The 72089-nt window shown below is 40.2% G+C and overlaps 2 protein-coding genes across 2 annotated transcripts in view; both read right to left on the reverse strand.

The window, feature by feature from the left end:
• Positions 1-12317: 12317 nt before the first annotated feature.
• On the reverse strand, positions 12318-29664 carry LOC150089613 (monocarboxylate transporter 12-like). The gene is made up of 5 exons (XM_090390047.1): positions 29349-29664; positions 28399-28539; positions 27310-27333; positions 19299-20318; positions 12318-12469 (listed from the first exon to the last, which is right to left on the reverse strand). The coding sequence occupies exons 1-5, from the start codon at positions 29662-29664 to the stop codon at positions 12318-12320; spliced, it is 1653 nt and encodes a 550-aa protein (XP_090246173.1).
• Positions 29665-71754: 42090 nt separating this feature from the next.
• The window catches only part of LOC150089614 (uncharacterized), a 1008-nt gene continuing 673 nt past the window's right edge, over positions 71755-72089 (reverse strand). The window contains exon 1 of the mRNA XM_090390048.1: positions 71755-72089. This exon is cut by the window's right edge and continues 673 nt beyond it. Within this exon, the coding sequence (XP_090246174.1) occupies positions 71755-72089 (335 nt within the window).

Genomic DNA, 72089 nt, shown 5'->3' on the forward strand with positions numbered 1-72089 from the left:
ACCCAGGAGTTCCTGTAGTTTCCTTGGTGGAAGATCCATCCGTCTGATGTGTCGATCGAGGTGATCCCATAGGTTATAGATCCGGGGAATTGATCTGTAATCTAAGATCCGAGTTAAGATCTGAGGAATTCGGTGGCCAAGGGAGTAGCTTGAAGTCTTCGTCGTGTTCCTCAAACCATTCACGGACAATTCTGACGACATGGCATGGCACATTGTCTTGCTGATAGACACCATCACCCCCAGGGAACACGGTCAACATGTACGGGTGTACCTGATCAGCGACGATCGATATGTAACCGTTTGCGTTCAGGGTGCTCTCCAGGGGTATCAGAGGACCTGACACCCCTGCAAAGCCATGCCATGAAAACATTCCCCAGACCATAACTCCGCCCCCACCAGCCTGCCTTCTGCCAAAAACAGTGTCCGGTTGTCTGTTCTCGGGGTTCTGGGCGGGTAGCACAGTGATATCATCACCGTCCTCCCCACACTGGGTGGAAAAGGCCCGGGTTCGAATCCCGTCGAGGATGCGAGGAATATTAATGGGTTTTTTTCACTCTGGCTCAGTTAGTCACACAATTAACAGACATAAGACACAGCACGGCAGATGAATTTAATTATTGGGGTGCCTTAAATATAATAGGGTGTTTTTTGTTTTTTTTTTGTCTCTTCTCGGGGTAGAGTTGACCAGGTGGCGCTTAGTAATATACCTTGTGTATCTTGTGATCTCCTAATCTTAAGTAATTTAGGGGAATTATATTAATTGCCTGACCTTTCAAGTGATCAAGTAACAATCAGTGAATGCCTGTCTACTTGTGCATGAAGTTTCAGCAGCGTTGCTCCAGCAAAAGATAAGTATTTTACTAATTTCTCTTTTTGTCTTTGCGACAATGCTCTTCTCCAAGATGGACGCTATATTGTACAGTAGTTATTTTTTATACAGCATAATGGCAGTTAGTGGACACTAGCTAAGTGCTTCGCTGATCTGTAACGTTTCCCTCCCTCTTGCTCCGTTTCGTGTCACCTCCCAATCTCTCTACAGCAGGAGGTCCCGTAAGTATTTGGAGAAAGCTTTGTTTTCAGCAGTGACTAACGGGGTTAAATGGTGTGTGAGCGCCGAATAAGTAGTTTTCATTTTAATTTATTAGCTTAATTATGGAAGCGGAGACTCGTACTAAAAATGCAGATATCTGCAAATTATGCAAAAAAGAAATCATTAAATTAAACCAAGGATTAGAAATTTAATCTAGATATTAAATTTCGAAATGCAAATTCCAAGTTTGCCAGAGCTGGTCAGGCCTCTCCCATTTAAGCCTGAAAAAGCTATCAGGCGCAGCCCGCACGAAATTTCTCGCATACTGCTGTCGAAAAAAGCCGGCGAATGGTCAAGGGAGCCCTTCCCACTCAGCCTTGGGTTTTCCCCTAAATTGCTGCTCGACTCCCACTTAACGCCGCTTTGCTCGCTGCAGCATAGTTTACTTTTTTTTTTTTTACTTTTTTTTTTTTTTTTTTTTTTTTTACTTTACTTTTTATTTACTTTTTTACTTTTTTTTTTTTTACTTTTTTTTTTTTTTTTTGCTGGTTTCCAGGATTGGGCAACCTGGGGACGGGATTGCTGGCACCCACCGGTATTGCACTATCTCCGGTGGGTGTGGGATTTGTGCCCATGGCACTTAAGGTAATAGTAGACCCAGGCTTGGCTGCTTGTGCCTGGGGGCAGGCAGCGGCTGCCTGGGTGTTGGCTGCTCCCTGATGGCAGGGTGGACATACACAAGCGATAAAAAGCTTGCTGAGTTTCTGCACCACCACAGACGTGCAAGGTGGAGATGGGCTAAGGCCTAGGAGCCACCCTTGATACAGGTAAAACACACACACACACACACACACACACACACACACACACACACACACACGTGTTCATATATAATATAGTATATATATAGGTATAATGAGAATGATAATGCTAATGTATATAAAATTGTATATATATCTTCTCTGTAAGTTCTTGTATATAAAATGTAAAGAATTGTGTGTACAAATAAATGGAAATGGAAAATGGAATGCAGCATAGTAGAAGGCGCAACGTAAGTGACAGCCAGGTGCATACCACCCAGTTTGATAAACAAGTATATTTCAGCCAGCTTGGTAAAGAAAGGCATGCTGACATACAGGCGGCGACGGGCACACCAACTAATAACACAGAAGAAGGAAACAAACAGCAAGAGTCAACCCCCAATCTAGATCCCACTCTAGATGTAGCTGGAGAGCCTGATGGCCAAATCAAATAACAAGATCACAACAGGCCTCCGTAGTGAGATTGTCAATATATGGACGAAGATGGAGACTATATTAATGAACACCCACGTGGAACAAGAAAAGGCCAACGCTAAACTGGAGGCTTTTCTCATGGACATGGGAAACCAAATGCCACAGCGTGCCCCATCCTAGGCAGACACGCTGAGGAAACCTGAGATAAATCGGCAACCACTAGTAAACAAATGATAACGAAGCAAGAAACCATACTCCAGCAACCAAATCTTGTCATACTTAAGCCTGCTACAAATGACGCCCCCAAGACAAGTGAGAGAATTAAAACAACTGTGATCACCAAGTTAAACGATGATCCGAAAACCACAAAGATTAAATCAAGAGTAATTATAGAAACGGAGACACAGGCAGGGGTAGCCAAAATCCTCAGCAACACAAGAATTCAGTCATTCGGGCTAGTGGCTGAAACTCCTAGAATTAAAAGCTAGGCGATAATTATTTTTGATGTTCAACCCGGGATGAACTTAAAGAGGAGTTATACTATAGAAACTTACAGGAGAACCTTCCGGACGCGGAAATGGATCAACTAATAACCTAGAAATATAAAACAAGATCTAGGAATGGAAATGCCACTACTGGGTGGTCGAGCTTGCCCATCAGTGTGTAAAAAAATCGGTAACCAAAACAGAGTTTACATTCAATGGGAAAGCCACCGTTTTAAGGAGCACGTGACTGTCCCCAAGTGATTTAAGTGCTGCTGCTTCGGCCACACCACACACACATGCACACAAACTGAGCCAACGTGCGGGAACTGTGCCGAAAAAGGGCACAAATACCACACATGTCCCAATAAATCAGCCGAGCCCGTCTGTGAGAACTGCAACAGAAAATGCAACATGACCACTCAGTCACTGATAATAAATGCCCTGTCTACCTAAAATACAAGAGCATACACCAGGCCCCAACCGATTATGGGTAAACCGCATAAATGCTATAATACCAAGAAGATTAAATTTTTACAAATTAACGCGCAGCGGGCTCGAGCAGTAGTAGACCAATAAAGGAAAAAAGCTGACGAAGAGAACATCGACGTTATCCTAATACAAGAGCACCACACGCGTAATAAGGAAGTCAGGGGACACCCCCTAACTTACAAGATCGCCCAAGTGGATTGGAGACATCCCAATGGCCGCTGTAGCGATTCGAAATCCTAATATTACGGTCACGAAAATCGTACACTTTTGCTCGGCCTGGGCTGCATGGGTACACCTTATTACACCTCTAGAAGAATTATATGTCGTCTCGCTGTATTGTAGGCCAGTGGATGATATCCTACCTGCAACCAGATATATGGATATATGCAGACAGTCCTTGCAGAACTTCCCTACGCAAAAATCGTCATCGGCGCTGATGTTCGTTGCCGCTCCCAGCTGTGGCACAGTGATACTGAAGACCGACGTGGGAATGGCCAGCGACTGGAGGAATACATTGCAAATTCCACTCTCACCATCATAAATCAACCAAACAGCCCAGAAACCTTTTCCAGTACTCTTTGACAGGCCACAATCGATGTGACACTTGCAACCAGATCACTGGCCCAATATCTCTCGAACTGGACGGTACATGACTCATGGACAACATCCGACCATCGGGCCATTACGTTCCAGCTGAAACAGTCCATTGCTCGCTCACCAATAATCAGACAGATAATGCATAGATACGCCCTCGCCAAAGCGGACTGGAACCTATTCAAGCAGGTGCTGGCCGACTCCTCTCACAGGCTTCAAGTAAGTGATTTTCAAGCACTAAATCCAGACCAACAGCAACGTGCTGTCACAGATATGATCACATTGGCCTGCAACATCTCCATCAAAAGGAAGAAGCCCAAACCAGGTGCAGTCCCTTGGTGGGGCCCTGAGCTAGAAGCACTAAGACGGGAAGTAAATAACAGTCCGCTGTTTCGGAAAGTCTGGCACCTCTGGCCCGATAGCCATGACCATGCCTTTTTCAAGGTCTGATAGGTCGCGTGCTTTGCCCAGGACAGAGGCTGTTACTGTGTTCCCGAATGCCGAACTTCAAGCCTTATATGCTTGCGATGTGTGACCCTGACACGTGCGCTGTATGATTCGCTAGGCATGTGTGATGTCTCCATTGGGGAGTGGCCATAATATTTGACTGGACTCTGTATAGTACAGTACCACTGCAATACACCAGGGTGGTGGCTTCCTTGTATTACGTAACCATATTGCGGTGGAGCGACATTTAAGATTACGGTTATTTACACTTATATTGTGTTTTTAAGGGGTTTTATTGTTTACTGACTGAGACACCCATAAATTCATTTCACATTAATGGCCGCAGTGTTTGAGAACAATTTATGAACAAGACTTGGGTAGGAAAGCGATCAGATTCACTTTCTTGAAAAATGTTCTCCAAACACTCAATAATAATTAAATTTTCTGATGAATTCTAAACCCCATTTACGAGCTAAAAATTATTCTTTAAAACTCAGAATGTTCCTTAATCTCAATATTAGATATACAAGCACAACAACTGTTTTCACTGAAAGTGGAACTTTATAAATAAACTTGGTTGAATTGATCCAAGAAGTTCAAGTCCAGCAAAATATGTGTTTCAGAAAATGACAAGTTATTCACACACTCTTCGTGTGTGAATGTAGATGCAAAATACTCATTTAGGTTGTTAGGTACCTGAGCAGGATAATCAACAGTTTAACCATCGATATCCAGTAGACCAATCTGATTCATCCCCTTCATTCTAGAGTTTACATAAGTAAAAAACTCTTTGCTGTTTTTCTTTGCATCATTTGCCATAGATTTCTCGTAATCTGCCTTTGCCTGCCTAATCTCCTTTGTGACTTGGTTACAGACCAGCTTATATCTATCATAGGCTTCCATGTCCCCCATTAATTTATATGTATCCCATGCATTTTTCTTCTCTGCTACATGTCTCATTAGTTCATCTGACATCCACTTAGGCCAAAACCTTGAACAATATTTCTTAGTTGGCATGAAAAGCCTAGTAGTTTCCAAGATAAGTTCTTTGAATGCTTCCCATTTTGAATTTGCTGTTGGTAACATCATCAGTTGGTCCCACTGTATAGAATTTAAATACTGTCTCAGTCCATCGTAGTTGCCTTTACGAAAGCAAAAACCCTTCCCTTTACCCCTGATGGTAGTTACCTCTTTGAGTAAATCCCACTTCAGCACACTGTGATCACTGCCACCTAGTGGTTCCTCTAACTGCAGATTCTTAATGCATGAAGAATCACTACTGATAATCAAATCAAGAGTATTACTCCCTCTAGTTGCCTCCCGAACATGCTGATGTAGAAAACAATCATCCAATAAATCCACAAAAGCCTTGTTAGTGTGGGAGTGACCAACCGGCAAGTTCCAGTCAATATCTGGAAAGTTAAAATCCCCATTATAAGACATTCTGATTTACTGGCACACTCAATCATTAGGCCTATAACACACTCCTTACTCTCAATTTTGCTTTCCCAGTGCTTATGTCACACCGAATTGACCCTACACCGCACTGTCCAGCCATGTCGACTGGCTGTACTTCCTTGGATTTTATGTGTTTCTTAACTAATAACATAACCCCACCTCCCTTCCTATCCTGTCTGTCCTTCCTGTGCACATTGTACTCCCCAAATTCTAGTTCTGCGTTCCATATATCTGTGTCACACCACGTCTCTGACATCCAAACAATATCTGTCTTTGATGTTTTGACCAACATCTCAAATTCATCAAATTTATTTACCAAACTCCTAGCAGTGGTGTACACTCAAGTATACATGCGCCTGTTTCTATTCCTAGCTACCCTAACACAACCCATGTGTTTACTTGTACCGCAATGACTCCCAGCAGTCTCTGAAATATCCTGCATCTTATTTTCCAGGCTGCGGCTCATTCCAATAGAAGCAGTGCAAGAATCACTTTCACCTCTGCCAGCGGCTACTGTTAATCGATTAGTCCTTGTATCCCCCCCAAGCTAGCAGTTTTCCAATCCACCTAACACTGCCTCGATAGCATCAGCAAATATTCTTGCACCCTTTCTATTTAAGTGTATCCCATCCCTGTAGAAGCAGTTCCTTCTGTTAACAAGAACAGACCAGGCTGAGAAAAATTCTACCCCTTGAGCCTTTCACAATCTTTCCAGGGCCGAATCGATCGACAAGGCTCTCATCATATACCCCCTCCTATCGTGTCTGGGCAGAATTGCAGACACTTTCAAATTGAACCTTAATTCACGGCATTTTTCAGCAGTAACCTTTATTGGGCTTCTCTGTTTGTGTGGTTAAAATTAAAATAAATACAAAGATATCAATCAGGGAAAAAGTAGTTCAAACTACACAGGAGCCCTTACAGTTTCTTATAGAGGTTCAGGATAATGAGAAATTCAGAATTTGTAAAATGTGTGCAGTTTAGTACACTAGTGAAATGCATAAACACGTTGAAATGCACCTCTAGTGATGAAATGCACCTCTGTATAAAGCAAAACAGTTCTTCAATTTCGCCGTTTTTATTTATTTCTTAATTCATTTCATCGTACAAAAACAAGAAATTCCAATAATATTTTACAAAAAAAAGATGATACAAAAGTACAGATAATAAAAGCCTTTATAATAATACAAATATTTATAAAATTTACATTAAATAAACAAGCAACATTACAAATCTTCATTAATAAATATTTATATATATCTTTGGTACAGGTAGTACCAGTACGAAAAAATCATCAGAACAAACTGCTTTTCATGAATATTTTATTATGAACAGTGTCGCCGAAGGCAAATATTTGACATTATAGGCAACTGGTATCCAAATCCCTAATCTCCAATAGAAATCGATCTACCACCATACAGAGCCGTACATTGTTCAAATGAGTCATGTCTATAAAAACACCGGTTGCAACCACATCACTTCATTTCCGTTTTTTGGACTGCTTAATGGGATATCCACATCTCCAGAACTCAGGATGGCAAGCCATCGTCATTTAGATGATTCTTTGAGATAGCGGGCTGTTGGACGATTTTAACTCGGGTAGTCGCAGGCGGAGGTGGCACATTGGCTTAATATGTCACGCAGCGAGTCTCGGCACCATGTCATCAGTTTGAGGAAAGAGGAACCATTACAAGGAGAGTTGGCTAAGGTCGCCCGAAGACTAGGTCAACTAGAACAGACGAATACATCTGAATCTAACAGATAGACGGAAACCTACGATGTCCTGTCATCAACTTTCCCTTGAGGTTGCTGCTGCTGCCACAGGTGAAATCATTTCCACCGGACTGTATTAAGAAGGCTCAATTCAAGTGGACTGTATGCAAGGAAGCCAATGGTTTCCATTGTAAGATATTCATCTTACAAATATGGAGAGTTAGAGTTTATGGGAAATTTTTGTGATTTGGGAATAAATTATTCTTTGATATGGTAAATCCTTGATATGGAAAGGGAAATGTTGACATTTAAGCGATGCATATATCGGAAGAATACTGGATTTAGAAATAAGAGATTATAGATGTATTAATAATTGAACTGTAGTCAAATGGAAGAGAAAGTAACAAGTACTGTAAATGTAAATGCGTGGAAAAGGGGTGAACTGAGAGTACAAAAAGACAGCGGCCCGTATTGGGGAAGGAGTGCTCATTTGCGTACAGGCGAGAAAGGGTTACTAGAAACAGAACAATGGGACAGTGAAACGCGGGTGATTAAGGAGCGTTTGATGTATGCAGCATCTGGACATAAGTCCCGATGGGCTGGCGGTTGTGTTGAAAAATAGAGTCACTGTGGCGGACTTTTTACTAAGTTGATACCATTTCGCAAAGGTGAAAACACTAAAATGGCTATCCTTGGAGACGATCGGCAGACATGAAAGGTTTGTGCTGCCCTGAGAACTAGACAAGAAATTTTCAGGAAAAAGACTTGGTTTGCACACGGAGCAAAAAAGGTTATGGAATTTTTTAACGAATGGATAAGAGGGGGCGATTAGGTGAATTCTTGAGATTGGTGGAGAGTCCTATGGGAGAAGGTTCAAACGACAGAGAAAGAGTTGGGGTTCGACAGTGTGGAAGGTGGCTGAAATAAAGATCGTGGAGACAGAGTGGAAAATAAGTCGGGCAATGCAGAAATGTAGGGAGTGCAAAAAGGGCCCTAGACAGTAAGGGGGAAAATAGTTAAGAGTAGCACATAAAGGGAAGTTCAAGTATGATAAGCAAAAAAAGTTATGAAATACCGTTAAGTGAACCAGGAAAGGTAACGACCTCTTGGAGAAAGATACATCTGATAAATCCATAGTAAAGGAAGAGTTGTGTATTCAGAGCAGGAGGTCCAGGAGATCAAGGATGCCAGACCTAAGCAGCCAAGAGTTCAGGAAAATTATCTGAAGCAAAGTCAGGAGGAAGCAAATGAAGAAAACCAGAAAGGAAAGCCCAAGATGGCAGCCTGAAGAGCCTAAGATGAAAGCCTGAAACCTCCCTGGAGAAGAAGAGAAGAATATAGAAGTAGGTGAGCGATATATCAAATATATTTTCAGTTAACACGAAGTACTGTTAGTAAAATAGATAAGTAATTAATGAAAGTAAAGTGAAAGATAAATTATCTCTGAGGTAGATATACCAACAGAGTTTATAATATGTTAAAAAGGGATTAGTCTATAATGCAAGGGAAACGAAGGAATGGGTAATAGAGAGAAAGAGTCCAGATAAAAAAAAAATTAAAGAGACGGAGGATAGGGTAGTTATTAGGTTAAGAAATGTATTTGTGGAAAATTGATAGAAATATTATGCATAGGGCAACGTTGAGAGAGTTGTGAATGTATAATATGTTAGAAGGAAAGTAAACAGTTTAAGAAAGATTCTGAATATGCTTTCAATATTAGATAATTAAGTTATAGGAGCAAATCTGAATAGTGTTTTAATTGATGAAGATTTGTGTACAATTAGTTTATCTGAATGATTAGTAACAAGGAAGGAAATTAGGATACTGAAGATTTGTCTACCAGTATATTGTAACAGTGTAGTGAGAACAAAGAGTTGAATGATGAATGTAGCATTTTTATTATTACTATATGAAACAGTATTGTATCGAGGAGTAAAGGAAATAGGTGTAGGGAATGTATAAGTGTTAGGAGTTCATTAGGGAATAAGAGAAGAAGAATGAATCATGTTTTTATATAATTGTCAAATCGGATTAACTAGTGAAGGAAAACTGGAATAAGAATAATATATGCAAGGTATCTCTGAGTCAACTTTTTATATCATGATCATATGCTATCTAGTTCAGTTGTATATTATGTTGTATATATGTATGAAATAAATTTCATGTTTTATTGTCGCATTGAGTCCTGTTATTCTAAATAACACACACCTTGCTTGCCTAGTTAAGAGTTTGCTCTCCCACAATTTGGCGAGAGAATCCTGGAAATTGATTAAGGGGAAACAAAGGAAATTATCCTCATAATCCTGAGAATCTTCCATGTGATATACAGTGTAAAGCAGTCAGGTGGCAAAAAAGTGGGGCCTTGGAAGGTGAGGGCATCTAAGAAAATCTAAATAGGATTTCCAAGGAAAGGTAATAAAGAAGGTAAAAAAAACAATAATAAATATAATAAAAAGAAAATATAAATAAATAAAAATCGTTCTTCCCCCTACACTATCCCATTGACTCCAAACCACCGCAGGGCTTGTCGAAACTGATGTCATTAACATGTGATTAGGAACCCTGACAAATGGGGTACAGTTCTGTTCTCTTATGAGTCCAATTTTTACCTACAAACGGATTCTAGTGGTACCATTGCTCCAACATTAGAGAAAGGAGCACTTACGGTGGAGGCGGCGTTCTCGTGTGTGCGGAATAATGATCAATGGCCATGCCCCTCTTCTTATTTTTGATAGAGGTGCCATAACTGCTCAGAGCTACTAGAGTACGTAGTGTATGAACTGACTTCAGAGTGCAAGGAGATTGTGGAGAATTGCTGTGACATCACGTTCCACAGGAGAATCCTCCTGTGGAACGTGATAGGTTTACACCGCACCTACATCACGCTGGCTACAATCCAACGAGTAGTAACATCACCCGCTGTCACCCCATCACCAGTCGAACCATTGCAAGCCGGCTGGCCAAAAGGGACTACCGTGCGTACCGTCCATTGAGTCGATTACCCAGGCCGGTGCCCATAGTCAATAGTGTCTGGAATGGCTCGGCGCATAGGCCACCTGGGACACTGAATGGCGACAAGTGGTCTTCAGCGATGAATCCCACTTCTGCTTGGGTACCTATGATCGCTACATACATGTGTGACGACAACGTGTGAACGCAGTGATCCTAGAGACATTGTTGAACGCCATGCTGCACACTCTGCTGGCGTTATGATAAGGGAAGCAATCGGTTTTGGTAGTCAATGGTCGTTGGTGTTCGTCAACGGCAATCAGACTGCTACCCGCAATGTCGCCGAAATTCTGAAAGTGTCGCTCTCTCCTTTCTTACTGAAGTATCTGACACAATTTTTCAGCAGGACATTGCCAGAACGCATACCACAGGAGTTTCCTCTAGGTGGTTCGTGGTGTGGATATCTTGGCCAGCCATATCCTTGGATTTCTCCCTCATCGAACACGTGTGGGCTATGATTGGATGCCATTTACAGAGCCACCGGCAGTCAGCACAGGCCGCAGATGTTCTGGAGGACCACCTGCAAGAAGCTTGGTGGGGAAATACTGCAGGAGGCTGCTCGACTACGACTCAATGCCGAGACCTTTAGCTAAATGTATTGAAAACCGTGATGGTTTTACACCATATTTATTTACATCATTCTAAGAGTAATTTTTTCTCATTAAATTGTGTTCACACGCACATTCTGCAACTTTTATCATGTGTCCCTTAATTCCTTGATTATCATTACTCTAAGTATCCTCTCTGTATTCCTGCTCCTTCAGGGTGCAGCATTGTCACAGAGTGTATTTAGAAAATTAAAATGCCATTTTCCAGGATTTGGTTATTAATTTATTCGACATTTTAATGAAGTGATATTAGTAATTTTTCATAAACAAGAGTTACTTAAAAATCAAAACGATTTCTTGTTTATGTTACTGGACTTTCTCAGTTCTAATATAATTACTATAGAAATTATTCTCATAGATTTAAATTAGTTATTAGCCAAATTTAACTAATTTTACACTTACGAATGTTTAAATTTCCTTGATGATATACGAGAAACGTATTTTTGAATGCCAGTCTCAGTGTTATAAGTACGTAAATCGTTCGAGACTGCATTTTACATCATCAACAGTACAGATAGGGAATCAGGTACCCCGAACAAGGGTAAATTGACGAAAAAGGTTCTGGATATTTGATAATAAAGCGATAAATATTCAATTAGTTTATGTATGTTATTATCAGAATGCATAGAAATGTTATTCGTACTAAGAATTGGTTTTTTCGGAAACGACCTGAAGATGCATTTTTTTCCAAAAAGAAAAGACGAATTAATATGCTAGCGAACAGGGTTGGTTGCTATAAAAGATTCTTTCAGCTCATTTAGACAGAAACTAAGAAAAGTACTACGAAGGTCATAATTTTTGGAATAACCACTAAAATATTTAAGATATCCTTAAAATAATTTGTTATATGTCCTGGAGAGATATCAGTTGACATCTTTGAGATAATAAATTTCTCATTTGAGAGAGAGAGAGAGATGGGGCTACTTTAAGTTATATTTTGAACATTGCGAAAAATCAGTTTTATTAGTTTTCTGATGAGACTAATAAAAAATTTTCTTTTGTCTTAGCTTATTTACCATGGTCTTAAATTTTACTGATTCCATAACTGGCTTGGACTTATGAAAGAGACAAACCTTTTTCAGATGGACCAACAATGGAAGTCAGTTTATTCAAACAATTGTATAACAATTTAAGAAGTTCCATTTAACCGTCCCAATATTTTCCACACAATCCTATTACATGTCCTGATGAACAGAATGAGTAATGATTCGCGGTATCGAAGAATACGACATTGGCAAGACTCAGATGATTATTGATGAAAAGAATTATTTTCAATGCAGAACGTTTTTCTCCTCTTCAGCATTGCCGGTTCTAAGAACCACATTATTGCCGGAAGAATGTAAAGCGCCCCTAGTATGTAAAACATCCCGTCGTACGCTCCAACGAAATCTCGGAAATAACCTATAAAATAAAGAAAAGCTGAACTTTAACGGACAATCACAAAAATAATAAAAAAAATAACATCTATAATTCACAGAAAAATGTGATTTTTCTGTGAATAGTGGTTTGAGGGGAAGTATTGGTAATTTAATTTTAATTGGAGTAGAAACAAGTTTTTGTGAACAGGGTTATGCACACAACGCGACGTTCCTTTAATTTTTATTTATTGTTATTATTATTTTTTTTACCCAAGCATCATGAAATTTTCATTCCGTGACAGAGTCGCTCAGCAGGGTTCTGAAAAATAGTCTTCCAAAGTCACATGTTTATAGCACCAGTTTCAACTAGATCTGCTGTGGTTTGGGGTTATTGAAATTCAAATTATTATATTAGGGCCACCCATAATTTCTTACATATACTCGTATATGTATTATGTCTGTAAATTGCGTGTGTTCTTTGGTCGATTTGCCTGTTTTGCTAGACGAAAAAACTCCAGGGTTAATGGAATAAAAACCGCTGGCTTCTTTGAGTAGAGTCCACTTGAATCGAGCCTTCTTAATACAGTCCGGTTGGAAATGTTTTCACCTGTGGCCACAGCAACCTTAAGAGACAGTTGATAACAAGGCATCATAAAGGTCTGTCTTGCTGTTAGAGTCAGATAGCAGTGTATTTTGGTTGACGTAGCCCCCGACGACCTTTGCCAGTTCTTCCTGTATTGGTTCCTGTCTCTTGAAACTACTTCTATAGTGTAAAGTGTGTTGTTTGTCAGATGGCACTAGGGTTTCCTCCCCATCTCCGCGTAGTATACATTGTCATGTGAAACAGAACACTGTTGAGGACAGAGATTTAAAAGTGTGTGCATGTGTTGTGTTGTGTATCGTTGTTCATCTGGCCATTTAGCCGCTGGACCCCTGTTGGGGCCCAGTGTTGCCCACACTTGGCCCGTGGAGGCAGACCAGGTACACCAGTATTTTTATTTTATTTCACTCTGGCAGGCCCTGCCACCTAGTTTCCTGAGATTTCAGTGGCTAGGACCTATAAAAAAAAAGAGAAAGAGAGAGAGGGGTAGGCGCTAGAATCTAATTAGGCTGAAAAAGATCTATATGTGCTGTTTGAATTTGGATATTTTAAATTTTACATTGTGTGGGGCATTCGCTAGCAATACAAGTAGAGTAGAGGAGAAGATTGAAGACTGGGAGGTAAAGTTAGAAGAATGGGGACGGAAGGGAAGGCGACCGCAATGATGGTCAGTGGGGCAGGTCCAGGCCCCACCAGAAGGAAAAACTGGGGGGCGTCCCCTCCCCTTAGAGAAAGGGAAAGATAGGAGCGAGGCAAGGTGCCCAGATCAGAATGCCAATATAGCATGTTGGCAGCAAGGCTGTGGTGTCTCATCTGTGGAGTCCAGTTTAGCGAGGCACCAATTCCAGTGTCTGTCGTAGGTCAGTAGCCATCCAGGAGGTGATCAAGGAGATAGTTAATGCCGATTCGTCGTCTTGTCCAGGGTTCTCTCTCTCTCTCTTTGTTCACAGTATTGAGACAATAAGTCAGTTTGTAGTATCCAGTTCTATGAGACCGTTGTCTATTTCAGTTTGTCAATCACTCCTGGAACACAAGTGTCCGTTGTCTGCTTCAGTGTGGTAGAGTCAGATATTGGCGCTGTTCATTGGTAGTCAATCAGAGGAGGCTACCACTTTGCTGCTCCTCTCTTTGTGAATATCTTGTTTCTGGGTTGGGATAGGATTGAGTACTGAGTCAGGTGAGAGTCAGTGTCTGTTTTCCGAGGAACTATGTCGGTTGTGGACATGTCCTTCTTCAGGTAAAGAGGTCCTGTGCATATTTCGTTAAGGCTTTGTAGTTTTCCTCACTTTCCAGGAGGTAATATTCTTGGTTTTGTGGTATGAAGCAAAGTCTAGTGATGAGGCAGCATCGTAGATCCTCGTAGAGAGTACAGTGGTGCATGAGATGCTCCCAAGTCGCTGGCTGTCCACAATGGCAAAGAGAGGTATCACTTAGTCCAAGTGTCAAGAATTTTCCTGTTGTTCCTCCATATGCTGTTAGTAAGTAGGATGTCAGGAGTCCCGGAGAAAACCAAGTTCGGCTTTTGGGAAAGACCTTTTGGATGTCCGGAATAAATCTTCTGGTGACTTCTCCTTTCACAAATGCTTCGCAATGGGTCTGCCAGGCCCTCTGCAGGTGGGCAAGGAGGAGTTTCTTTTCGAGTTTGATGTCATTCGTCGAGTCAGTTGTAAAATCAAGCAGGTACATTCTCTGCCGTTGGATAGTTGATAAAGTAGCCCACAGCGGATGAACGCCAGGTCAAGGGGGAGGGATTCCACAAGAACCTGGAGGGTGTGAGTGCTTACAGTGCAGCATACTCTGGAGATTGTCAAGAGGATAGATCGTTGGATGGATTCTAACTTTCTTTTATTGACAGCCGTCACTGCCTTGCAGAACCAGACACCTGAAGCATATGTGATTGCCGGCAGGAAGAAGGTTTTGTAGAAGAGGGCGAGGGTTCTCTTCTTCAGTCCCCAGTCGCGGCGGGTTACCCATGCGACCACGGCCGAATATTTCTTGATCTTGCTTTGCAGGTATACGAGGTGGGGTGTAAATGAGAGATTACTGTCTAGCACTATGCCAAGGTATTTGAACTCCTTGGCAAGTTTGACTGTGGTTCCCTGGACTTTTATCTGAGGGTGTCTTCTGATGTCAAAAGTGCCCCTAAGTAGAATCGTACTGGTTTTTCCTGGTGATAGTTTAGGTGTGCTGGTTGGCCCATTCCTGTAGAGTATTTAGGGCACGATGGAGAGATTTCTAATTGAGCTCTGGAATCCGCCTCCAGCATCAGGATCGATCAGGTAGTCTGCATAGGCTTGCGACCTCAAGTCCCCAAGGCCAAGGTTCAGGAAGCTGTCCAGGACTACATTCCAAAGAAGCGGGCCAAGTACTGAGTCTTGTGGGCACCCTCTATGTACTGGTCGTGTAACTGAGCAGTACGAGGCGCAAACGGTTACTTTCCTATCGGAGAGATATGTTTTTACATAGTTGTATAGATTTGCAGGTATTTTCACCTTCCGGAGTCTGTCTAGGACGGTTGGCCACCATAGGGAGTCAAACGCCCCGGCGAAGTCAACAAAGTCAATGAGGAAGTACTTGCTATTTGCTGTTGAGGCGGCATTGATAATATTTTCTAAGGCTTCCACTGTTGAGCATCCACTGCTGAAACCAATTGTTGAGCATCCACTGCTGAAACCAATTGGTTTCCAGATGATAGTCCAGCATTATAGTAGTGCCTTTTTTATTCTGTTGTGTAGGAGATGTTCTAGAAGCTTGTTTAGGACCGACAGAAGAACAATGGACGGTACGACTCCGGAAGGTCTGGAGGTTTCATCGGGAAGTAGCCAGTCTGCAGGTATTGATTAAAGAGGTTTAGTATTGTGTCTGGAATTGTTTCAGCCACCTTCCTGACAATCTCCGGCTCAAACATATCTTCTCCTGGAGATTTCTTGTTTTTAATCCTGACCGCAGCAGTGATTAATTCATCATTGGTGAAGGGGTCCTCCACCTGAGCTGTGGCATAAGCTTAATTTTCTTCACACAGCAGAATTTTCTCCGGGGTATTTGGTTGCATGTTCTGAAGGAAATGTGTCATCTAGAATGTTATTTATGGAATCTGTCCATGTTTTGGTATAAGTACCTTGCGGCGTTTTAGTAGCTGGGACTACCGCTTCCCTGGGGAGTTTGTTTGTGGTCAATTTATAGACTACCCCCCCAGGGGTTTGTGTTTCCAGTTGTGGAGACTAGATTCTCCCAGGAGCGCTTCTTTCGTTATTTAATCATGGTAGTGCAAGGAGAATCCGGCTTCCGGCCAGATTCTCCTTGCACGCGCTGGAAATTTTTCCTTCGTTGTTAACTTCGCGTCTTAATCTTTGAAGTTCCGGGCACCATCAGCGGACTGCTCCCGCAGCTGGTTTCCTCCTCCTCCTCCTGGATGATGATGTGATGATGGTTACAATTGCCGTTTGGTGCTGGTCTGGATCCAGTCCCTCAAAGCTGAGTGAGTGTGCAGCCGTGGTCAGTGTTTCCTTGAATCGTTGCCAATCCGCCTTGTCTACTGCAAATCTACCAGACGTTTGTCTGGCTACCGATTGCCGGTTTACTGATTGGTAGACTTGGAAGGTTATCGTGAGGTGGTCCGACGTGGTCCAGCTCTCTCTAACTGTCCAGGATGATATGTGTTCCGCAATTGACCTTGTGGCTACTTCCATAGTGCCGAGACGACACTGCGTGATACATTACACCAATGTGCCACCTCCCCGTACGACTGCCTAGCTTCAAGTGGCCCAACAGCCTGCCATCTCAAAGAATCATCTGAACGACGATGACTTGCCATCCTGAGTACTGGATATGTGGCTATCACACTGAGCAAGCCAAAAAAACGGGATTGAAGTGATGTAGTCGAAACCCGTGTTTTTATAGGCATGAATAATTTGCTTAATGTGCAGCTCTGTAAGGTGATAGATTGATTTCTATTGGATACTCAGAAAATTCGATGCTTATTATATCAAATATTCGTTTTCGGCGACATTGTTCACAATAAAATATTCATGAAAAATATTTTTTTTTCTGTTAATTTTGTCGATTAGTGTAGAATATTTGCATTTGGGAGTGCAAGAATATTTGCTGATGCTATCAAGGCAGTGTTAGATCGGTCGAAAAATTACTGCCCTGATAATATATTTAGCAGTAGCTGCAGGCATAAGTGAAAGTGATTCTTACCTGCATCTATTAGAACTTGAAAAGCAAGGTGTTGCCTTTAAGGCTGAGAAGGCACTCGTGTTCAAGACGTGCTGGGGGGTCCTCTTGGAACGAGAAATATGCAGGCTGTATTATGGTTACTAATAATAAAAACGATTGCACGAATACTTGTATTGTACAGTATACTGAAGCTAGAAGCATAGTAAATAAATTTGATGAATTTGAAGTACTGATCAAATCATCAAATGCAGACGTGGGAATATCAGAGCAATCATTTGGCTCACTGTTAGAGTTTAATAAACTTCTTGAATCCACTTCCATAAAGAATCCCCATATGTGAATGTGGATGCATGGTTTCACTTAGATAGAAGGGATTCAAAATTTGAATATGGGAAGTACAATGTAATACAGAAAGGACAAGAAGGAGAGGGCTTATGGTTTTAGTTAAGAAGTATATTAATTCTAAAGCAGTACATAAAAGTCGACATGGATAACTAATTCAATGTTGAGCACTAATTCAATGACATAAGCACTGGAGGAAAAATGGTATTAGGAGTTATAAGCCTAATGACCGTGATGATTATAACGAACTGAACAGAGATATAGAGTGGTCAAATAAACCAGAATGTCTTGTAATGGAGATTTCTACTTTTCACGTATTGACTCAACCTTTTGGGTTAGACACTCAGACGATAACAAGACTGGATGCAAAAAATAAATTTGACATCATATACTTAGATTTCAAAAAAGGTTTTGATACTATTCCACATTAAAGACTGATTTACAGTTTGCAGTAGAGTGGATTTAAGGGAACGTTTCTGCTATGCATAAAGGGATAGTTGAGTGGGATGAGACAGAGAGTGATTATCAATGGGCAGTACTATTGTTTGGACCAATGTTATTGGTAGAGTCCCTCAGTATTCAGCGCTGTGCCCATTGCTGTTTTCTATATTTATTAATGATATTGATGAAGGTATATCACACTTAATGGCAATGTTTTAAACGATACGAAAGTGGAAGCGTAGTTAATCACAGTAATCAGGAAATACTATTGCAACGAGACCTAGAGAAATTAAAGTAAATTAGCTGAGAAGTGGCAACTGAATTTTATTATTGACAAATGCAAAGTACTTCATATGGGAGTAGTAATCGTAGATTAACGTACCAGCTGTGTGGTGCCACACTGAGGCAGTGAAGAATGAAAATGAAAAAGATATGGAGGCACTTGTACCTCCATGTCTTTTTCATTTTCATTCTTGTGCAGTCAGATATCAAGTTTTTATGAGGAGTGCGAACAGGCTGCCTGAGTGGGTTTTTTAATGCTCGTGGATTTTTTCAATTATATGGAGGAATTTTGCCATCAGCGATAAGATGATAATTATTCACTGCATGAGGGATTGGTTAGCTCATATCTTGAATACTGCAAAGAAGTCTGTATTCCTCATTATAGGAAGTATGTGGATGTATTGTAATGAAAACGGAGAGGAGCAACAAAACTGGTCAGGGGATCAAAAGGCTTCACTTATCAGGAAAGGCTTCAATTTCGCAAATTTCTGTGTCTAGATAGATACTAGGCACCTGCGAGGAGATCTGATTTAAGTGTTTATGGCCTTGAGTGGATTGGGTAAGCACTGAGTATGCTCAGTGCTGACGGTATCCTTATCCTTCCTCGTGCTCAGACTATACCTATTAGGGAACATAAATTCAAATTGAGGAAGAATGGTTGCAGGATAGATATGTGGAAGTTTGCTCTCAGTCAGCGGATGGATGATGGTTGGAGCAAACTCCCAGCTGGTGTTGTAGAGGTGGGAAATTTGAATAAAATAACCCAGCCTTCAATTCAAAGAAAAGAAAAGCTATATGAACTGTTAGAGCAAAAGTAGATCAAAAGTGCCTATCTGTAATGGTTTTAATCCGTTTGATTTTTCCTAGTGGATAGATTAATGTCAGAAGGAACGTTTTGTTTTTGGAATATAAGCACTTACGAACCTTTGGAATATAAGCACTTACGAACTTAATATACTGTAAAAATAAAATTTAGAAACTTTATAAAAAAATATTTTCTTAATCTATAAAGGTATTCGAAACTTACCCGTCATTGGAGTCATGGTTAATAACTGAATAACGCCTGAAATAAAACCCTTTATTCCCATGGCGTTAAAATGTTGTTCTGGCAATAAATATTGAGCAATCAATGGACTGAACGTGACAGATAAACATCCATTTAAAACAGAGTAGACGCACAATACAGCAATCACCATTTCGAATCCATTTGTCAAGGGAAGAGAAACGATGGAAAAACCATAGAGCAGCAGGTTAAGACCAATAAAATTCTTCCTAGATAAATATTGTTTGTCAGCAAACCAGCCCAGACACATGGATCCGGCCACATCTGCTGCCGACATAACGGAAATTAGATGAGAAAAGTGAGATTCGAGTACACCTTTATCTAACGCAAAATCAAGAAGAACTGTATTTATGCATTCGCTTGACAGTCCCCACAGTACATCAATTGTAAGTATCGCTAAATATAACTGATCTGTCATTAGAGTTCTTGCGCTCATTACGAGTTTCTTAACATAGCTCAAATATCTTTTTCTACAAATGAATGCAGAATTTATGGTTTCTTTTGTTGATTGACGTTGAAAATCTAAAACATAACCAGAATTCCGAGACTGTTCAAGAACAGAGGATTCGTCGATGAAGACGCTTCTGGGTACATTTTCTACAAGGCAGTCCAAATTTTTAGACAAGTTTTGTTTGCTGTTGTATTTCTCTACAGTGAATATAGCTGGTGCCGAATCTCGCTTAAAATCATTATATGATGGAGCCACGTTTTTTTCACCATAGGAATTTTTTTTCTGTTTTATAATCCATGGGGGAGTGTATAGCAACAGTGCAATCGGGATACCGTGCATGATCATTCCAGAAATAATAAGAAATACTCCTCTCAGTCCTAGTGAGATACGTAAAAAATCGATTAGAAACGGTATTGTGAAGTTCCCAACAGATCTTCCTACATTGATTATTCCTGCAGCAATCGCACGATTCCGTACAATATACATATTGATTAGCACAGTCATAGAGATGTTACAAAATTCCTGCCCGATTCCTAGGATAAAAATAAAACAGAACTCAATACATCAGTAATTCTTAATAAGCTACAGTATTTTAAAATATTAAAATAATCAAATAAACTTAAATTATAGGTGAAAACCTCATACCTTTGAGTAGGACTGTTAATCTCTCAACACTTAATCGCGAATGATTATAATATGAACTTACCCCCCGTGTATTGTCATCAATGAATCAAGTTAAAATAACTATTAATTAAAATAAGCATGTATTGAACTCTCATATCACGTCAAGGGAATCGGAAAGAATCATGGAAAGACGGCGGCCACCAATCTCCAAAAACCACCCACCACCACAAGCCATCATGAGAATTGAAAAACAATTGTCGCGAAATTCTAAAAACGGAAAAATCGTTATTTTTAATAACGATTTTAAAGTTTAACTTATGTGTGAATTAATTTATTAGTGCCTCGTTTCACTAATAACTTTATTAATTTATTAGTGAAATGAGGTTTTCACCTATAATTTAAGTTTATTATAATAATAATAGGACTTTATTGGGCTTCATAATCCCTTTTTATTTGAATTAGTAAAATAATCTAATATATACACTCAACGGCCAAAACTTAGAAACATTTTATTGTTAGTGACATATATATGGCGATAATTAAACGTAAGGTATGTAAATGTAAGTTGCCGCATGGTATGATCAAAATTCCCTTGGTACTTGTGATCATACCATGATAAACACTACGCTTTCATGAATTGCTTAGTCGATCCATTCATTGGGAAGACAAGTGATCTTTCCAATTTTCAGAAATGTGTTTTTGTTCGAGCAGGTTTAGCAGCAGCCACAATTGAGAAAATAAAGGATTTCACTGGTGTGTCAAAAGCAACCATCTCAAAAATACATAAAAGTGGAAGAAATGCGGTATAAAGTCGGTACTCCAAGAAGAAGACCGCAGGAATTTAAAGCGAATTATGCTTCATTCTCCGATGTGCAGCAAATGACTGAAAAATGCAACTTAGGCAAAGAATGATCGATTTTCAACGGAGGAGTTGAAGAATCTGGAATCCGATAGTCGTATGCCTATACGAAATCTCTTTTTTCTTTAAAAAATGGAAAGATTCCTCTGGAGTAGCGCCGCCAACGCCAAAACTGAACTGTAGAAGAGTGTAAAAATATCAGATCTGAGGAGTCTCGATTTATGCATTTTTCACCAATGGTAAAGTGAAAATGTGACGTGAACCTCATGAAGCCAAGCATCCAGACTGTTCTGTGTCTACCAGTCAAGCGGCTGGAAGTAGTATTTATGGTATGGGTGTGTTTTGTTAGTACAGACTGTGCCCGCTCATACCGTTAGAAGGTAGTGCCCAAAGAACATCTTTCGGTTGTAGTGGACAATACTTCATTTTTATCCGGATTAAGATGGATTCTCTCAAGACAACAATACAATTATCTACCTTGCAAAAATTGTATCTGAATGACTCGAGGAACATTCTCAAGATTTCCAACTTCTACTCTGACCGCCTAATTCTCCAAATCTGAATCCGATTGAAAATGGGGAATATGTTTGAAAGGGCTGTTAGGCTTCAGCTCCCTCCTGACCACAGTACAGCAGTTGACAAATATCCTGATGGAATAATGGTGAAATCTGGAGCTAGACTCCATCAGACACTTAGTGGAATCCGTGCCACGACATGTACTGGCTGTAATTCGGATAAAAAGTCCCCTAGTAGAGATTGAATAATGGTTCGTTCCCATTTATTCCCTTTTACCATAATTCCTAGTTCACTCAGTGCCCAGCCTATTCATTCTATCTTTCATTTTCATTCATTCATTCTTCTTTCATTATACATTGCATCCCCTTGCTACTAGCTTACTGATATTTTTCAGTTAATCTGCTTCCCTGGCTGCCTGTACATCTCCCTCCTCTACATGGTTACTTATTTGGTGTGGGCCCCAGGTTCCTACACATGGTAGGGTAGTCCTGGGGAGTTTTGTTATGTCAGGTTTCTGTCAGGGTGCAGAATACTGCTGTCCTAACAGTTTTTAAGTCATCGTCTGGGCGTGGTGGGAAACTTGGGCAATTTTATTATTGATTATTGTTTAATTGCTGGGGGGCTGAATTGCCATTCTTTGCATTGCTCTGCGCATTTCGAATACTTTCTGTGTGAAAGATGTAAAAGCTTTATAATTTTGCTCTTCTATGATGAACAGATGTTCTTCTCCTCTGGGAAGGGGACCAATCTATGCTATTAGCTCTGTTCTGGGGATGTCATATATTATACATTCATATAGAATGTGTGCCCAGTCGTCACTTTCGCCACAGGTGCAGTTTGGGTCATCGGTCAGGCCTAAGGAGGTTACTTTCGCCTTTAGGGAACCGTGACCTGTCAATATAAATGTTGTAAAAAGTCCAGGGGCATACCACTAGGTGGCTTTGGGCTAACCATTGACACCCGTGGCAGAAACCGTTTGGTAACCAGACCTCTCGTTTCCTGCTCCCACTTTGTTTAAAAAAGAATAGCCACATAGCTCATGGAGCTTTGTGGCTATTCTTTTTCTTTCATCATTGAAGGTGTTGGTTGTATCAAGGGCTATCCCAAGAAATTCTGTGGGTATGCCCTTTTTAAATCTATAATATAAGCCTCTTTTGACTACTTCCAGGTAAAGTGGGAGAGCTCCGGCCAGCAACTGTAGTGTAGGTGTGCTTACTTTGCGACATGCTCTGGTAATAGTGAGTAGTATTGTCCTTTGTATCGATTCTAATTTATTCCTATTTCTTACTATGGCCGAGCGGATGAACCACGCACCGGCTCCATAGGTGATAACAGGTAGGAACATTGCACGGTATATGACCGCCAGGGTCTTTCTTTTGAGTCCCCCCCCAGTCTGCTTTCCAATCATACCTGCATAATTTCGCACTTTCTTCGCGAAGTAGATCAAATGGGGGTAAAAAGTTAATTTTGAATCAAAGACCACTCCAAGATATTTTAGTTCTGTTACCATTTTTATAGCGGTTGTGTTAATTTTGATTTGTGGACGTCTTCTTATGTCCAAATTGCCTTTTAGAAGTATTTGTTTGGTTTTTTCAGGCGATATTTTGAGCATGTGCATTTGTGCCCACTCCTGCAGCTGCAAGTGGGCGGCATTTGATCTTTGCTTTACAACTACTCGTGAGTTACCTTTTACAAGGAAAATCATGTCATCTGCAAAAGGATTGTGGGGCATTTGCCTGGCGAAGTCTCCTAAGGACACTAGGCCACAAGCGTGAGTCAAATGCCCTAGCAAAGTCAATGGAGATTGCCAGCATATATTTCTCCTCTGTGTTTTTAACTGTTGTCAGTAGGTGGTGATGGCATCCTCCGTAGAATTGCCCTGCTTAAAACCGTTCTAATTGTTGGAATGTAAACCTGCTTCTGTGTAATATTGAGCTAATCTGCTGTATATTAATCTTTCGTATATTTTCCCTAGTACAGGGAGTAGGGCTATTGGTCTATATGATTTGGGATCAGTAGGGAGTTTTTCAGGGTTTTTGAGAATTAATCTTAACACAGCTTGTTTCCATATTTTTGGGAATATACTTTCTGTCATACAGTTATTATACAGTGCTATTAATTTATCTGGTGCTATTTCCGCTAATTTTTTGATAATCTCAACCTCTAAGAGGTCAAAACCTGGGCATTTATTGTTTTTGGTTTTAGATAGTTCTATTTCTGTCTTGTATAGTGAACAGAGGTTCAATAGGCCTGACGTAGCCCAGTGGTTAGGAGCGAGAGTGCATTGTACGCGTTCCTTGAGTGGACCGGGGTTCAAACCCTACTAAATTCGATAAATATTTGTATTGACGATTTATTGTAAACTCTACTGACTTGGGTGTCGTGCCGGAGTATAAACAGAAAATATTGCCATTGCCATATTCACTGTTTTCTTTTATAATGTCTAGCTGGGTGGAGGAATGATTCCCAGTTTCAGTCTGAATGATACTGTCTAGGATGTTATTTACAGAATCCACCCAACACAGGGTTGGGGTTCCATCTGGTTTGACAGTAGTTTCTAAGACAGCTTGTTGCCAGCCTCTTGGCAGCTTGTTGGTCACTATTCTGTAGAAAACTCCCCAAGGGTTATTGTTTCCAGTAGTTCCAACCAAGTGCCTCCAGCATTCCTTTTTCTTGTCTCTTATGAGGGCTGTATACTGATTCCTGAGAGTTCTATAAGAATCTCTCAGTGCATCCACCTCATTTTGTGGCCAAGATGTTCTGGCTCTTTGAAAATGTCTCCTCGCCTGGTGTACCCTACTTCTGAGTATAGTCACTTCGGGGCACCACCAGGGAACTGTCTGCTTCCTCGGTTTTTTTCCGTGGGATAGACAGGGTAGCTGTTTTTGTTAAAACGTTTGTCATAGTCAGTGTTTGCTCGTCCGGGCTACAGTTGCCTGATCTAGACCACTCATTTTCCTGTTTTTGCAACTCAGCTGCTGCAAAAATCTGCCAGGTTGCCTTTTTAAGGTTATACCTTTTGATATCCAATAGAGAGTGTTGGGTTGTTTGTAATTGCCTGTTTAGTTTGAAGGAAATGGCTCTGTGATCTGATGTGGTCCAGGCTGGCTGGACACACCAGTTTGTGATTTTATAAGCTATTGAATTGGTGGAAAGAGTAACATCAATGTCACTCTCCCACATGGTACTGCTAAAAGTTGGGAGGTTATTTGGTTGGTTTAGCACTTGAAAGGGTGAGGTGGCTATATAGTCTGATATAGGTGGCTATTGTGTGTGCCTGCTCTGTCTTCCGTACGGCTATGCCATAAGGCTGACCGGCAGTTGACATAAGCACATACTATGATATTTGCAATAGGTAGCAAGTTTGTGACTACTTGTAGGTATTCAATAGTTGGATTTATATCTTCACCTGGTCTGGAATATAGTAAAATAATGTAAAACTCTCCTACAGCACTGGTGATATGGGCACACACTCGTGTATTCTATTATTTTATAAAATCTGAGGTGTATTCTATTATTTTATAGCTTCTTGGGTACCCCTGAACCCTACCCATATGTGTGTAGGGTTCCTAGAGTACCAAGATATCTATATTATTTTCTTCCAATTTGAGTTTGATCTGATCTACAATGGCTCTTGCTCTTTGAGCATTCAATTGGACGAGATTTAGAACCCCAGTCACATTTACGTTTTAAATCTGGCCCATAGTCCTAGATTGAATAACTTTTGCCATTTTTTATAACTGAGGCATTTATCATCCCTGATACTACGTGTATAGCCAATCAGCCGTGCTGCCTTGCAGGTAGCACATTTCGGCTGCTGAGACTCATTCTTGCAATTTTTGTAATCATGGCCAGTTACTGCACAGTGACCACAAACAGGTTCTTTCTGACTGCAGTCTCTGGCAATGTGACCATATTTATGGCAGTTAAAGTAACTTTGGATAGGGAAGTGTTCCCTAAATCTATGACTAGTCCAGCCAGCATAGATTCTCTGTTGTCCCTGCAATACCTTCCAATTTTTTGGTGTAATTCCTGCAATTATGTTGAGTTGTCCATTCCTTTTGTTTTTTGTTGCTCTTTTCAGCAGGAATTCAGAAGCAAATTCATCTATTGTCATTTCATTGTTAAAGTTTTTGAAGTAGATATCCATCATGAATTCTTTTTCTATTACTGACACAGGTACATCAAAGATTATAATATTAGGGTTTTCCCTTTTGGTTTTTCAGGGAGCAAGCCCAGTTTTTTCATCTCAGGATGGTTTTCTATTTTTCTTAGATCTTCTTTGCTTGCTGCCTCGATCAGGACTCCATTGTTCCTGATTTTCCGCATGTTGTTTATCTTTATTTCTCTCAGATGAGGCCTCAGCTTTGTTACCACTGTGTCCTTAACTGCCTCACTGGTTTTATGGGTAGAGTCACATTTTGCTTTCAGAATGAGAATGTTGCTTTCCTTGTTTATATTAGGTTGCTTAGTAGTTATTTGTTTTGCTTTAGTTATGTCCTGTTTGCCGTTAACCTTTGCACATTGGGCATAGGTTAATGTGTTTATTGTTTTATAGTTGTTCTTCTCCTCAGTTGTAACCTCTAATTTTGATTTTAACACTTAGTTCTCTGTGTTTAATTCAATCAAGCGCTGCTCAAGCAGTGACCAACGGTTCACTATCTGCAGCCTAATTGCAGAAGAAATCCTGTTGGTTTGCTAGTGGATATATTCTTCTAGATACACTCTGGTTTCCTTTGCCTGTTTGATAGTGTCAGTCAAATGTGTTAGGTAGTCTAGTTTTAGTTCTTCTTCTGTCTTTTGTTGCATCTCTGGAATTTCTATAGTTTCTTGATTTTTTCCTTTACTGCCCTTCTTAATACTGAGGAGGCCAGCTATCCAGTTCATTACCATTTTCCTCATTAACAGGGGCTTTCTCCCTGAGCACTCTAGCTTCATTTTCAGAGGAGTCTTTTAAGTCATTGTCCAGAATTTTGTTGTTATTTGATTTTTCAGCCATAATTTCTACATTAAATTCACATTCGTAGCAATATTTCGGCGCCTCCGTAGCCAGGTGGGAAGTAGCAGCAGTGCGTAACACACGCTTCTTGATTAGACCGCGGTTCGAGCCTATGACCACCAAATATGGAGGATGCAGAAAGGTCAGGAAATGACCACCGTATATCCGCAGAGCAATATGGCCTTAGTTGCTAATGCTCCTAAAAAAAACCAAATAACAAATAAATAACAAAAATTCGTAGCAATAAGTCAATTTCTGACGTTTTAAGTCAATAGAAATCAGAAATCGCGATTTTCCAGTTTTGGCGGGAATTATATTTTTCCGTACAAAATAACCTTATCGCAAGCAGTTTGAAGTAAAATATATTCAAAATTTTTGGACTTTTGAGATGTACTCAAATCAGTGGCTCAGCGTGATCGCTACCGCTGAAGCTGTAGCGATCGCGCTGAACAAAAACACTCTCAAAAGGGCAAAAATAGGTAAATACAATCACAAAAACTGTTCTTTCCGGACTTAATTTACTTACCTTCATCTGTGATACTCTTCAAACCTGAAAAATCCACGTTATAATACTTGACTAAATCGAAGATCGCGCAATATTGTCGTAAACCGTCGTCCGCCGTTTACATCAAGTGGAGCTTCTGCAGATGCGTTCGTACACTTCCGCTACCGCAGCGCCACCACACAAAGGAATGTCACCCTTTTGTGTTACCAGGTAATACCTAGGTGGTTGTTTGTTGTTTCTATGCTTTGGAAAGTAAGGATATTGTTCTTATGGATTGGCCTGCCCGTTCCACCGATCTAAATCCCATCTAAACCATATGGAACGCTCTGAGGAGACGCCTAGCGGCACGTCCACACTCACCAGAAAATGTTCACCATCTGGAGATGGCGCTGACAGATGAATGGACGATGTTACCGCAAGAACTTATCAACATCGTTGTTCTAAGTATGGACAGGATGTGCAAAGCCTGCATCGACATTAGGGGTGACCATATCTCCTACTGAAGCCCATCTCTCCTCTTTGTTCCATCTTTGGCAGTGATGCATCTGTACCGTGGCAGCCAGTGCTATGTTGCCAATTTTGAATAAAGTCCCTCTGTACCGTTTTGTTTCCGTTGTTGTGTCGGTGTTGTTTCCTTCATCATTTCTGTACCTCACGAGGTTCCTTTGGCATGCTTTTCCCATATTCAGGCCACTCCTATGAGAAGCTACAGGTTAAAACCTGACTGGTCCTTAAATTTTGCACACCAGTGTATTTAAACAAGGTGTCTAAATGTTTGAAACCGGAAAGATATGTGGTTTGCCATTATTAAAAAGTAATAGTAATAGTGTGATAGTTATAGAGTGAGGAATCCGTATCAGAAGTCCAAATACTGCGTCAGAAGAATCGTGAAAAATAGCCAACGTGTACTAAGCGTCGAGTGATGCAGTAAGACTTCAATAAACATTTTAAAACCAATTCTGAGACGGTGTAACATTGTCCTTTATTTCTAATAAGGTATCTCAACTAATATTATGCTAACTTCTATCTTCACAAGGTACGTAAAGAAAGCAATTTTAGATACTTCAATCTCAAAGGTAATTTTTAATAAAAAAAAGCCACTTATCTTACCTAAGAGAGCCCAGAAAATGCTAATATAAATCACATCTGTTGCCAGATAACACAGTCCATAACCAAGAGCGCATAGGATAACTCCAACACACGTTATCTTCCTAATTTCGCAATGATTACCAAGTACACCAACAAAAGGATCTAAAATATATAGAAATCACAATGAAATTAAAAATAAATAAAAATATATTTTACTAAGAATTAAATGCATGTTGCTTTGCAATAACATTTTGAAATAGCAATGCAGCACTCTGTTAATAATGAAAATTATGAATCAATCCGACTTTTCCAATTTCCAGGTTATTTTCTATTTAAAATTATTTTCACCTGAGTTGAAAGATTCTGAAAAAAGCAAATTTAAATTGGAAAGCATTTAATGCATTTCGGTGTACCTCCGTCATCAATTATATATAACGTATGTCGTAGCTCGTGACAGATTAGATGGGTTAAATAAGACACAATTACATATGAACTGACAGCTTAAAAAACAAAAAATAAAAACTGTCACATTAGGGTCATCCGAGAATGAATTCATCGACCCATGTGTAATTTGTCCATAAATTGCGTTTGAAAACTATTCGATATCCTGTTTTCTGAAGAAAAACCCGAATTTCCGAGATCAAAAACCTTGCAGTCCACGTCTGAGACCGATTAACTCAGTCAAAGAATGAACAAGATCCATAAAAATTTCTTAGGTCGTTGACGGAACTCGAACCCGGGCCTTTTTCATCCACTGCGGGGTAGGCTCACAGTGGATGCAAAGTTCTTTCAGAAAATTGAAAAGATGCCCGAAAAATAACTCTAAAAGCAATGAGTACAGATGAAAGGAAGCACTGTCAGATATTAAAGGATTTACGCCTCCGATTTCTTAATTGAGTTCTCTTCAATAATACAATACGCTTTATCTGCACTGAAACATAAGGAAAGAATGAAATGAATTAAACACTTACCTGCTAAACGTTTGACGACCGATTTAACCATAAAAGGAGTGCTCGATTCTGTCCTCGAAAGTTGATACTCAGAGCGAAACTCCACGTAGACCATTGACATTGATTTGCTTGGACCATACACTAAAAACGTGATTAACGAACACAAAGAGACTATAACCCAACTGTACATTCCATCTTCAACCTCAGCCATATCCTTTACTTCAGCTTCGAGCACAATAGGTTTTTGTTTGCACATCTGGGAGTCACTTTGCTTAAGAAACGTCTGAGCATAATTATGATGAGTTCCGCATGATATTCGCATTAAAATTCTGATCATTACGGAAATGGACTACCAATATACCTGAAATTATTGTTTTCTGCTTTTCACACTATGACTGTCTCTTTCGCTTATTTTAAATCTTGAGGTGTCATTACTGTGTTTCTCCGTCATTCTCTTTAATGATCCGAGTATATAATAATGAAGAGCATGCTAAGCATACAAATGTGATAATTATTATCAAAGCTTTACAATACAATACACTATGTCGATAATTACTATATATATATATATATGAAATGTCATTCAAATCTAGTGAAGGGAAAGTCTTAAAGACTTAAAATTAAAATATCAATTAATAATAAAAAGTTGTAATGCCCTTCCTTCTTTAAAGTACACCAATCCGTAATTTTCAGCAGTTATTTATTTTCATGAGAATATTGTTGTGCTCATAGTACGCTAAAAGGATAGAATTCATGGGACACTTGGTTCCTGGGCAAAACGACGCTGTCTCCCCTCTCACTAGTGGAAGAATCCACCTCTTGGCAGGTATATAGGTACGCAGCATCACTGCATTCACGTAGACAGTAATTCGATGTCAGTATGGATAAACGTCATAAGTTAACCGACTTTGAAAGAGAGATGATAGTGGATGCCCGACGTATGGGTCACTCTATCACGGAGGTGGTACATAAATTGCACTATCCCCGTTCGACAGTATGAAGAGTGTATCGAGCATACGACTTTCAGGAATACGATCTCATCGTGGACAGCACTGTGGGCGGAGAAAGGTGGTGGATGAACGTGGCTGTCGACGTCTGTCTCGTATTGTTTCAGCCAACCGGAGAGTGACAGAGGCACAAATCATCGCCGACTTCAACGAGAGAGGTGTTACAAACGTCTCCGCCAAGACCATAAGACGATCATTAGCCGCAATAGGTTATGGGATCAGTCGACCCACCAGAGTCCCATTGCTAACACCACGACATAGGACTGTATGCCTCAACTGGACGAAAGACCATCGGCACTGGACCTTGGATGACTGGAGACCGGTCTCCTGATCCGATAAGTCCCGTTTCCAGTTATTTCAAATGGATGGGAGGATGCGTATATCTGGCGGAAACTGCACGAAGCTATGCATCCGTCATGCCAACAAGGAACTGTTCTAGCAAGTGGACGGTCAGTAATGGCCTGGGGTGTGCTCAACTGGCACACGTTGGGACCTCTGGTACATCTAGATGTATCTCTGAACGGTCCAGGTTACGTGTCAATCCTTGTAGACCATATGCATCCCTTCATGGTCATCGTGCACCCACAAGGGCAATGGACTCTTCCAGCAGGACAATGTGCTTCCCCACAGAGCCGCGGTGACTAGAACATGGTTCGAAGAGCATTCCTCAGATTTTACCACCATGGAATGGCTTTCCGGTTCACCAGATATGAACCCTGAGGAGCATCTTTGGTATGTTGTGGAAAGCGCTGTTCGAGTTTTGGATCCTCCACCCAGGAATGTTAAGGAATTATGGACAGCGGTGCAGCAAGCATGGATGGAAATATCTGTGGAATGCTTTCGTGAACTGGTGGACTCAATGCCTCGCAGTGTGATTGCCCTTATCTGGGCGAAAGGTGGGCCTACCCTTTATTAGATAGGTATCCCATGATTTCTATCCACTGGGTGTAATCTAATGGCTAATTTATACATCACAGTATATCATATATACAACACAATCATCGTTTCTAAAATCCCTAATCTGAAGAAAAGCAGCCGACAACTACTTTTTAGGCAAATATCGGGTAAATTAGCCCTGTGTGAGCTCACAGGTGGGAAATACAAAAAAGCTTACGTTTCAGATGTGGCGAGGAACCAACATAATGACGCCCGTCTACAAGATGCCTGTCTAAAGTGAAAGTTTTTATTCCTTTTAATTTTTATAAAGCCCCCACAAACACGAAAGATAATTATAACCTAAAGTACTTAGTATCATGCATGGGAAAAAAGTTGAAAAGGCTGAAGACACTTGTTGACGTTACACTTGAATTTCTGTAGATTTTAATTTTCAGGAAGTACATGAGAAGGAGGATTATTCTAGAAAACAGAAGTTGAGTGGATAAATGAGGAAGAAGAGGAATGTGTTATGTGAGTTTTAAGTGCAACAGTAAATGGATGCTGACTAGTTGCGACACGTGTTTTGACTGGCTTGGAAGGTAGAGGGGTTATTACAGATACCATTTCAGAAGAACATCGCCCATGGAAGTATCTATAGAAAAGGCAAGCAGTACAAACAGAAGGTCTACGAGACAGATTGAGAAATTTTGTAAGAGGCGGGTCATTAATTAACCTGGCCACCCTCTTTTGAATGTAGTCTAAAAGCCGAAGAGAGAGATTTTTGGGTACCATCCCACATGTAAAGAAAATTCCATGGTAGGGCGAAATCGAGATTTTTGCAGAATAAGTAGTTGCTTAGGAAAAAATCAACACCAAGAGCGAAAAAGAAAACCTGTTTTTGTGGATGCAGGAAAGTAATATATGTGACGTCAAACTCTTCCTAGCAGAGATATGTAATGTTGTCGAGAAATCTTAGTATCATTGAAGATAAGCATAGGCGCAGTAGACTGTTGCGATATGTAAGACTGTCTTGAGTTTTAGAAGTAGTAGTAGTAGTAGTAGTGGCATGTGATGCAAGAAAGCAAAGAATATGAGCTTATGCAGCATCAGCCAAAAAAAAAAAAAAAAAAAAAATCACACCATTCCCTCCAAATGCCTGTCCAGTTCCTCCTTAAATTTATTCAACCTATCAACTTCCACAACGACAGATGGAAGTTTGTTCCAGCAATTAACCACCCGCTGGCTAAAGGCAAATTTCCGCATATCTATTCTACATCTGTCTTTTCTTAATTTGAATTTATGCCCCTTAGGTTCGTAATCTGAACAAGTGGAAGGATCCCATCAGAATTCAGCGTGCTCAACCCATTCAAGGCCTTATACACCTCAATCAGATCACCGCGCAGGTGCCTAGTCTCCAGCCACTGCAATTTGCAGAACTTAAGCCTCTCTTGGTAAGAGGATCCCTACATTCCCCTCACCAATCTTGTTGCCCTTCTCTGTACACGCTCAAGTAAATCTACATCCTTCCTAAAATGAGGCCTCCAGACCTGTACGCAGTACTCAAGGCGTGGCCTGACCATTGCCTTATACAGAGAGATAATCACCTCCTTTTCCCTGCTAGCAAAATTCCTATATATCATTGACAAAACCCCATGACCTGCCCTGGCAGCCTGTCTACATTGCTCAGAGAACTTCATATCTGACTGCACAATTACTCCCAGGTCTTTTTCATTTTCTACCACCTTAAGTGTAGTACCACACAGTTGGTACGTTTCTCTGGGGTTACTTCTATCCATATGCAGTACTTTGCATTTGTCAAGGTTAAACTTCAGTTGACACTTCTTAGCCCATCTGCCCAAATTATCTAGATCCTGTTGCAGTAGCACACTGCCATTATTGTCATTAACAACCCTGCCAACCTTTGTATCATCTGCAAACTTCGACATTAAGCCTGATATACCTTCATCAATATCATTGATAAATATACAAAACAACAGTGGACCTAACACCGAACTATGGGACTCCACTAATAACATTAGTCCAAGAAGAGCAGCACCCATTGATTACCACCCTTGTCTTCTCCCACTTAACCATCCTTTTATCCATTGTAGCAACTTACCCTTAATACCATTCTGCTCCAATTTGTACAATAGTCTTCCATGAGCAACAGTGTCAAAAGCTTTCCTGAAATCCAAATATATGATATCAAAATTATTTTTTGCGTCCAGTTCCTTTGTAACCACATCATAATATCCTATCAAATTTGTCAGACAAGACTTTCCCTTAACAAACCCATGCTGTGTCTGAGTTATTGCTGCGGTATTGAAACTAGCTGTTATCCTTTCCCAATTAGAGAATTATCTGTAGATCAGCATTTACAGAATTAGAGGTTGATGTTCGAGAAGATGAAGCTGTATGTGCATTACAAGATTTATCGAACTGGAGATTGAAATGCAATGTGCTATCATCAGCAGAACTATGGATATGTTTTCCATTCAGTGGGAAAATGTAATTAACAACATGCAAGAGGAAAAGAGTGGGAGGAAGAACTAAACTTTGGGAAACAGCTGTATTAGTGGAGAGGTTAAAATACAGACAGCCGTCTACCATTATCCAGAGAGAGCGGTCAGAGAAAAAACTGAATGCCCAATTGCAATAAACAGTTGACAATTCATAAGATGGGAGCTACTTTAGAAGATCTTTATCACAAACACGATCAAAAGCCTTAGAAATGTCGAAAGCAAAAGCTTCAGATTGAACAATCTTCAGATTGAACAAACGAATTGAATTTGTCTATATAACATGAGCCGATATATCAACAATAGATTGACACTGATGGTATCCGTATTGGCAATCATTAAATAGATGAAATGTTTCGAGATAATTTAGGAGTTGGTGGTTAATGGATTTCTTTATTGCGTTGGAAAGGGTAGAAGTAAGCGTAATGAGACGATTATTGGATGGGAGAGTTTTGCCACCCATTTTAAGAAATGGCTGGATATGAGGTATGAGCAAATTTCCAGACAGAAGTTAAAACAATAATGAAAGATGAAAGTGAAAAAAAGGCGACATTGAACAGGAACACAAGTTTTGAGAACAAGTGAAGAAATTCCATTAGAACTTGAAGCTTTCTTCGAAGTGTATCCAGATTGTTCAAAATTCTTCTGAAATTTTGACGGAAGACTAAAAAAGACATTGAGCTGGTGTACTGAGAATGGTAGGAGGTGTTTTTCCAAGATCGTCAGTACAAGAGTAAAAATAAAAGTAGAATGCCAGTAAGTCAGCCTTATCTTTTGCTGAGGAGATAGCAGAACCAACATGTTTCAAGGGAGGAGGGAGTAAAGATGGACAAAAGTTACAAATAGCTTTGTGGACATGTGTATATGTAAGGGCGGCACCTAGAAAGTTTGTTGAACTCCGCCTCGTAGCTCTGTGAAGAATAGTATCACTACAAATGGGCCATATATGTGTGTGTCATCTGGACAGATGATTCTGGGTACTCGTCCACACCACGGAAAGGTGGGCCAGTCCCAACAAAACAGGTACTTTCTCAAGAGAGAGACTCTGACCCACCTAGTGTTGCCAGAAGGTGGGCCACATTCCTCTGGGGGCCCATTCCAGAGGAGGGAGGAGGAAAAAGAAAGAAGAGCGAAAAAAAAAAAAATAAATAAAAAATAGAGGTAAAAAGGAAGGGAAGAAAACACAACCAACCGTGGTGCAGTTAGGAAAAAAAATTAAATAAAAAAATAATAATAAAAATAAATAAAAAACTAAAAATAAATAAACTAAAAATAATAAAAATAAAAATAAATAATAATAATAATGATAATGATAAATATAAATAAAAATAAATAAATAAAAAATAATAAAGAAATAATAATAATAAAATAAAAAAAGAAAATAATAATAATAAATAAATAAATAGAAATAAAATTCAATAGCTTTAGCTAGAGACTTATAATCACCATCCTCCTAGCTTTAGCTAGAGACACGACTTATAACCACCATCCTCCCCATAAAGGGTCGAAAAGGCCAGGGTTCAAATCCTGCCAATGACGCGAGGAACATTTAATGGCTTTTTTCATTCTATGGCTGAGTTAGTCGGTCTTAGACATGGACATCAAACTCCAGAAACTCGGATTTTAAGTCCAGAAAAATAGGTAAATCAAGCCGAGAAATCATGCAATTTATCGATACACGTGAGCTTATAAGTTGGATCTTGGGTGGTCCAAATACTGTATAAGAGTATTGGCTAGGGAGCAGAATGTTCCACTAACATTTGGACAAAAGGGAAGCTTTCTATGTGCACTGGGAATTGTAGGAGGTTTAAAATCTAGTTTGGACTCATTAATAACTGCTTTACAATGGTAACGAGCGTTAGCATAGGATGCAAATGAAACTGGCGATTTGAATGCTAGCCAATTGCGATGTGTAACATTCTTACTTCAACTGCCTTCGCACTTCAACGTTCTTACTTCATCTGCCTTAGGAGTGAGGAAAAAAGGATTTCGTTCCTACAAGAATAATTTCACTTAATCGATCTGATCAAACATTGACATCAGAAGATGTAAAACAGTAATCCAACCAAGGAAAAGGAGAATACAACTCTGGCTGATCATCCCATTTCACGTTCTTGTAATGTCAAACTAAGCAAGGCTGGCCACGAAAGAAATACTCCATTAGAGAAGAGACCAAGATGTGAATTAAAATACATAGATGATCACTCAGCTGTTGCAGCCTCTGCCTTATTCTTCGCCGGTTCGAGATTCCTGATGAGGTCATTCACTTTCTATGATCTTATGTGGTTCAGAAGTATAAAAGTTTGGATAAAATGATGGATCCCTTGACGTAGACAGCTCCTGTACTTCTTTGTATATATCAAGTTGATGTTCATCAGTGCCTTCACCTTCATCAGTGTAAAGAGAAACGGTCTGGTGATTCAGGTTTAGCTAGTATTTCACCGTGAGGCACGGAAAGAATTGCAGATGGTATACTTGGGTACGTCACTGTCCACTTTTTTTTATTGTCATCACTTACCACATAGGAGGCACCATACAGAAGTAAGTCTGTGACGTGATTTGTTGGCTACCTCCATAAAATGGACACTGCGAAAGGCATAAAACGTCCCTTTCACCCACGCGTTGAGTTTTGATGAACAAGTAGTGCAGCATATGTGCGAAACCCAGTTCTTGTCCTAGTCGCCTACTTTACACGAAAGTACAAGAAGTAGGACTTTTTTATGGCTCGAGTTAAGGGGCGCTTTCTCGAAGCTAACGTGACTTCCCCACGTACGTAACAGAAGTCGTCCAGACCATTCACAAATACAACTGTTAACTGAGAACAAATCACCCAGTATCTAGCTGTATTGGAGGATTACTGTAATAGAGTTGAAGACGCATTTGAGGCGACACAACTTATCACGTGATGCAGAGCGAGGCGATAGTTGCCGATCATGTGATAAGAGCGTCGTGGTACTGAAATTGCAATTTAATTACCGCGTTGCCATGGGTTTTGCCGAGAGCCGTAGTTGCTATTGTAGAGTAACTCGCTAATATGATACCCCAACTGTAATTGGAAAACAAGAGCCAATCGACAAATTATAATGTGTACGACACGAGAGCCTAGTATCCAAAAGAAATCGATCTACCACCTTACACAGCCACACATTATGCAAATTATTCATATATATGAAAACACAGTTGCGACCGCATCATTTCCCTTTTTTTGGCTTGCTCAGTAGAAGAGCCACATCACCAGTACTCAGGATGGGAAAGCCCTTGTATGTAGACAGTTGGTACGATCGCCATCCTTCCCACACTTGGTGGAAGACTTGAGTTCGAATCCTATCGATGACGGGAGGAACTTTTATGGGTCTTTTTCACAATGTCGCTAAATTAGGTGGTCTCATGCGAGGGGAGCGTAGTTTTTTTTAAACTCAAGTTTTTCGTTCGGCCAACTGAAAATCGACCTCAAAACACACGCAATTTACAGAAAATATACACGGCGGCGCAACATGGCCTTACTTGCTGATACTACTAAAAAAGAAAAACCAACAAACCCTTAGGACAGCAAATCATCATCGTTTGAGATGGCGGGCCGGTCTGCGTGGGTAGCACAGTGGTATCGTTACTGTCCTCCTCACACCGCGTGGAAAAGGCCCGGATTCGAATCTCGTCGATGATGCGAGAAACTTTAATGGGCTTTTTTTTTCACCCCCGTTGCTGAGTTAGTCGGTCTCAGGCGGATAGCAAGGTTTTTCCCCTAGAATCTGGGGGTTTTCGTCCAGCAAAACAGACAAATCGACCATAGAACGCATATAACAGATATATAACAGATAACACAGCACGGCAGATGAATTTAATTATTCGGGTGGCCTAAAAATAACAATTTAGTTTGGTTTTTTTTTTTGGGCCGTAGGACGACTGAATTCAGGCAATCACAGGCGGAAGTGGCACGTTGGCTTAATGTGTCATGCTGTGTCGTATTCGTACTATGGAAGCAGTTTCAGGAAAAACGACCATTACAAGAAGAGCTGGCCAAGGTTGCTCGAGGGCAACGTTAACCAGACCCTACCATTATTTGACTCTAACTCTACCATTATCTGACTCTAACTCTCTCTTGAGGCTGCTGGGCTCGCAGGTGAAAACATTGACAATATTTCCAATATACACGGAGAAACATGGGCTTAGTTGCCATGTTGTTTGGGTAGTGTTGTAATAGGGATTTAGGAGTATTGGCAATACCATAAATACCGTAATACGCAGAGGTACCGAGAACAGAGAGCCTCGAATCCCATGTGCGATATTTTCCCTTCATATAAAACAACACCACTGCACATAGAGCTCAAGTGATGGAGGAACATTTTGAAACTGAAGGCCGTATTGCTCTGTGTATACTGTCTATAATTTGCATGTTTTCTATGGTCAGTTTTCTCTCTGCTGGAGGCAAAACCCGAGCTTCTGGGAGAAAAAATATGCTACCCTCGCCGAGATAGACTAACTCATCCTCGAAATCTGGTCTTTTCCACCGGATGTGTGGAGGACGGCTAATCTACCAACTGTGATACCCATGAGGGTTCGGACTGTGTTAAGAAGGCTCAATTCAATTGGACTCTACGCATAGTTTGTGTCCCATTAACCCCAAACCACAACAGAGTTCGTCAAAACTGGTGCCATGAACATATGACTTGAGCTCTGACAAATGAGGTAAGTTCTGTTCTCTGAACTTACCTCATTTGAGTCCCGTTTTACTCTACAAACAGATTCTATACGTTATTTCATCAGGATACAAGGAGGGATGCGGTACCATTCCTCCAAATCAGAGAAACGGACATTTAAGGTGGAGGCCTTGTTCCCGTGTTGTGCGGAATAATGATCAACGGCCGCTTCATGTTTTTGATACGGGTACTGAAACTACGCAGAGGTAGCGAGAACAGAGAGCCTCGAATCCCATGTGCAATTTTATAGAAGGGCGGTTAGGCAAGATTTTCTCTTCACGCAAAACAACATCACTGCACATAAAGCTGAAGTGGTGGTGGAATATTTTGAAACTGAATACTCTTATCTCGTGGGTAGTACAGTTGGTAGAAATGCCATCCTCCTCACACCGGGTGGAAAAGACCGGAGTTCTATTCCTGTTGATGACGGGAGGAATTTTTATGGACCTTTTTCACAACGTGCTGAGTTATTCGGTCTCAGGCGAGGGTAGCATGGGTTTTCTCCCGGAAACTCAGGTTTTTCACCCAGCAACGATAAAATCGACATCAGAAAAAACGCAATTTACAAACAGTATACACGGAGCGATATGGCCTTAGCCGCTGATGCTCCTAAATCCCTACTACACCAAAAACAACAAACTACTTTAATTCACCAATATGCGACAATAATATGTACTACCCTATCAAGAGGCGCATTATAGCCTCAGTTGCTGATGCGCCAATAAAACCCAAACCAAACCCTATCAAGTTTACGTTACATGTATTACGCTATCAATTTGCGATATACGTTACGTTATACCGTTACGTTTGTGAAGTTATAATCGATAAAAATTATCTAACTAACACCAACCTACGTGATTCAAACTTTCGAGATACATAGTTAGCTTAAAACACTAGATTCCCCTACCACGCTGTACAGTATAAGTTACGAGATATGATATTCGCGCCAAATCATAGATAACCGTGCAACATGTCGTTTTTCGATATAATCTTTGGTGTAGCAGCTATGGCTTTTTTTTTAATATACTTCGGTTTAAGATCGGGAGATCAAAAACTCGCATGATCCCAGATTTGAGCTATAGTGTGGATGTTATTTGATGTACCTACGATGGCCGTTATTACATCTCGTGCCATATTCCAGCATAACAGATTAATCTTTATAAGACATCACTGATTGCTCAACATTCTGAAGACTTTTATTAATAACCATCGGGATTATATGCTAACCAGTGCAGCAGAACGATTATTTCAACGACAGAGAAGGATATCACTTTAATCTTTCCTTCAGATAGGGTCGTCCTTAAACCAATTTTGCAAACCTTAAAATTTTTCCACTTCCTAAATACCGATGCCCTGCTTAGTGAAACAGATCCGACATTACGCCCTCGTGGGATCGCTGTCTTTCCCCAGACCGGGTTGCAAAGATCTGAGTTCGAAACCAGTTAATGGCATAAGGAATTTTTATGGGCTTTTGCACAAGGTGGCTGAGTTAGTCGGTTTCGGGGATAGTAGAATAGTTTTTTACTCATAGAAACTTGGGTTTTTCATCTGGAAAACTGGCAAATTAAAAGAACACACGCAATTTACAGACATACTATATGTATCTCTGTAAATTGCGCAAGAATGGCTAAGTCGCTAATGCACCTAAAGCCCTACTATAACGGTTCGATTCACTTGTTATGCAGGCTTGAAAAAATCAATGAATCACGGAGAATAACCCTATTCTCTCCACTAGAATCAACTAACTATGGCACTGACTGAAGAAACTTTTAAGAATTTTTCCGGTTTAGGGAGGTCTGTGTTCCGTTTTCCAATGAGATCGGAACCCAGAGGTTTCCAAACTAGCGAAAATTCGCGAAATCACTATGTTGTCGCGGAGCACCATGTGCGCGTGGTTTCAGTACAGATGTCAAAGAGATGATAGAAATGTGGAAAAACACCGAGGCACGAAGCACCACGATGGTTTCTTCAGTTTTCCCGCTAAATGAACTGAGAGAGGTTATTCCTCAAAATGGACCAGGAATTGAGAAAATAAAAAATTTCCTCTGATACCCACACACCCATGTTTGTCTATAATGATTCAAACGCCAACCGCATACACTAGACCTTACTCCCTCGGACTGCCACCTCTTTGAACAAGCGAGAAGACATCAATCAGTAAAGAAAGTTGCAGCCGGTGAAGGCATCGTAGAGGAAGAACCCAGTTGCTATTGCGCTTTATTGTGTTTTCTTCATAACAAATAGCGAGTCTTGGATAAAATTAATCCATGTACTTGTGAGGAAACTGCCTAAACTGTAGTGGAAATTATGTAAAAAAATAATGTAATGGAGCATTTACTAGAATGCATGGATGTGAGGAGTAGTAGTATATATGTTACATAACATTATCATTCTGACACGTAATCCTTGAATCAGATTACCCCTATGAACATCTTCCTTTCCAGCTACCCGTTCATATGAGCTATTACATAAGTTCTTTACGACACACTCGGTTTGATAAGAAAGCTGTTTATAAAGCGCCTCAAACAAAACTATCACGAACATCGTGTTTCGTCCTGGCATTAATCCAAAGCTAGAGAAAGAGTTTCTCCTTCCTACTCCTTTGACACTGCTTTTGTATAAACACTAGGATAAATAGTTCTTGACGAGGGAGATCTAGTCTGAAAATGTCAATGAAAACTTGAAAATTAATTTTTAAGAAATTTCCAATTTTTATTCTAATTTTAATTAACGAGTGCTATTCAGGCAATTGAGTTGCTAACGACCTCACGCAGAAGGAAACCCGTTCAACAAGGAAACCCATACGGAAACTACTGTACTGTGCCTTTGACGTTGCAAAGTAATTAGCCCATTCAATAATCAGCTTCCATGCACGCTTATAGTCCGGACATTTCCTGTCTCTTACCGATTGGTTACACCTGATTCCTCTTGGCTTGCAGTTGGCACATACCACAGGCTTATGTGCATGAAGAAAACTTGTTTGATCACTACTAACACAGTGACTGCAGATTCGCTCACGGCGCTTACAAGTTTTCGACGTGTGTCCACAAAACTGGCAATTGTAACGGATTGTCACAAGGCGAAAATTAATTCAGTCTGTATGTCATCATCCCTACAGAAGTGCGACCTTGACCATAAGGCCCGATGCTTCCATTAACCAATTTCTACCACTGTTTTGCCTTATTCACACTGCCGAAACGCGCTAAGACCTCACCACCCGTGTCATATACTTATTACTAGACTTGAAGAATGAGACATTCTCCAAGCCTAGGAGACTGGGACCAAAAGTAATCCTCTCTCTCTCTCTCTCTCTCTCTCTCTCTCTCTCTCTTATTCTTTCGTTAGTTTTTATGCGATCAATATCCTCCTCACTCTCCACCTCCATGACAATTTCTTTCTCCACTATTTGTCGAACCTTTCTAACTCTCACTGATTTCAACATTCCTTTCTTCGCTTTACCAACGGCATCATGCACTTCCTTACTACTTTTTAGTAGAGAATCATCATCATTTTCTCTAACTACAATGGTATGACCCTTTGAATTGTATGCCTTCCTGCTTGTCTTATTCTACTCATTTTCTCTAACTGCAATTGTCTCCGCCTTCTTTAACGTATCACTTTATACACAAACCAATTTGCCCACGTCCAGCATTTCCTGTCATTTCCGTAAATTATTTATTTGTTCTTGAGAGGTTGTGACTATTTTCCCGGCTGAACACCCTCTCTTTTAAAATTCTACTCTGAGCTTCCAGTTCTATTGCCTCATTTGTCACGGCATCCCACCTAGATAACATTTCAGCAATCACACTTTTACTTATTCCAATGTTCTCATTGATCTCCTGTGTACTGGTTCGGACCATTCTTGTTAACTCAGAAACTGGGCACAGAAATACATTACTCTGATTTTTCTATGGGCAATCCTTCACTTCTTCAGCATCTGATTTTGAGATTACTTCATCCGACTCAAAATCAGGGTTAAATACAACATTCTTTAACCACATATTCCGCATTAGACATAAGGGAAACTAAACCCCTCAATGTACTCAGTGCCTCCAGATCACCATTAGTTATCGAACCCTTCTCACTCCCCATTAAAGCTAGATTTAGTGATTTAAGAAATTCACATTCTTGTATATCTTATCAAGAGTTGTCTCCTCTTCCGATAGAAACAGTCTTCTCCGGGTCATATTCTTCGTATTTCTGACACCACCGGGAGATCAATTTGGACTGAAACCTGTGCTCACACATTTCATGCACCCCAAATCCTCCAAATTTTTTCCTATCTTTCAGGTCTCTAGTCAAAATTCAAGCTTCATTTTGAGTCTCATTCTAGCTGGACAGAGGGCTGTCAACCTCAGAAACCACATCGTCCCATTCCCTATCCAGTACTGTCACCACCTCATTTTCAGAAGCTACAGCATCTCCTAAGCCTCTGAAAATTGAGGAACGATAAGAAGATAAAAGGATCTTGAGCCTCTGAAAATTGAGGAGCGATAATTCTCCCTACGTTTATAATCTAACTTCCGTTTAGCCTTCTTTTTCTTCCATTCCATTTTTTGTCACCGCGACCACCGAGTCTATACGAACAATATTTCCTGTTAGATCCCCACTTACATGTTATTCTCCATCACTTCTTTACTGATCAATGAAAGGGATTTCCTTCACCCCCCCCCATTATAAGATTATTTTTCTCATAGCTGTAAGCCAATATCCGTTATTGATAAAGATGTCCGTTGTAAATCCCAAATCTGAAATAAATATAAACCTAATTAGTTTTGAAAACAAGTTTCCCACTGAAATGGTGTTAGAATCTTCTTCCCTCTTCTTTAGTATGCCCGTGTAGCGTAGTGGTATCATCACCGTCCTCCACACACCGGGTGGAAAAGGCCCGGGTTCGAATTCCGTCAATAACGCGAGGAAATTTTATGGGCTTTTTTCACACAATGGCTGAGTTAGTCTGTCTCAGGTATAGATAGCAAGGTCCCGCTCCCCCAGAAACTCGGCTTTTTCGTCTAGCAAAAGATCAAAGCAAAATCGATCAGAAAACAGGCACAATACGCATGGGTAGTTGAAATCACTTTCCGAGTGACCCTAATGTAATGTTTTTTTCCTCTTCTCTGTCGTTATTCAAACTGACGAATTATGGTCTCCACTAATTCTAGAGATAACATATACAAAAAAATGTATCTAGGAAATCCAATGCCTAGAAGATCCCAAATAGGAATGGTTAAGTGGAAGAAGACAGAGAGTGGTTATCAACAGCCACTGCTCTCTTCGTGGACTAATACTAATGTTATCAGTGAAGTTCCGTAGGGTTCAATGCGGAGCATTTTTTTTTTCAATATATACTGAGTGATCACTGAATTATAACCACCTATCTAATACTTCGTAGGTCCTCCTTTTGCCGTCACTATACAGCAGCTATCCGACATGAACTTTCTTCAACAAGATGTCGGAAGCGTTCGGGAGGTATGGCCAACCAAGCTGTGTGTAATGCGGTCGGCAATGCAGAAATTGAGGTTATTGGTGTATCCAGACGCCTGATATCCCTTTCCATAGTGTCCCACAAGTGCTCTATGGGATTGATATCGGTGGAGTTCGGAGACCCATCGCATCGATATGCTGGAAGTCAGAACTGTGTTCCTCAAACCATTCCTGCACGAACAAGTGCCCGATGACTCGGCGCATTGACATCTTGGAAGACACCATCGCCATTCGGGAAAAAGTGTAACATAGAGGGTTGTACACAGTCAGCAAGCAGTGGACGATAGCGGAGACCACTGATACGTTGTTCCACATGCACCAGGGGTCCAAGTTCCTGCCAGTGAAACATTCCTCGCACCATACAACCGCCTCCATCGGCCTGCACTTTTGATACATCTTCTTCCAGTCTTCTAACGTCCAACTTGCATACTCTTTGCACCAGGCGAGTCTTTTATGCCGATGAACCTTGATTGGGAGAGGATGCCGTAGAGGTCGTCTGCTGGTATAGCTCATAGGTGCGAACGTGCGACGCATGGTTATGCCAGATATTGTTCCGGGTTGGCCCATGTTGTATTGGGTAGTCAACTCTCAACAGTGCTGCGCCTGTTCGCCTGTACGAGTCGTCCAACCCGGCGCTCACCTCTAACATCAACCTTTCGCTGACCTTTGCAGTTTTACCGTCGGGTCGTTGTTTAACCATTTTGAGGCCAGTCCTGATACACGTTAACTACGACGTCTCTTGAACAACCCACCAATTCAGCCGTTTGTGAAATCGAGGCACCAGCTGGTCATCCGATAACTCCTTCCTTGTACCCATCACGCTCAGAATTTTACTACCTACTGAACCACTGGCACCTTATCTATGCTACGTAGGTCGACTAACTCCGCACTCTCGTTTCTCACGTGGTCAACGAGTTGCATTCAGTTTTCATAGGGGTGGTCATAATTCATTGATCACTCAGTGTATATTAATTGTATTGATGAGTTTATCGTTCCTAATGTCAAGGTTTGCAGATGACACAAAGGTTGACAGGTTGTTTAACCTCAGTAATTACGGTATGCAACAAGATTTAGAAAAATTAGTTCGATGTCTGAGTAATGGTAGTTGAAGTTTAAAATTGATAAATGCGAAGTGCTGAATATGGGTAGCAATAATCTCAGAGTAACTTATCAACTGTATGTAAATGTACTCAGGCTAGTAGAAAATGAAAAAGGGCTGGGTGTAATTGTGCAGTCAGATGCGAAATTCTCTGAGCAGTGCAGACGCGCGGCAGGGACACCTCATGGGGTTTTGTCAACGATATACAGCAACTTTGCTAGTAGGAATAAGGAGGTGATTATGCATTTGTATAAGGCGATGGTTAAGCCACGTCTTGAGAATTGTGTACAGGTCTGGATGCCGCATTTTAGGAAGGATGTTGATCTGCTGAGAAGGGTGCGGAGAAAGGCAACCATATTGGTTAAAGGCAACAAAAGAGTGTTCTTACATAGAAAGGCTTCATTTCTGTAAATTGCAGGGTCTGGAGACCAGGCACTTGCGGAGAGATCTGATTGAGATGTTTAAAGCCTTGAATGAATTGTATAAGCTGAATGTGAATGGATTCTTCCTCTTGCTGAGCCTGCACATGTGAGGAGGCATACATTTAAATTTAGGAAGGACGGTTGCAGGATAGATGTCGGAAGTTTGTCTTTAGCTAGCGAGTGGTTGATCGTTAGAATAGTTGTTGTTGTAGAAGTGGATGGCTTGAATAAATTCAAGCAAGAACTAGACAAATTCTTGGAGGTAAAGATTGGTGACGTGTGTGTGAGTTCTTTTTTTTTTTTTTTTTTTTGGCTTAGGCTCTATAGGTTTGCTTTCTTGCGTCATTTGCAACTACTACCACTATCTTCTAGAATGCATAGGTCATAAGGTGATTAATATAATTTTTTTTCAGGTAAGTTCTGATTTTTTTGCATAAATTTATGTACAATTAAGTAGTGCTTAATTTACGTTATGCACAAAATGCACATTAATTAGTATTAGTATCAGTTTCCATTAATTATCAGTAGTAATATCAACTAATATTAATTTATTTTGTAATTTTATACACTGTTTCATGCAATTCAAAGCAAACAGGAAGAGTAAATTAAATGGAAACTATAATTATTTTACTTTTAAAAAGAAATACCACCCACAGTTAAACACTTATCCCATTTGTACACCGATTTTTTTATATCCTGCTCACAAAAGTCATTCGGATGGTGTGGGAGCCATTCTTTGACTGCTTTCTTTCCTTCACCGTCCAAAGTCTTCATTTCTTCGGCATTGAGATGTTTCCAGTGCATCGTCGCTTACTGTTCTCTGTTTCGAAGTGCCTCATTGAAAACCATGTCTCATTCGCACTCATTATGCGATCAAAGAATTCATTTTATTCTTCATATCGCGTTCCTTGTTTCAGACGCAATAACGTTGTCTTCCAAGACATTTTGGAAGAGTTAACGTGGCACAAATTATGATAATCTTCATGAAAGAGGCCCACACGAACCGGGTCTGGTGGAAAAGAGGTGAACATGTACCATTAAATAGTACAAAAATAGTGAATTAATAAACAATTAAATGAGATTGTAATGCACACAAAGTGTTTGCTGTTGTTGTGATAAAGATTTACTATTTACAGAGCTATAATAGAGAGTTTGAGAAACGGCACTGTAACCGCTATTTAAAGAAAATTTTGTCATTAATCACTGGGTGTGCAAAACGTAAACAATGGGTTGTGCAATACAAACAAGACCAGAAATATGAAGTATATGAACATTACAGAAAAGGCTCACAGTAGTGAGTTTACTCTTGGAGACCTGGGAATCTATGTGGAATAAAGAGTTTTTCAGTTTCGGAATAAGCATGACAATATAAAAGTCGAAGGCGTTGTCTAGCATCAGTGGCCATCGCTATTATGATTAGGATGTAGCATCGCCTTTCTTTTCAGAGCCTTCTCCAACTCAATAGGAGAGGGAAGGTTTGGTCTTATGAGCAGGGAACACCAGGAGCAGAGCACCTGGTATTGCCTGATAGTGGCTAAGCACCGCTTGTCTATAGGCACGATCAGTCACAAATTTCTTTACGTCGGCATCAAGGATTACGACATGGAAAAGCATCCGATCCGATATGGCAGGAATCTGTCAAAGAGCTGTAGGCGGTTGTGTCGGGGAGAGAGAGGAATCGATCAGAGGGCTACTCGTGAAATTCTTCAGCAACGCGTGTTCCAGAACGAAAGTAGAGAAAATTTTCTTACCATTTACGTATTTTTCGCAAGTAGGCAGCGGATATCTGTTTGAGCAAGATGTTTCGTGAGTGACTTCACCATTCCTGTTGATCTGTACTGAGAGGAAGCTTGTGCTTATTGGTAGCTCACTTGAGGATCCGAATGTGGTGACAAACAGCAGTTTTATTGTTGTGGGAGCAGCTGATGCACATACTTCGGTACAATATAGGAGTCTAAAGTAAATAACTGTATCGATTTACTGTGTTGAATCCATTCAGTATTACGACGATTTATGATTTGTGGAAGAAATTCAAAGAAACTGGATGCCCGCAGTTTGCAGGACTTCGATTTCACCTGATTCTTTGTATCTTATTGCGAAAAATATTCCAAGTAAGTTCTACAAAATCTATCAAGAGAACCTCGTGAACTAGATTCTTCCCACTAAGATGATGGTGAGCCCAGGCTGTCTCCGGGTCTAGAGGCCTCATCTAAAAAGATACAAAGAGAAAGTGCAAATAATGGCGACCAGATTAGTGAAAAGCGCTCGCTAAATATTATTCCTATGAGGAACGGCATAAGCCAGTTGTTGAGTTCATCAGAACTTAGCAACTGGAACGTTAGAGGAATTTAATTAAGGTTATTAAAGATGGTAAGTGAGGCAAATTAATTTTTACTACTAGTGCAGGGGGGACAAATACAAAATCTTGGGTAGTAACATGTAGACTAGATCATATGAAGTTTATCTTCCAGCACAGTACTGTGAGACGCTATAATAAGTTTCCTGCAAGAGTTGTCGAGGCAGACGGTTTAAATAAATTGTGTGTGTGTGTCGAGCACGCATAGCGGAAGTTAAATGAAACTTCTTTAGAATCTTTTGAAGCGTTTATTATTTCTATGTTACAGTGGTTTAATATTTTACAATTGTTTTGCAAGTTTGTTACAAAGTTTTTATGGCTCTCTCTCTCCTTTGTATTCAATGGAGATGGTTACGATGGTCACATTGCACGTATACGTGATCTCTGCGCCTTACAACGCTCACTATTAGTCTTCGGCATGTTGAATTATAATTTTTTTTTCAGTTGATTTTTTATGAAATGCGGTAGAGAATGACGAAAGAAATATTTTGGTTTTTAAATTTTTAAAATCTCACCGCTAGAAGCTGAGATATAGCGATTTAAAACGTAAACGCGACACGCATGTGAGTTACACCGTGGCTTCGCTGTAGGGTAATGATTGTATCATGCGTCGCTGCTACGTACGGTGCCGCGTCACTCGTGCCTGATACGAAGTGGTACAATGAATCATTTTGTGTCGCATTTTCGTTGCGATTTTTGTCAATCCACGAACACAGGTTACTCCCATGCGAAAACTGCCTGGGGCATTCCTAAAGAAGTTTCACTTCAAAAGGAATCAGTCTTCTCTTACCCTTGAGAAAACGAAGAAAATTACGCAACCACATATTAAAAAAATCTCGTTCGGATAATGATTAAAATATTTTAAGCTTCAAATAAGCTTCACGTCGTTGGACAGATTTTCAATAAATACAGTTTTCTCTCCAATCTGCTCAAATACAACTATCCTGTTCTTAGATCGCAAAGACTAATAGATTTTATCGTTGTTCATGATCTAAATCAATAAAACCGTCATACTAACTTACTATATTCCAATAATCGTCATATAATAGAGTTAATATTACTTCTCGTGATCTGTGATGACTGTATCTCTGTTTTCTCTGACAAAGATTTAATCGAATATCAATTTCAAACTTTTTTATACTCTACCCTGGTGAACGTGTAGGTTTATCGTTTAGATAAAATGTGTTAGCGACCATCAGGCAGTACGTTTGCCATACTTCACTCTTTCAATCGTTACTATAAATTGTAATACAAACATTATTTTCACTGGATCTAAACGTTTCGTAATTATTTCGCACTCCATTTTGGCAATTTAAATCTGTCTTAGATTAATTCAACAGGCGGTATTAATATGATACTGACTGCTTCATTCAATTCTCCAAAGAAATTCCATTAGCATCATATTTTACGATAATGCGAAGTTGGTTTGTGAATATCAGTTTCTTCATTTTTGCTGCATCAGCAATCGACCTATTAATAATTATTTTTTTTATTTATAGCTGTACATTGCAATAACTGCCTCATTAAGAGTTTATGTTTACAGGGTATGAAGCAACAATTCCACTGTAAAAATAGTTTAGATAAAACATGACATCTGTAAAGTTTTATTAATAGTACTAACTAATAAAAAGCCAAGTAACACCCGGTATTTCCAGTTGGCCACCCTCCCGAATATTAACCGGGCTTAACTTCTGTGATTGGGGAAGAACCAGCGAATTCAGCCTAGTATGAAAATTTGCTGTTCAGAGTACCTATACTGCATTTTCTTAATGACTTAGATTGCCGTGTCATTCCGTGTCGCATTTTCGTTGCGATTGCCACGGACGCAAGTTACTCCCATGTAAAAGCTGCTTGTAGCGCGTCTAAAGAAGTTTCACTTCAAAAACTATTTATTTATTAGGTCATCCGGAAAGTTATTTCATTTATCCATCTGTATTGTGTCTGTAAATTGCGTGTGTTTCTGGACGAAAAACCCCGGGTTCCCGGGGGGGGGGAACCTGGGGTTTTTCGTCCTAACTCAGCCACGGAGTGAAAAATGCCTATAAAAGTTCCTTGCTTCATCGACGGGATTCGAACCCAGCCTTTTCCACCCAGCGTGGGGAGGATGTGACGATATCATTGTGCTACCGCGCAGATGGTTTGGCAAAATTCAAGAATTCGAGAGACACTTTTTAAAGGTGCTTTATGAGTGGGAGTGTTTTTGATGAGAACCATCTTTACGCGGACCCCCTAATTTTCGACACGGGGTAAACTCGTAGTATGTCAAAAATCCCGTGACGGAAGTAACTACGTGATCGCCCGTCCCCCACCACCACCCAGTCGGCTCGTCGCCACCGTAATAATACAATGCTTTGAAGGTCTGTCTATGACACTTAACTGTTCACATCACCTTAGAGTAATTGTTCAAAATGTTCACCTTCTGCCTGAATACAGGCCTCACATCGACGTCTCATGAACTCGCGAAGACGATGCCAAATTCCTGGCATGTTTCGTATTGTCTCACAACCTGCCACAATTCGATTGTGGAGAGTTTCCACATCAGCTACCGGAGTCGAATACACCAATGACTTTAAATGGCCCCACAAGAAGAAATCTAATGGGTTTAAATCAGTTGAGCGTGGAGGCCAGGCAGTTGGTCCATCTCTACCTATCCACCGACCAGGAAACCGATTCAGGTAATTGCGGGCTAGGTGGCTGAAATGTGTAGGGGCGCCATCGTGCATGAAGTGTGCTTGTTGACGAATGATCAGTGGCGTGTCGTCCAAGAAATCAGGCATGTTGTTTTCCAGAAAGTTTCTGTACGCCTGCCCTGTGAGTTTGTTTGGAAGTACATGGGGGTCCGCTTGCTCCTGATTTGAGTACATGGTCGGAATGGCAAACCACCAGATTCTGTCTGTACCTTATGATGAAGGAAATCACCTGCTGGAGATAAGACATTCCGGTTAATAACTCGGAAACCAAGCATTTCCGGAACTATGTTGATATAAAATATTTGTATTGTCTACATATGAGGAACTCATTCCTGAAGTTATGCCGTGTATTTTTGAGATACCCTGTATATATGCAGCGATATGGTCTATGTCGCTGATCCGCTAAAATCCTACAACAACCAACCAATCCATCCAATGATGTTGCCTCCGTACCACCTCAGTGTCTTACAACGTGTAGCGCAAGATCGAATATTGGCTTCGTTGCACCTAATAACCAAAGGTACAAATGTTGTGAAATGGTAGGAAATTAATATAAAATCCTCGACATAAAGATGAATGTGCCTCACCATAAAAATATGAATATTAATAAATAAAAGTAAATTGCGAAACATTTTGAATTATTTACCAAGTTGCCATATATTTGCTGAATTATTGATATTTTCTGATAACCACGATCGTTTTTTGGGACATCCTGTATTTTGTTTTCATTCCATACGGCATGAATCTCTCTTTCGGTATATGTGGCAATCGTTTTATCTTTTAAATAAACTCAGAGTCATGAATCACGTGTGCATTATTTCTGTGCTCAGGTGTGCGCATATCCACTTATATGAAGTGAAAGAAAGCTTGTGGAGAAGCCAATTCACTTCATCAAGACACTGAATGTCTTGAGTGGCGTTATGACGTAACTTTGATGCTGGTAATCACGAATTTCCAAGCGTCTTAAGAACTAGGTGCTTTCTTTATAGCCTGATTTATCTGTATCTCTACAATATTAGGTGTAAAGACAGTGGTACTGCGGCACGACCGTCAGGGAAATTCAAATTAGGAAACGAGGTTTAAAGTGGACTACAGGAAATTTTCCCAGCGATTTGTTTCAAGCATCCATAGATGCGTACATGGTGAGGAAATCACGTACATCGTTTATTTACTTATCATTTTTATTTATTTATTTATATTATTATTTTTCTTTTGATAGTTATCAGTTAGCCATATGATTAAGGAAGTTCTGGGTAAAAGCCTGGGGATTCCTTAACCATATGGCTAACTGATAAAAACTAATACAGACAAAAAGGCTTGTTGCCAAAAGGCAGCGTGTTATGATATGTTGGAAAATGATCTTTGTTATGTTTTATGATAATTTTGTTTCGATCTTTTATCGTTCCCTTTCATTATCTAAAATTTATAGTCCATCCATAAATTTGTTTTTTCTGGTCTTTTCTGTTAACCAATATCACAATCTTACTCTTAGAATTCCAGAAGCAAATAGCTTTCCAAGACATTCAACTTCTCCAGCAATGCAGATGCAAATTTTTATAATCTGAAAACTGTATTTCATCGCCTGAAATTTTAAGCTGTCTAACAGGCAGAGTGGTCAGAGTGAAACCGTCCATCCTGTATTCGATTCCACACATCGCCAGTAAACCACGCATTCCATTACCGAGCGGTACTTAAAGGATTTATTACGTTTGCTACAAACACTGTAGTAGTAAACTTTTCTGGACTTTTTTCCTGCTTATACCATGCGATGGCCTCATGGCCACTCTAGGAAAAATTATTTGAAATTAAAATTAGGATTGTTTGTTTCTTATGGGATTTTACGTGTTATACGATTTTCATAGCATATACCGCGCAATGCGCCGTACATACAGTTTCTCTAAATTGTGTGTTCTGTGGTCAATTTGCCTGTTTGGTGGACGAAACACACGAGTTTCCAGAAGACAAAAAAAAAACGTGCTACACTTGCCTGAAACTGACTAACTCAGTCACGTTCAGGCAAGTGTAGCACGTGCCTGAAACTGACTAACTCAGTCACGTTGTGAAAAAGGCCCATAAAAATTCTTTGCATCATCGAGAGGATTGAAACTCGGGTCTTTTTCACCCGGTATTCTTCGGACGCCATTTTACCAACTGTACTACCCGCGTGGGCTTAAAACTTGGAAATGTGTGTAATACTGAGAAAGCAAACATTAAGATTATTGAACACTGGAGTAATTGTACAACAATATATTTTAAATTTTAAACAAATTGAAGTTCTGCAGAAAAAGGTTAACCCGTTTCCTTTTCTGCAAATGAAAACTGCACAATCGTTTCATTCTAAATTTATTTTCTCGATCTCCCATACCTATGCCCACCTGTAAAAAGTCTACTTTTTGCTCCCCAGATGGCAGCACCTACACCTCTCAGGAAGGCCGATCACGAACTTCAGAGCTATAAATGACATCGTCTGAGTAAAGATTACCTGGTGCTTTTTTTATGACATCATCATAAAGAAAAGCGCCAGGTAATCGTGGGAAAACATCAGTCCCAAGTCAAATGCCTCAACTGCCTGGTGAGATATGTGCAAAAATTAAAATTATTTTTTCATTGGCACCGAAGCTTGTTGCTCCTCTTCGTTTTTTTTTTTTCCTCACTCTCCCTTTTTCTCTTTTTTTTTTTTTAATAGGATTTTGTGTTCGCTGCAGCTTTGAATGCAGTGAGCGCGAAAAAACCCGAATTAATTCATAAAGGAAAGCCCCACCCCTTCTCTTAAAATCGGCTAACTACAGCCCCGATTGAAGAGGACTTTAGAAATTCCTCCGGCAGTCGACTGGAATCGAATCCAGACGATCTCGCCAAACGATTGGAAGAAATCGATTTATGTGACGACTAAGCTACCACGGAGAATGAGGTATGTGCATGTGACAGCCCTCGTGACAGCCCATGTGACAGCCCTCGTGACAGCCCATGTGACAGCCCTCGAAGAATACGCGAATTGCCTCAGTATACAATATTAAAAGATACCGGAGAAAAACATTAATATTTTCTTGTTTTATTTAATTTAATTACATTTATTTCATATGTAGATAATTTATATACTTTAATATTTAAATGAACAGATTTACAAATACATTAACGATGTATTTTTATTTATTCTTTCAATAGCGAATGAATTTTTATTTATTCCGGTTATAGATAAAAAAAAACCTCTTCCCAATTCAGCGAAATATTAGTAGGACCAGAAAGGGAACTAGTTATGAAAAGGAACAACCAAAAAAGGTTCTGTTTTTTACCATAATTAATAAATAGAAACGTGGTTGGAGCCATCTTGAAAAATAAATAAAATAAAATTCAATTACAATGCTACAAACATGGCTTAAAACTGGAGCTTTTAAATGTTTACATGGAGCATCTAAATAGAAATCAATTTATTGGAGAGGAAATCGAAGAAGGTATCGAGAGCTAATCAGTAAAAACAATCACTGAAGTACAAAGATGTCCAATTAAAATGCAACCAGTGTGAAGTACAACAAAAGTTTATAAAAAAATGAATATATAAGTCAGTACGTTTGACGCAACTCTGCGATGAATATGTTTTCAAACACGAATGCAGTTCTCTAAGTTTTGTTTTAGTATTATTTGGTGAAGATCTTTTTGGTTATTTATTGCATTGAAAATATGATTTTTTTTGGAAATGTTCAAAAAAACAAACGTTCTCGAGAAAATTGCGTGTTGCTCACCGCACTAATAAACGCTGTACTTCTGCCATCTGCCATAATTTTAGACAGATGGCCTTCTGCCATCTGTCTAAAATTATTTCGCACCATATTCAAAGACAGCGTGCTCTGTTGCCATAGTTACCTCGGTACACAATGTCTACCAATGGGTTGGGAGATAAATGAATAACCGCGTAGCCTCTCGTGGAATGACTCCGTATTTTTTTTGGTCTTGTACCCATACACCGTAGCGTTCGTGACTAGCACCTTTTCAAGCGTTCCAGGACCAGCGATGTAGATACGAAATCGCTTTTTAGCTTCTAGATGACATCAGCAATTTAAAGTTGAATACTGTGAAAGAGGAAGTATGCGGGGAAAAAAACAATTTTGGAGCTATAAGCGAAGATGATAATCAACAATTCAAAAGACACTCTAGTCTACCCTAGCCTGAGACCGACTAACTCAACCATGTTATGAAAAAGACCGATAAAAATTCCTCGCTTCATCAACGGGATTCGAACTCCGGTCTTTTCCACCCGGTGTGGGGAGGACAGCGATCCGACCAACTGTGCTACCCACAAGGGGGCGTTGTGGGTGCAAAGTGCCATATTACTGAGATGTATAGTAAAATTTGGACTATGCAACAGAGACTACAGGTGATGATAAGATGTGGATTATGTAAGTCGGGGTCTTCTTTTTGACAGCTCATATAGCTACGTATGGTTTGTACGAGTGTCTTTAAAATGAGACAAGAACCTCAAGTCTTTGTATCAGGCGATGCCGAAATTATCAACAGCAAAGCTTAATTTCTGACCATTATTCGCATTCGGATTAAAATTATTATCTGGATTAGGATCAGATGTAAAGTTCATACGCTAATTCTCATGCACTAAATTCTCTAACTGTTTATTACTGTATTAACAGCCGGCCCCCAAGCATGCGCCCATAACAGTAAGTGTTACATCTATACAACTATGTGTCCCGGGCCGATTTTCACTTTGTGTGGGCTGAAAAACCAGGAATGACTCAAGAAGAGGAGGAGAGAAGCTTACTTCCGTAGCCTGAAATCGCCTTTACCACAGCCTCGAATGAAGAAGACTTCGGAAATTCCTCCATTCGTCGAAAATATTAAATTATACGGAATTTTTAAAATTTAGCAGAAGTATAAAGGCAAAACATTCGCATAAATGTTGTGTTGCTTATTATGCTCAGAATTTGGTAGTGCCTGTGTAATAAAGTTAACGTATTTTGTATTGTCCTTAAAAGTTGTGTCCAGCACTAAATATCTTACAGTTATTTGTTCTTTCTTTCTTTAGTCAGTGCAAATCCATTTAACTTTTCCTGATATGATATTATACTAACTTCTTACCTTAATTAGAAGCATGGCTCTCTACTGCCACGATTGTCCACTTGTATCGCTGTTCGTGGCGTCTATATCTCATACTGATGCGTGCCATATTTCAGTAAGTAAATACCGCTCAGCTGATAAGCACTCTTGTGTACATCAGCTGAACGATATTTTAAGAAAAGCGCATGAGATATCGATGGAGTTATCGATATCTAATCCACTTATTCCTTTAAGTAAGGCAATTGAAATAACAGGCAATTTACGCATATTTCGGGAAATTAATAACTATTCATTTCCTGGAGCGTGCTTAAATGGAAATAAACAAAAGCCCCGATCTGTGATCAATTATAAATGTACATTTTATAAATTAGATTAAATTGATTAATTGAAGTACGAGTAGCATTAGTATGCCAATATAAAGGTGGAAATTGCTCTCGTGTGTAGCACAGTTGGTATAATCGCGGTCCTCCTCACATGGGGTGGAAAAGACATGAGTTCGAACCCGTGCTCATGACGTGAGTTTGATGACGTGAGGAATTTTTGTGGGCCTTTTTCATAGTGTCTGTTAGTTGGTCTCAGGCAAAAGCGATGGTTCCTTTCTTCCAAATGGCGCATCACCAAGAAATTCATACCGGACGTCGCGCTTGTTTATCCGAAGTCTCCATTGTGCTCCTCTCCACGACTATATGTCATTTATTTGCTCACTGGACACGAATCCATAAATCAAAAATTGACAGCTCTAGGAATTACTGATTATCCCTACTGCCGTTGTGACCAGGTGGAAGACTGACACCACCTGGTCTCCACCTGTCCATTGTACGAAGACCTCCGATGCCAACTCTTGTCTACCATCCATGAATTGCCACTCGACAGAGAACATCTCTTCATCACGGAGCTGCTTCATTATCAAGCATTAACTGGAAATGAAGGAGCAACCCTCTCTCCTACCGACCTTGATTGACGGAACTTACCTGAATCGAATCCTTAATTAATGATGATTGATACATACCTAAATCACCGGATTTGGCTGAAAAACAACCTAACTTAACTTACCGATTTTTACTGAAATCGATCAGTCTCTGGACTAGACGTGTCACTAATGGACTGGATCCGATATGGCTCTATACCTCTTTTCCTTTCCATGACAGGTACATGTACATAGACCACCTCGATCGATCTCCAAAGAAGACCAACACGTAGCTCTCTGGGTTTGTGCCTTTTCTCCCCGCATCAGGGTATCCCAATTTACCCCTCTCTTGTGTACACTCTGTACTCCTCATACTCCACCTTTTTTTTTTAATTAGTCCCTGTCCAGGAACTTCGGTAACCCTGACAGAGAGCAATCAGAGAATAACGACCTTCCTGAGTCTAATTTGCTAACCACTGGGTATTCCGGAAGGAACGTTACGCTAAAGCGAATAATCCCTCCCTTGGTGTGGGATATATCCTCAATGGCGTTTCTTTAGGGCAACACCTGACCACCTGCTTTGCACTTTCTCTCCTTTCTCTAATCCACTCTGGCAATTCCTAAACCCTTCTTCACGGATTCCCTCCCACTATAGGCCTCTTTGCTCTCTCTTTTTCCTGTGTATATTTCTTCTAATATCCTCCCTATACCAACACTGGTGTGCAAAACTTAAGGACCACAACTATTTCTAAAAGGTACAACTAGAAAATCAAACGAAGCAGCCTGTGGCGATTTGCATAACTGTGGCCATTCAGCAGAAAGCTGGTGCAAATGCAAAAATTTGAATCGTGATGAGAGGGCTCACATAAAAAGATAAAAGCAGCAGTTCAGCAGTTATGTGCAAATTACCGAATAGTGAGCACGATTGTTACAGACGTTCGATTGGTTTCATACAGTGCTACAGACAACGAAATGGCCAGTAGACAACATCTGGATGACTTTACCCGGGGTCGAATAATTGGGAAGGTCGAAGTGCGAGGAGTATGGCTGCAGAGTTCGGTATCGCCCATAGTATCGCCTCACGTGCGTCGTGGGGCTTCAGAACGAAAGGTACAGGTGTTTGAAGAACCGGTGGTGGTCGTCCATGAAAAATAACGCCCAATGATGACCGCTAATACTCTTAAAGGCCAAGAGGGACCGGCAACAGACAGCGGGGTCCATTGCAAACCAGCTGCACAGGAACACAGGACCAAGATATCGCGGTTTACTGTGGCCAGGCGACTTCACAGAGATGGATTGTTTGCCCGACGGCCAGTACGCTGTGTCCCTTTAACACCTGCCTATCGGAGACACCATTTACAGTGGTGCATCGAACACAAGGACTGGACAGCAGCGCAATTGGGTAAGGTACCCTTTACTGATAGTAGATTCAGTCTCAGCAGCGATTGTGGACGTCACCTAATCTTGCGAGAGGTTGGCACACGGTATCACCCCGCAAACATCACTGAAAGGGATCGATATGGCGGTCGAGGTGTTCTCGTCTGGGGAGGCATTATCTTGGATGGATGTACACAACTACAGATACTGGAAGGCGGTACTGTAACCGGTGCACTATACTGTACTGAGGTAATCCTTCCACTTGTGTGTCTGTTCCGAGGTGCCATTGGCCCCGAGTTTGTGTTTATGTATGATAACGCCACACCCCATCGCACTGCAGCTGTTGATATGCTTTTGGAAAGTGAGGACATTGTTCGTATGGACTGGCCTACCCGTTCCATAGATCTAAATCCCATCGAACACATATGGGATGCTCTGGAGAGACGCCTAGCAGCACTTTCACGCCCACCATAAAATTTTAAACAGCTGAAGATGGCGCTGACAGAGGAATGGACGATATTATCCGAAGAACTTATCAACAACATTGTTGTAAGTACGGACAGGAGGTGCAAAGCCTGCATCGACATTAGGGGGTGGCCATATCTCCTACTGAGGACCACCTCTTCCCTTTGTTCCATCTTTTTCAGCGATACATCTGTATCACGGCAGCCAGTGCTACGCTGCCATCTTTGAATAAAGTCCCTCTGTACCGTTTTGTTTCGTTGTTGTTTCCTTCATCATTTCTGTACCTCACGAGGTTCCTTTGGTATGCTTTTCCCATATCCAGGCCACTCCTATGAGAAGCTACAGGTGAAAACCTGATTGGTCCTTTAGTTTTGCACACTAGTGTATATAATATCTTTATTGCAGGCAGTGAATAGCTACATGGATGTCTGATGCAATAATACCCATAACAGCGACAATACGAAGGTTACCTGTCTCTTTTAACGAAACTCTCCTCTCTATTAACCTCCCCTTCCTTCCTCAAGGGCTTGCCTGCACTCTGGTCTAGTCTAGTGTGAAGGCAGTTCAACCAGTAGTTCTTCGCAGCAATACAGTAGACAGCCTGCCTCCTTATGGGAGGGGCGGGAAATAGTCAGCAGCTCTCCTGGTGAATGCTGCTGGATGGTTGCTAAGAGACCAATTACACAAATACCACACAGCTAAACACAAGTCCTGCTCAATGCTCATCACTGTATAGAAGTGTTTATACTTCTCTACAGTGGCATTCAGCAAGTTTTTGAGAAATCCTTGGCACTGCCCAGATAACACTCTGTCCCTACGTCTCAAGGCTATCGTTTGCAGTACACCACTCATACATATATCAGTGTTTCCCGCAGATGCACGAGTAGTGTGTTTAGAACTTCTTTGGCCAAAAATTTGATAACGCTCACTGCTCCACCTTTTTAGTGACGTCTACGGATACCATTGTATGGTAGGAATGATATCATGCGCTCAATTATCGTTGTTGCGAAGAGAAGGAGGAGGGAGAGGGGGGAGGGGAAGAAAAAGAGAGAGAGAGTGAGACCTTATGCAATGACTGTGAAAAAACGATATCGCTCCAAATTATCGTTTACAAGAAGCTAAAAATTTTCAGTGAGATTTGAAATCCCCCTCGAAAACTATAAACTCCAACCTTTGAGGAGGGTGAATATTAGACGAAAAATTGATAAAAAAAAATTGCAGAATCGCTACCTACTGTGGTAATCCAAAATATCTGGCATTTCAGTTCTTCTTATAATAAATCACTGCGTCGACTGTACTGCTTTTGAAAAATATTGACTATAACATTTTTTTTTTTTTTTTTTTCGGAACTGCTGATATGGGACCATTATATTATACGTTATGTCCGTAAACTGCATGTGTTCTGTGGTTGAATTTCCTGTTTGCTTGAAGAAAATCTCTGTTTTCCGGGATGGATCAATAACCATGCCATTCTCCTCTGAGACCGACTAACTCTTTAATGTTGTGAAAACAGCCCATAAATATTTCTGTCGTCATTGACGGGATTCCAGTCCTGGCCCCTTCCACCGGGAGTAGTGAGGACAGGACTTATATCCAGGTGGGCCACTTAAAAGCTCAAACTTCTTTCTGTTCTCTTATTCTGGCGAGCGTTCCGTTTTTTTTTGTTTTTTTGTTGTTTTTTTTTAATTTTATATTTCGAGTCATATTTACTCGTGACTGAACCTTGCAGTTATTAGATTATTATACGGCCGACTGAGAAAGCAAAAAGTGTTTTTATTTTTTTGTCAAAAAAATTTAATTTGCAAAGATTTTTTTTATTAAAAGCGAACTTTTCGTATTTGTAGCCATTATAGTTCTAATCAATTGGGGGCACCATTGAACAGGTTTTCTATTTCTTTGTTCTCAGAATTAGAAGGTAAATTGTTCATTGTCAGATCTACAAAAAGAGAAAGAAAAACAGGGAAATCTCCCAGAGACCGAGTAACTGGTTTACGGTGCGAAAATCGGCGACATCCTAGAAAAAATAATTTCAGTGGCACGATCTGAGCAAACGTTGACATCAGAAAAAAAATTGAAACAGTAATCCGACCAAAGAAAAAAAGAAAATAAATCTCGCATATCATCCCATTTTGCATTCTTGTAAGGCCAAACAACAGGAGGTTGGGAATAGCCATGAGATAAAGGCTCCAGTGGAGAAGAGACCATCACCAAGTTGAAATCTAAGGTGCGTAGAGGACCACTCGCCTCGACTGTGTACTTAGAAGGGTTGTTTGGGAAAAAAAGATCAAGTGTGTTGGCTGTATGGTTAGTATTGTCCGGTATTCTTGTAGGTAAATGAACAATCTGTGCTAGGTCATTTGTAATTGCAAAAGCCCCAGCATCTCGACCAGCTGGGTCGGTGTGACTAGAAAACTTATGCCAGCTCGAGTTGAAACATTAAAATCGCCAAGAAAAATTACCTCACTGTTAAGAAAGTTGGACTGCAGAAAGTCAAGTTTCAAAGAGAGGAAGACAAAGAGTTCCAAGTGATTATTTCAGTTGGGAGAATGATACAGAAAACAGATGAATTTCACAAAATGAGGCAGAGAGATTTTAAGCCAGAGAAGATAGAAAACAGGAGATTCCAAATTATTAAGTCTCTGACAGGAAATATCAGAATGGACACATACACAAGTACCACCTTTAAAGCGAAAGGAATCATACAGCAAATAATTCGGGCAAATACGATGAGCAGTGGTTCAATCAACCGATAACAGATTCTGTCAGAAAAAGTAAGTGGAAATGGATATCATTGAGAGCATGTCTGCGCGGTTGGCACAGTGGTATCGTCAACGTTCTCCCCCACAGCGGGTGGAAAAGGGTCAGGTTCGAATCGCGTCGATGACGCCAGGAACTTTAATGGGCTTTTTTCACTCCGTGGCTGAGTAAGTCGGTCTCTGGCAGAGATAGCAAGCTTTTTCCTCAGAACTGGGTTTTTTTTCCCGTCCAGCAAAGCAGACAAATCGACCAGAGAACGCACGCAATTTACAGACATAATAAATAAATGGGTACATATGTAAGAACTTACGGGTGGCCCTAATATAATAGTTTGAGTTTGATCACTGAGAGTAGAACTGAGACTACGTATATTTCTGAAATGAACGAGGAAGTGTTTGGGAGGTTCAGATCTTTCGCAGATAAGTTTGTTCTATTATTTTGACAATTCATGGTATTCAGAAGTACGAAAAGCTGGCGAGGACACGCTATATGAAGTAATGCAATTTTTGGATTGGAATGGTAAGAATATACCTAGCTCCTTGACATAACATGGCGTCGACAATGCTCCCTCCCCGCATTCACACTACTCGGACTCTCTCTCCGGTTAATATCTGGCAGAGTAGAAGCAGCAAGATTATCCGGAAGGCTCCTAGGGTGTTACCAATATTTATTTATTTATTTATTATTCCATTTATAACACATGCTTCATCCCTGAACAGCCTTCAGCTAGGAGGGTGCCTATATACATTTGTACATTATAACTTGGAGAGCAAACATAGAAATCGTACATAAATTACGCATATCATTATTATTTATATTTTATATAAACATTAGTTTCTATTTAATATTATAAACATTAGTTTCTATATTCCAACAAAATAACATCTAAAGTGAGCAAATAAAGCAGATACAAATATGTACTGTGACACAAGCAAAAGGTAGAGACATATAAACACATACGCGTCCTAATATATGCATATACAGCCAATACATATACATACAAAACACATAATGATTTAAAACAAATTAATTCTTCAGCAAAGTAGAGTTGATGGGAGATTCCATCCTGAAGGAGATAATCAGGAAACTTCTACAGTTGTATGTGGTGGTACATGTCCTGTATCTTCTCAGATCTGTACGCTTTCTCATCACAGAACTTGTGGGGATCAATCGTCAGGGTGTTGTACGTTTGGAGGATGTTAGACGGAAAACATCTTCTAAGCATAGTTAAATTCTGTAATACGCTTCTTAGGGGAATCCATGCACTATTGAGGGCTCGGGAAAGCTTAGGGCCTACAACAAGATTTTATGGATATTTGGAGCGTAAAAGTGATCGGTGAGGAGTTGACAGAGATGACGCAGATTTCCTGTAATGAGCAACTGATTCCAAGAAGTGCAACCAAGGTTAGCATACATGATTGATCTCGAGATGGTGAGAGGGTAGCCATTAACACGGTTCAACCACCTTAAAATCCAGTACTCGATACCCATGAATTTTTCGATGTTTGTAAGGGAAGCAGAGGACCAGATCGTCGAGGCATACATGGGAATAGGAACAAGACATATTTGTATGTAGTGAGTGGCAAGTTTTTGGTTGTTTACTCCAGTAAGTTCCTGTCTTATCGCCCACATTGCTGACAGCGTTTTTGCTTTAGTGTTGGCAAAGTGCTGTTGGAAGGTCAGGACTTCATCCCAGGTGAGCCCTAGATCAGTATGATGAGAAACCTTTTGGACTCTAATACCATTGATGTGATGTCTATGTTCATCTTCTTCTTCAAGTTGGTGAAAGACATTTGTGCTGACTTGGTTTGATTTATGGATAGGCCAATATTCTCAAGATAATGGTCAAGTTCTTCTATTAGGGCAGTGGCATGGGCGTTGATTGCGTCAGATTTGTCACCGTGTTTTGACGAGATGAAGAGTTTTATATCATCTGCCTAACAGCTGCAGTCAGGATGCGTAGAGAGGAGGGGCCCAAAGCGGCAGCAAAAAATAGTGCAGAAAGGACGCCACCTTGGGGGACTCCTCTGTAGACGACGTGGTTTGATTGGAAGGTTCTATGTTCTACTTTCAAATGCCTTTGTTTGAGAATGGAAACGATGACTTTTAATAGGCCTCCCTGTATTCTGAAATGCCTGTCAAGTATTGTCATCAAGGAATTGATTGAGACATTATCGAAAGCAGCTTTAATTTCTAAAAATATTACATCAATCTGTTCTTTGGCGTTCAGAGTCGTTTGGATCCGAAATAGGGTGTCCATTAGATTAGTCACAGTTGATCTCTTTGGAATCACAGTGTGTAAATATGGTGGTCTTTTATGGAAAAAATGCATAACAAGAATTGGCAGCAGAGTCTTCTCGAACGAGTTTAGTAAATTGCAGCTTATAGAGATGGGACGAAAATCCTTCTTGTCTTTCGGATGTTTGACTTTAGGCACGGGTTTTACAATATAATGTTTCCATATTTCAGGGATAATTACAGTGGGTAGGGTTTCTCTAAATATGTTTAGCAAGACCTCGATGATGAATGGACTGCTTACTTTCATGATGAAGAGGGGAACCGCCGTAGCCTAGTGGTCAGGCGCGCGGGTGCGTAAGTACACGTGCCTTGAGTGACCGGGGTTCAAGCCCGTGACTGCTGAATACGGTGCTGTTTCTTGTATTCTGTGTCTCTTGTAAACTCCTCTGACCGTTTGGTAGTCCCGGAGTATAAACAGAAAATTTATTTATTTCATATCGGGGCCAGAAGTGGATTTATTTGGGAGACTATTTAATGCCTGAATTACATTTTCTTTGGTTATGGTGATTTCTGTTAGTAGAGGTCTGGTATTAAGATTGGATCCGGATGGAGTCATGTTATTTATGTAATTTACCAGCCAACTGGTATTGTCTGGTGCGAGAGAGTTATACTTTAAATTAGGATCTGGAGAGATTCCGAAGGTACTGTTCGCCCATTCCCTAAATAAGGTTTCGTCCATGATGAAGTTGGTATTCTTGTTGCTATTGATTCTTTTAGACTGTTTAAGCTTTTTAGAAATTGCAAAGTTGTACTCTTGGCGTTTGTGCTTTAAGAAACAGGCTCGTTCTTTTTTGTAAGCCATGTAGTCTTCAGCGGTTCTGGTTTTCTGCCATTTTCTGTAAGCCTTTTGTTTTCTTGCAAACACAACCTTCATATTGTTGTTAAACCACCAGTTAGATCGATGTGAGATCTGAATCTCCTTAGACGTACCAACACAAGCTATTTGAAATAATTCTTCAGCCAGGATGGAAGCGGCTTCAGGCCCTGACTTTTCTAACAGACAGTTCCATTTATACGTAGTGAGGCGCTGAAGGATTATTTCTTGCTTAATGAACTTGTTTGAAAAGACTCTTCTCGTATGCAGCGGGCCACATCCTTCAACCGAGGTATTAGAGAGGTGGCAATGGGCATAAAATTCACAATCTAACGGTTGATGATCTGATTTGAAGAAGAAGGTTGGTCGATAAGTTCTGCATGAAATGTGTTGTGAAAAATGAGGTCGAGCTGCTGATTTCTGCGAGTTGGGGGAGTTTGAAGAGGATGAAGATCGAGCATGTGTAACGTGTTTTCCAGAGAAGACCGAGCCGTTGAGTACCTTGGCAGGGGCATGTTGAAGTCCCCTACGAGAATAGTACGGATGTTGGGTTGGAGATTGGTAGTAATCCAGGTCGCTAATTCCGTTCTAACCTGTAGGGTGTGTTCTGGAGGGAGGTAGAGAGTGAAAACCTGTATTCTAATTTCATCGAGGTCAAGGATTACAGAGATGGCTTCAAAGTTGTCGGAACTACTTGAGTTGGTCCTATGTCGAGAAAAGGAATTTTTATAGATGATTGCAACTCCACCACCGCGGCGAATGCCCGTCCATTAACTTGAGCAGCATAGTTCAAAGGGAGGCAAAGAGTGTCAATACATCTATTGTGGTTCATCCAGGTCTCCATTAAACAAATAATATCGTACTCTGCAGTAAGGAGAATAGATTGAAGTGTATGGAGTTTGCAACTTATGCCTCTTATTTTATGAATGTAGCATCTGATAGTTACAGATGCGGGTGGGGGATGGGACACTCTGTAATTGCTATACCTGAATATTATTATGTCCTCTCTGGAGCACGTTAGCATTTCTGTCTTCAAAAGGTTTGATTAGAGTATTTTGTGGCCATGGGTCCAAGCTTATTAGCGGTTGGCAGGGGTCAGCTGGCTTTGAGACAATGAAAGAGGCATAAGATGCGTGCCGCGTACGTAGTTGTCTAACATCTACTCTGATGGAGTATTCCTTCCAATACATTTCTGTAATTGCCTGAGTAGTGGTTTTTGGACTTAATCTTGACACAAAGATTTGGTCCCGAGTCATTATTGATAGCATATATTGTAGTTATATGCTGGGCAAGTCTTTCGTTGATTGGGTTTCGGATGATGTCTTACGATACCATTTTTCATTAGTGTTTGTTAGAGATGGAGAGAAATACGACACAGTGCTGGGATTAAGAGGTTGGTTCTCTTCATAGGTGCCGTTTTGGTTGTCTCTACCTTTGGGTCGGACGCCAGTTGGGCTGATAGCGGTAACATCGACATAAGACCGCCAAAACGATTGTTTTTGCTGTGGTGGGTTTAGGCAGCAGCCGACAACCTCATTGACTGTATCTACTGAATTAGTACCAGCAAGTGTTACGCCCCTTATCTTCTGAGTATCCTTTTTCAATGTATGCTCTGTTGCCTTTTTTTTTTACTGTATGCATTTCAGATGAGGAGTTTTTATGCATTGAGATGCAGCTCTGAGAAGAAAAGGTTGTACTGTTATGCGGATGCTTATCGATTTTTTCCTGTTCGAAGGTGACAAAACATTCTTCAGCTTGCGGTATGTGTCCACTTGTTGCTGAGATCATCACTGGGAACTGTTTGCTACACGTGGATACTGCTACTCTCTCTGGCTCTAGTGTGACACTGCTATCAGTCAGTGACCCGTTATCGGGTTTCTGTTGAAATAGCGTCTGAATCATGATATTCATTGTCCCATTGTTTATACTTGCCATATGCTGTACTTTCAGGTCTCATTGTATGTTCTGATAAATGGAGATTCGTAATGCATTGCTTGAGGGTGAATAGCTCTTGCGAGATTTCTGTATTTTGCGCTCGAAGTATTTGGTTTTCGTCAATCAAAACCGCTATATTTTCTTGAACGTTCTTCAGATTCAGAGCTATACTTTCTATTGCTGCTGAGAATTGTTCAGGGGCATTTCTTGTGTTCTGAAAATCCGTACTTACCATTAGCAGTGCATGACTGCTCTCAACATTGCTTATACTTTCAGTTGCGTACTTTTATTCAGAGAACGTGTACTGATTTCCTGATTGCCAGAGGCCCGATAGGACTCTAGATCTAAATAATCTTGAGTTCTCAGAGGAAATTGTGTAAAATTATTATCATCCAGCGATTCATTTGTTTCTTCATTCATTTTTGAAGCTATTTCTAACGTGTGGTCACTCTCAGGAGTATCGGCATTTTCAGGGTGTTTATTTTGTGGTTCTTGAATGAGAGCTTCATCTGGCGCCTTACAAGAAGCTATTTGTTTCGTATTTTCTTTCCACTGATCGAAAATAAATAGCCGTCTTTTAGCCTTGGGCAATTTAGTAAGGTTTATCTTGGTACAAGAATTACATATCAACCCGAGGCATTTAGTGCATTTAATAATCGTTTCTTCATTATTCCCACAAATTTTACATTTTAATAGACCCGGAATGATTTCTTGTTGATCCATAATGTGGACTTAGTATGCAATTCTGTATAGTTCTGAAATTGTTCTGCTACCTTTAGTTCACTTTTAAACTTTCTAGTACTTTCAGTGATTAAGAGATTATTGTGCCACCTGTGGGGTGGTACATTGTTTGACCATTATTGCTTGCGGCATTGTCTTAAGATTATTTGGAGCACTCGTCTTACTTCTTAGTTGACTACCTACGTAGGCAGCATTTACACGTGATGAATCCCAAGGGGTTTATCCCGACAGCAATATATCCTGAAAGTTCTTGTTGTTGGTAATTAATGTGCCCAGCTCAGAGAACTCTCTATTTTCTCTTAAAATACAAATAATATATTACCTGTGTAAATCCAGTATTTGAGTGATGTATCGTCTTGTTCAGCTCACACACCATACTAACTTATAAGTTAAACTTTACGGAAAAGTTAGTAGAAATACCTGAAAACGAAGAGCACTAAAATCAGGCGACTACACTAGCTGCCACAAGCGCACTTCTTCCTGGCGCAATAGGTTTGTTTGTTCCGGTGGACAATCTAGCAGCCGGCCTGCTAATACCGTTTTAAAGCTGTACTCTAGAAATGTAAAGAAGGTAAGATCTCGCCATGATGTCCATCATAACCTCTTACTTACTTACTATCAGTTTATTTTATGCATGATGGATGATACATGATGCATGATATTTTATGCATGATATTTATGCATGATGGAAGAGATGGGGGAACTGCAGGAGCTTTTCTCTGGAGACTAAATATGGGTTCCTCCACTTCGAGCCTCCAATAAGTAAAGTGGTGGTATTGCACCGATTCATGAGAGTCATCTACCACCTAGTAGTGCCTGGTAACACAGAGGGGCGACATTTCTTCGTGTTATGTGGGCGCCACACCTCGACCACTGCTTACGTTGATTCGTACCTGAGTGGTCACCTGCAGTGTGCTAAGTGCTGTATTTCAGGAATTGCATATGAAGGTTATACCCAGGGTTACTAATGGTCCCACCATCGTGGAGGTGCAAGCAAAAAATTTGGCTGTCACAGACCGACCGGACTTTGCCGAAATTAGCTCGGCTTGACTTGATTATCTCCCAAATATCAGTTGCAACAGCGTTTTAGGCACCCGGGTACCAAACACAGCTTGTCGTACCTGAGAGAATGTCAGTGACAGCCTCAAGGTCAAAAGAATGGTGTAGAAGGGATAAAACCATTTCCCGTAAAGGATTACGCACGATGGATGTTTGTGGTAAGCGAAGGGTACGTGCTCTACGACAGGTCACTGTGTAAGAGTTGACATAACAATACAATATGGGGAATGCAAGAACAATATCCCAAATGACAATGCGCCGCACAGTCATATGTATGGGGTTCCAAAGCAGACGACCCAAGAGACACTTTCGCCTCGCCGCTGATCATCGTGGACGGCGAATGCTGTGGTATCGATAACACACTGGTTGGCCACTGGAGGACTGGAAACGAGTGTGCTCGTCGGGTGAGTCCAAATACCTGGTGTCACACGCTGATGGACGCCATCGTGTGTTGTCCAAGTAAACTGAATTTATGGACCAATCGTGCATGGTGCTCACTGTTGTCGGTAGACCTCACCATTACAGACATAACAATTGTCGGTAGACCTCACCACTTCTTCCACTGTTGTGGATGAAGTGGTGAGGTCTACCGACAATTGTTAGGAGACCATGTGCACCTCGCCATTGCATTTTTCTCCCGGATAGAGATGGGAATTCCAAGACGAGGAGTCTTTTTATCGGGCCCGTACTGTGCACAAATGGTTCGAGGAACACGGTGAAGATATCATCCATCTTGATTGGCCACCAATCTCGCCTGACCTTAATGCATCTGAACACCCGTGGAATGTTTTGGAACGGAAAGTTAAGCGTATGGATGCACAACTGTCGTCTCTTCCAACACTGTGGAAAGCTTGCAGACAGCTTTGTTGTGGATCACTAAGAACATTCAGACATTTAGTGGAGTCAATGCTTACACGAATAGCGGCTCTTATTTTTGCGAACGGTGGCCGAAAACGGTATTAAGTAAGAGGATCATAATTCAGTGATCACTTAGTGTATATATGAGCGGACTTCATTTTATTACCTAAAAATTTGATGTAATTTGTCAAGCTTTAAAGCTACAGAGAGAGAGATTTATATTCTTGGTTGACGTTTTTCAAGCTTTATTCCCATTTGGTCGGCGACTACGAAGATCATTACAAGTACAATTTTTCCATTTTCCTTCCATAAATTCATTTGTATCAGTTCACTTTATAAATCGTTACTCATCACTCACCTCAGGTGAGTTGAATATTAAATTCTTGCTTGAGCATTCAATGACTTGAGTCAGTGATTGAATTAAATTTTTCACAGCATAGTAAGTAACCTTACTACTATGCTGAATGAAGATTATTTCGAAGTGACTTGATGACTCAAGTCACTTTTCTGTAATGACTCGCTAGAAATCTCAAACGACTAGTCCTTTATTACCTTTTGTCCACATTGAAGCAAACTGAAATTACTATGGAACCAAAAATATTTTTGATCTTGGCTCAGTTTTGATATAAATACAGCATTAACGCCACTCAACCAACGCCATGGTTAATAATTGGTCTACAAAAATAAATGAAAGTTTTATTTCAATTATTTCAATCAGTGTGAACATGATTGTAAATAAAGACATTGTGATTTTGAATAACTATTTAATAACAAAAAAGGCGTAGTTCAATCGTCAATGATCCAATAATGGTAAAAATTTATTTTCATAAGAAAGAAATTTATCTTTTGTGCCGCGTGGAAAGAATATTTCGGATGCTGTTGTATTCCATCATTATTGGTAAATAACAAAAAAATATTAATCAAACAATGTCAGATGTAAAAAAGACAATTATCGAAGTCTAGAGATCGCTTTATTAGTTATTATTACCAGAAATGGCCCTTTCTATGTAGTAGTTGCTCCTCCTTTTCAGTAATACTGGTTCTAGCAACCACATTGTTGTTGGGATAACGTAAAGGCCTCCCAATATGTAAAACATCCCATCGTACGCTCCCACGACGTCTCGAAAATAACCTACACAAATAAAAAAGTTAAAACATCATTCTTAACAGTATTATTATTATGTCCGTTTATTAGTCAGCTCATTTCTTCCACCTCTGTACAACCATATGCTAGAAGGGTTGCGTTGTTGTAGGTATTTATACATCTAGAACTTTTGGGTACAAAACAAGAACACATAAACAATCCTAAACATATATTAAGACACTAAATGAAAAACATCTAGTTAAAAAACTAAATTTCAGTATCGACTTTAAGGACTTCGAAAAAAGATCATTACTCCTCCTCAGTGGAGCACTTTCTACACATTTTTGTATGTGGAGACTGAAATCTTGCTCACTTCTCCCCCTGTGGCTACAACTAGTTCTCTGCTTGAATTAATACATCATGGTCTGGCTCACAATTGTTGTTCCAAATCATTTCAAAGATATTTCGAGAGGTTCACTACATTATTCTCCTCGAACTATCGTTATACAGGCGTGCTTTTTAATACGGAGCCTTGTCATACTAATTAGAAAGACAATCGCTCTCCAAAGAAATGCCACAATGCAATTCTTTGGAGAGGAGAATTGTTGAGAATGACATAATAGACAGTTTCATCAAAGCTACATCGATACGCATAATAAAACACTAGTCGTCCAAAGAGCGAACAAGAGACATACCATCACGGTATTTCATTGTGGTGCAATACAGTCTGATTAATCTAATCTTTGAACATACTAATAAATGATTAACCCAGAACTGCTACTACTCTAATTCAATGCCTTCGTTTTTGCACCAGAATAGATGGTAAAGTGCATTTCTAGGAGACGATTTTCGTTTATGAGTAGAGGAGTAACCATATCATCCCAATCTATGAAGGTTTGGTGATGCTTCTTGGTCTTTCTGACTGTAATTAATGGTTTTCTGCCTTTATTGGAATGAACATGCGCTTTAGTGTACACTTTCAACAGTTTAATCTCTCTCAGCTATCAGGCGAATTTGCATATCTGCTACGCGATAGCCTACTATTGCACCTTTGGTGAAAGAATTGGCCCTTTTCTCGTCCTGTTCTACCTGTCGTTGAGTATTCATGCCTTTTACATCTTACTTTTAACTAGTATTGATATCTACGTATCATGTTACCTCTGGAATTAGCCATTATTTCCCAGTGATGTCCAGTCTCAATCCATTTGGAGGATAGTGTATGTCCAAAACACTTATAGCTACTATATTTATTGTTCCTATTAATCTAAAAGATCATTTAACATTGTTTGGAGCCAATCTGGGAACTGAAATGCTACAAAGCGATTTGCAGTGCTTTGAGTATATTAATTATATTGATTATGATTTCAGTGGGTTAGGTAAGATTCGTCTGGGCATAATTGAATGATTTTTCATAAGCTAATAATTTTACATAAATTTTATGATATGAGTACGATAGAAATAACGAATGATTTGCTATAATGGAAATAGTCGATTATGACCTCTCGATTATGCTCATCATATTACGCAGCGTTTATCATATAACGTTTATAATAACTCAGACATAACAAATTAAAATATACAGTACACTATTATATGAATAGAGGATAATATTTTTGTAGTCTTCAGTCTTAGTGAAAAATTAGTGACGTTGCTATGCAAAAAGCTACGCGTTTGACCGGAAGAATCTCATAAACTCTCTCTCTCTCTCTCTCTCTCTCTCTCTCTCGGAATTATAAATAGTCAGTCTGACTAAAAAATGTAAACAAATGCTAGTAAAGTTTTCAGTAAAAACCCTTTTGCTTTTAAAATCTAATCTCATTGTTTTTCCAACTGCCTCTTATATCAAAAAAGTCTCAAACATCATTGGATTGTACGAGGAACAGAGTATGAAAGTACATATTTGGTTAATATAATTTTCTTATGAAAAAAGCAATCCGTGGAACATACCGGTAAGGGGAGTCATTGTCATTGTCAGAAGAATGCCTGTTATAAATCCTCTAATTCCCATGGCAGTGAATTGATGTTGCGGCAACAGGTAGTGAGCAATTAGTGGAGTAAACATAATCACTAGTGATCCATTTAAAAGGGAGTACACAAACAACAGGGCAATGAGCATCCCGAATCCATTAGACAGAGGAAGAACGGCAGTGGAAATACCATAAAGCACCAAATTGATAACTACGAAGTTCTTTTTAGACAGAAATCCACTGTCAGTGATCCATCCTAGACATACGTGGCCAACTAAATCTACTC

This window comes from Mastigoproctus giganteus, chromosome 2 (genome assembly GCF_048544385.1).
Source record: "Mastigoproctus giganteus isolate SK-2022 chromosome 2, ASM4854438v1, whole genome shotgun sequence".
In the NCBI taxonomy this organism is placed as follows: domain Eukaryota; kingdom Metazoa; phylum Arthropoda; class Arachnida; order Uropygi; family Thelyphonidae; genus Mastigoproctus; species Mastigoproctus giganteus.

Excerpts from the sequence above, each read along its gene's own strand:
- LOC150089613 (XM_090390047.1), bottom strand. The coding sequence starts at position 29,664 with ATGATCAGAATTTTAATGCGAATATCATGCGGAACTCATCATAATTAT. Across the intron at positions 28,540-29,348 it reads GGTCGTCAAACGTTTAGCAG|ATCCTTTTGTTGGTGTACTT; the intron begins GTAAGTGTTTAA and ends TATATATTTTAG. Across the intron at positions 20,319-27,309 it reads GAAGAGTATCACAGATGAAG|GAATCGGGCAGGAATTTTGT; the intron begins GTAAGTAAATTA and ends TTTTTATCCTAG.